General features: G+C 40.7%; 4 protein-coding genes across 6 annotated transcripts; 1 reads left to right on the top strand and 3 right to left on the bottom strand.

Moving 5' to 3' along the window:
- Positions 1-29,196: 29,196 nt before the first annotated feature.
- On the top strand, positions 29,197-32,462 carry LOC122023570 (BEL1-like homeodomain protein 1). Of its 3 annotated transcripts, none has more exons than XM_042581737.1 (6): positions 29,197-29,531; positions 29,676-29,773; positions 30,010-30,797; positions 30,935-31,305; positions 31,398-31,458; positions 31,554-32,462. In XM_042581737.1, exons 3-6 carry the CDS (start codon positions 30,129-30,131, stop codon positions 32,196-32,198), a joined length of 1,746 nt encoding a protein of 581 aa, XP_042437671.1. In that variant the 5' UTR covers positions 29,197-29,531; positions 29,676-29,773; positions 30,010-30,128; the 3' UTR covers positions 32,199-32,462. The 3 variants fall into 3 exon arrangements, with proteins under 3 accessions (XP_042437671.1, XP_042437669.1, XP_042437670.1); XM_042581735.1 differs by having other exon boundaries at positions 29,197-29,517; positions 29,594-29,773; XM_042581736.1 differs by having other exon boundaries at positions 29,197-29,517.
- Positions 32,463-34,464: 2,002 nt separating this feature from the next.
- On the bottom strand, positions 34,465-41,994 carry LOC122023364 (digalactosyldiacylglycerol synthase 1, chloroplastic-like). Its single transcript, XM_042581427.1, has 7 exons — positions 41,389-41,994; positions 38,579-38,611; positions 37,826-37,913; positions 36,375-36,856; positions 36,028-36,294; positions 35,529-35,878; positions 34,465-35,432 (listed from the first exon to the last, which is right to left on the bottom strand). Exons 1-7 carry the CDS (start codon positions 41,965-41,967, stop codon positions 34,901-34,903), a joined length of 2,331 nt encoding a protein of 776 aa, XP_042437361.1. The 5' UTR covers positions 41,968-41,994; the 3' UTR covers positions 34,465-34,900.
- Positions 41,995-44,078: 2,084 nt separating this feature from the next.
- On the bottom strand, positions 44,079-44,570 carry LOC122022877. Its single transcript, XM_042580989.1, has one exon. The coding sequence runs from the start codon at positions 44,568-44,570 to the stop codon at positions 44,079-44,081; it is 492 nt and encodes a 163-aa protein (XP_042436923.1).
- Positions 44,571-56,160: 11,590 nt separating this feature from the next.
- Positions 56,161-58,202, bottom strand: LOC122024949 (putative HVA22-like protein g). Its single transcript, XM_042583690.1, has 7 exons — positions 58,089-58,202; positions 57,946-58,011; positions 57,696-57,797; positions 56,965-57,021; positions 56,804-56,867; positions 56,516-56,713; positions 56,161-56,436 (listed from the first exon to the last, which is right to left on the bottom strand). The coding sequence occupies exons 2-7, from the start codon at positions 57,975-57,977 to the stop codon at positions 56,323-56,325; spliced, it is 567 nt and encodes a 188-aa protein (XP_042439624.1). The 5' UTR covers positions 57,978-58,011; positions 58,089-58,202; the 3' UTR covers positions 56,161-56,322.
- Positions 58,203-70,666: the final 12,464 nt, after the last annotated feature.

Below are 70,666 nucleotides of genomic sequence, written 5' to 3' on the forward strand. Positions count from 1 at the left end.
TCTGACAATAAGGAGAACAAAAAAAACTTCAAGTAGATTATTGGTTCATCCAGTTGTATGGTAATTGAACTGAGAGGAAATACCTTGCCGGCACTGAGAAGAAGAAGCCGATCACAATCGATGATGGTATTCAATTGATCAGCTACAATGAGCATCGTGCAAGATTTGAATTTATCCCTTATTGTTTTCTGGATAAGAGCATCAGTTCTAACATCCATTGCTGTTGTAGCTTCATCGAGGGCAAGAATCTTTGATATCCTTAACAATGCTCGTGAAAGACTGAGAAGTTGTCTTTATCCAACGCTGAAATTCTCCCCGGCTTCCGAGACCTAATGGGTATGACACGTGTATGTTAAATAAAAAAAATAAGCATATTCATTGTTGTAGTCGCTGACATGGTATCCAAAGAAAAGAAGTGCATCGAAAGACAATCCTAAGATGCTTCACCAATTAAAGGAATTCAAGAACTATCGCTTATATGTACAAGCTTGAACAACCACAGCACTTGTAACAAGGATTTAGTACATGTCAATGAAAAAGTTATGCTTTACAAAAGCATCCAACAATTACAAAAGATGACAATGCACATTGTAAGAATAAGATGAACTATACCTCTGCATCGAGCCCCAATGAATTCCTTCGAATCACATCTTCTGATGAGCTCTCTCTAACGCTTCCCAAAGATCAGCATCATTGTGCTCATTGAAGGGATCCAGATTAAATTGAACAGTTCCTGAAGAGTTTTACGAACCAGACAATTACATACACAATCAAAGAAGAGCTCAGTGGCATAGAGATGATAGAAAGACAACTACAAAAAAATCATCGGTTTTGCCAACCATTGTATAAGTTCTACATGTTGTTGTAAGACAGACTTCGAGGTTTTGATGAATTGAATATGATGGGTGCAAAATTGTTTCATCAATATTAAATAAAAATGACCATGATGTATGCCATATTTCTTTAACAAGAGTTAACAACGATAGCAGACATGTTTGTCTACTGTTAACATCATAATCAAGCTATTTCTGATGATAATATTTGAGATTGGCTACACAAATCTCATCCTACCAGCATAGTTTTCAACTGACTGGGGAATATAGGGATCCAAACAATCAAGTTTTGAGTTTAAAATTTGTTTTGAATAAAATCAATTAATAATGGATTAAAGTGAATGGTGAAATGCCAGTAGTTCAGAAGTGGTAAACTAAGACTAATGAGACAGAAAACGTTGAAACAGAATAAGAAACATAAGAATAGAACCAAGACAATGATAAAACAGAATGAAGCATGGAATTGCACGTCTCACTGTCATTCATTAAGTTAATCAACTACAGAATCATCTGATATTTGCAAAAGAAAACGGAAGAATTCTAAGGAACTATTGGTCAGAAAATTCAGGACATGGAGACTGCAACAATTTAAAGTGTTTATCACATTAGGGGAAAAATAAGTATAATATAATTGACTGCAACAAGTTTGATTCACTGAGTTCGCAAAAGGCAAAATTTTGGAGACAATATGAGGCATGCATGATAGCAAGGATACACTTTCCAGCATATGAAGGAAGAAGTCTCATTTCAGTGACTTTTGACAATTCCAAATCATCATTACTTTTTGAATCTGAGCTTTCAGACTCTTCATCTTCGTCGCCTATCTCGATCTGATGAAGAATCTAGCAAGCAATACATAAGCAATAAAGCGAAAAACAACAGGAACCATCAGCCAATTTGACTATCCTCAATGGTGTAACTCAAATTTGCCCCTCAAATAATTCAAATCCTTCAGGACATTATTACTATAAAGAACCATTCTCAACTAGTAATCACCAACTCAAATAAGCAACCTCAAGCACCAACATGTAGCTATCCAAGAAACAGCTTACCGGTAGCCCCTTAATTCATGCTATCCAGAACATTTTATACCTGTCTATCCCTTTATGAATTGAACAAATCCATTCGGGTTCTTTGTATGTCTAGTAAAGTATCTGAAACAGACAGGGAGGACAAATGAGAATTACAAAATGTTGTCATAAAGTGGAGAAGAATGTTGCTTACCAAACCAGCAGGACTACTAGAACACCAGCAGCTATAGTCAGCCCTACTATACCAATGAAGGTAGCAACAGTATTCAAGCGTACCTATAACAGAAAGCAAGAAAAAAAAGTAGGCTTGACAGCAAAATTTGCACGGGGCATAAAATAGAATTCACAATTCAGAAAAAAAGATGCAGTGGAGTTTCTCCACCAGTATCCTCTGAAATACTAGCCATCAACAAACCCCATTCAGTATTTATCCCAACTACAGTTACCTGAATGAAAACAAAAATTATTAAAATACTGAAAATAGACTGAACAGAGTTTCTTGTATAGCAGATAAAGATTCGCATACTCAAATTGAAGTTCAAATTACTTTCTTACAAGAAGTTAAATTTAAGCTCTAGAAAAGATTTCTACTCATAAAAAATATATAAAAAATTATTATGAAAAAAATAGTCCAGGCAATCACATACCAATATATTACCATATCCATCAGCAACCTTGCATCTAGACATTAGAAAGGGTGATTTAGGGCAACTTCATCCAAAAACTCGAACACAGATAAATTGCAATAATAATGATGCTCAATGGTAACATTATTAACAAACCAACTAATTAACTTAAACAAGAGGATAAGACTATGCCGATTTGGGAATCGAAACTAAACTTCGAACTATCTGGAAGATGAAGGAGAAGTAGAGAACGCACTAGGCCTTTCTTCAATAACTGCGCCGACTCCCTCACCTGTACTTTGCTACGGCATCTCCTCCGGAGGGGCGTCGTCTTTGAGGACGGCGTAGCAAAGGCGGCGACGCTTGCAGAAGGGCTTCGAGAGGGGAGCCAAAGCTAGTAGCGAAGCGACGGTGGCCCGATTATTAGGGGAGAGATGATGCTGAGGGAAGCAAGACAACTGCGTACCTGGAAGGAGAGGTCAAAGGATAAAAACCCTAACATCTAGTGATGGGGAAACGAAGATTTGGCTGCATACCTGGAAGGAGGCAGAGGCGGAGTCTCGTCAGCGATGGGATGAAGTGAGTGTTCTTCGTGTCTGGAGCTGAGATGCCTGCAAAGAAATAGAGACTCAATCGTGGAGAAGCAAGGGCGTCGTGTTAATCGGGAGAAAGGGGCGTCGATCTAGGAAAGGGGTGGACGGCACGATATAGGTTTAAGTTTGGAGGAAATATTGAAGTGTTGCTCGGCTAAATATTGGTGGGAAAATTAAATTATTTTATTTTATCATAGACATCGAGTTTTAAAAATCGCTGTTAAAATCGGTGTCTATTAACGAAAAAAAGGGCGCTCATAGACATCGCCTAAAAAACCGATGTCTATGAGCTAAAATTTGCGCTCATAGACACCGGTTTTTGAAAAAACCGGTGTAAAATACTCAAAGACATCGGTTTTTGCTTAAAACCGTTGTTGTTCCACTGATGTCTATGAGGGATTTTGTTGTAGTGATGCTAATATTCATACATCAGTACAGTGGAGGCATGGACTCATTCTGAGTTCCTTTGCTAAAATTACATCCTCACCTTTCTTGTCGACTCATTGTATGCTATGTGTAGCATGAAGAGAATGGCTAAGGAGTTGTGGGAGTCCTTAGACAAGAAGTACAAGACAGAGGATACAGGGGCCAAGAAATTCATTAATATGGGTTATTCCTAGACTACAAGATTGTTGACTTCAAGATGGTAATCAACCAAGTCTAGGAACTTCAGGTGATCTTGCATGACTTCCATTCGGAAGGTATGATTTTCAGTGAAGCCTTCCACGTGGCTGCTATTATTGAGAAGTTTCCTCCTAGCTGGAAGACTTTAATAACTACCTGAAGCACAAACAGAAGGAGATAAACGTGAAAGAACTCATTGTTAGACTTTGAATTGAAAAAGATAATAAGAGTTCAGAGAGAAAACTATTCTCTCAGGCTACTGTGAAAGCCAACATGGCTGAGCACGGTTAAAACTTGAAATGGAAAAACCCCAAGACTTCCAAGATGGGACCCAAAGGAGGTATAAGCAAGAAATTCTCTGGGAAGTACTTCATTGTAGCCGAATTAGTCACAAATTTTCAAAGTATAAAAAAAATCAAAGAAGAAGCAAGAGGCCAACTTGAACGAGGGACCAGAAATGGATAACCTCTGCACCGTGGTCTCTGAACTGAACCTGGTGGATTCAAATCGGTGGCAATGGTGGATCAATATAGCATCCACTAGACATATCTGTTGCAAAAACAAGCTGCTCACAACTTTGAAGAAATCAAAGATAGAGATGAATTGTTTATAGGGAACTTAGCAACCTCAGACATCATGAGCTAAGGAAAGGTGATGTTGAAGCTGATCTCTGGCAAGGAGTTGACTCTCAATAATGTGATGTATGTTCTGAAGACTCAGAAGAATCTAGTGTTCATATCACTTCTGAGCATGCATGACTTTCACATTATTTTTGAGTTGGATAGAGTTGTTTTGTCCAAGAATAGAATGTTTTTAGGAAAGGGGTATGTAACCGATGGGTTGTTTAAGCTCAATGTAATGATGATTACGCCTAAGGTTAATAAAATAACAAACTCTTCCATTTATATGTTTGAGTCTTCATATTTGTGGCATAGAAGATTAGGACATGTTAACTACGATGTGTTGCATAAATTAATTAACATGTAAAACATACCAACATTCCACCTTGACCCAAAACACAAATGTAAAATTTGTGTTGAAATGTAAATGACAAGGTTATTCTTTCAATATGTTGAAAGAAGCAGTGAACCACTTAGCTTAATTCATATCAATGTGTGTGACCTCAAAGGTACACTGACCCGTGGTGAGAATAAATACTTAATCACTTTTATAGATGATAATACAAAATACAGTTATATGTATTTTCTTAAAAGTAAGGATGAAGTTATAGAGAAATTTATTCTCTATAAGAATGAGGTTGAAAACCAACTTAATAAGAAGATTAAGGTGATTCAAAGTGACCAAGGTGGTGAATATGTTTCACTGTTCACTGAGTTGTGTGTTGAACATGAAATTAGATATGACACAATAGCTCTTTATACTATTTAGCAAAATGGAGTACTTGTTGAGCAAAAGAATCAAACTCTAAAGGAGATGATGAATACTCTTCTATTGAGCTCTAGTCTGCCAGAGTTTATGTGGGGAGAAGCTATATTAACACTTAATTACCTTTTAAATAAGGTGCTCTGAAAGAAAGACATGACCTAGTGAGATATGAGTCGTCTCACGATCATGCCAACTTGGCACGACCGGATATTGAGAACTTAGATACGAGGGAGCACGACAATGTCTCTTGGACATGACCGTATCTTGAAGTCCTATACCAAAGGAGGCATGATCGTGTAGATTCACACGACCACCTCCCTAGTAGCTTCTGTAGTGGCCTCTCCTAGGTCTCTAGAAAGACACGACCGTGTCTTGAGGCATGACCATGTCTTGTCTATTTTACAGCATGGGAGGCATGACCGTGTAGATCCACATGACCATGCCCTTTTGGGCTCTGGAAGGCACACAACTCAGGATTTTAGAGACACGGTTGTGCCAAGGGGCATGACCATGTCATGATTTCTTCTTGATATTGTTCCGAGGTGTGTTTTGTCTCCATTTCTTCTCAAATCGTAACCTGTCAATTAGAAAATTACAAAAGAGTAATTCTCTGACAAAGAGAGAAATAATGCTAAAATAATGATAAAATAGGGTGTAACAATATATAATATAATCAAAAAATATAAGTAGATGTGTGTTAAAACAAGGATAAAAATATATACAAACTACATACATCACACCCCTAGACTTAAACCTTTGTTTGCCCTCAAGCAAAACTCTACAATCTAGACTCGTGTGCTCATATAGTGCCTCGTAATCCCTAGTGAAACTATCTAACTCTATCAACTAGTTTGATTTATGAGCATGATCGTAGAATAACTCAAGTATGTGGTTTAAGTTTAAGTTCTCTTGCACAGTGTAATAAATAGCCTAAAGTTTTTCAAGCATCATTCCCTAAGTCTAGTCAAGTCGTTATATAATTGTGTTCCTTATTTTCCTAGCGATAGGCACTTACCTGCCACATGTTTGGTTCATCCCTTCCAATTATCCTAAGTCTTAAACCATGCCCGATATTAAGGGAAACTTAACATTTATTTTTCCAATAACCTAACTCGGTCTCAAAGAGGTAAATTGCTAGGTTCCACTTACGAAACTATTTTTTATATCCCTTATTCAATTCAACTCTTTTTTTTAGTGCTTCAAACATAGTACTTACAAATGCAAATGGATGCAAATGTAGAGATATTTCAATTTTTCAAGCAAGCTTACATGATTTGAACCTCATTCAGTAACCTAGATATAGTTTAGGATATCACCATGGTATAAAAGTACTTACAAGTTCTATGAATCATGACTATTTTCAGAGTTTTCAACTATCTAATCTTAGACAAAGTAAGGTGAGACCCTTAAGTTAGACCATTCTTTAAATCTTTCTCAATATAAAGCAATGATCATTTCATGCTACTAGAGATAGAGAAAAATAGCTCACTAAATATACTTGTATTAACAAAACATCATAACATAGTCTAGATCATGAACATGCTAGAGATTTTTACTATTAGATAAGTCAACAGTAAAGTGAGATTAATGTACTCAAAATGCCACCAAATGACAAGTAAATAATAAGTCTAAACTCACAAAATAAACTGAAGCAAAGCAAACCACATATAACTAAAACAAAGTAAACAACATGCAACTAAAATAAAGCAAACAACATGACCCAAAAAGAAACTAAAGAAAAGAGGATATGTGCATATGAACAAGCCCCCTAGACTTGAATATTTCATTGTCTTAATGAAATCAATATGGTAGTGGAGGAGGAAAATCACGGAGGCCTTGAAATGTAGTTCCCACTGGATAATAATCCCTTCTACCTTCATCAAACCCGTGATATTGATATATGATGTTCATTTCAATATGTGTTTATCTCATGAATGCTCTAAATTCTTGCCTTATCCCCCACTCAGACCTTAGATCATCCATAATTTCAATTATAGCCTTAAACAACTCTTTCTTGCTCTCAAAATAGTCACGCAAATATTGGAATTGTTCTTCTAACATTACTTTATGTTTTTCTAACAATTCATTATGTAAAGCATGATCATGATGGAGATCATTTAAGATAGGCCACAACTCATGAAAGTTAAATCTAGTGAGATCATGGTTACATGAAAGAATATCCCTAAAGGATGCTATGGAAAGAGGGATAAGATTATTATTGGCTGTAGATAATAACCAATTTTCCTTGATTCGAATAGTAGTCAAATCAGGGTTAGGAAAATGTAGAGGGAAATTATGTTTCAAAAGAAGATTGTAGCCATACCCATCTCGTCGTATCATGCGCAAAGCTAAGCATATATCAAGATCAATTCCAAGAGTGGTATCTACCATTTTTAATTCCTCTAAATCACAACCCAACACCACAACAACTCAGGTAATTAATCATCCCAAAATAATAGGATTAGTAAAAGGATATTTTCCTAACTTCACAAGGTGTTTCAAAAAATAAAATCCTGAGTTAATCGGAATACCCTCCAACATAGCCCATAAAAAGTATAATTTAATTTCTCACACCGATCCATCACAATGTCCAAATATCATATTCCTCATAGCTAAATGAATGTATCGAAGGATTGGGTTAATAATGTTAGTAGCTTTGGAGGAAGTATTGAACCAAGATTTATTGCTAATTGCAGAACATATAGCGTTAAAGTGAAAAGAAAGAAGTATGACTCTTGTTCCTTCATTTGGAAAATTTAAATATATATTAAAATCGCCAAGAATCCATGGGTAATCATCATTAAGTAATCGAAATGCGACCACCCCATCCCCATAAATATCTTTGAAATTAATGGAACTTAAAAATCTCTAAAACCAACCTAAGAGATGTTTGATAGTTCATGCACAAAAGACCTTTCCATCCAATTCTCTCAAGAAGACATATAATATCATCTTTGAAACCCAAAACATCCAAGGTGTTCACATTAAAGAATTTGGTAGGTATAATAGAACGTTTAATCAAGCAATTAAACCTATAATTTTTATCATCATTTTTAAAAATGATTCCAAAGTTGCTAGATATACTTTTGAAGCGCGCATTTGGTTCTCTTGAGAAGTCCAATTTTCCTTTATCTTTGTTTATTGATAATGAGCCTCCCACAATCTTGAAGGAAAAAACCAAGTCTAAGGAGAGGATAGAAGGATCTTTCAAGGGTTTGAGGAAAGAGGAAGAAAAAGAAGAAGAAAAAGAAGAAGAAGAAGTGTGGTGTGTGGTGATGTGGCACGACCGTGTGAGAGGAGACATGCCTGTGTCCTAATTTAATTAGAGAGTTAGATTATTGCCACATAGCTGTGTCTTAAGACACAACCAAATTATTGCTTTAGCCATTGTGTAGGGCATGACCATGCACTTAGATATGGCTGGTTCAGGACTAAGATCAGATTTATTAGTGGGGAATTTACACGGTCATGTCAAACGATATGACCGGTGCTTGATTACGCTCGGTATGGAGGATGGAGTTTGTGGAGCTCAACCAGAGGCACGACCGTGTGTTATGAACAGCCGGAATAAGGATACCTCACATGCCGTGTCAAATGGCACAACCAAGTTATGGTTGTTGGATTGTTATACACACGAGAGGAGGGGTGAATCATGTGATTTTTAAAAACTCAATTTTTATAGTTTTACAAAAATGAGTATGAAGCAGAAATAAAATAAAAATCGAAAAAGCAAGAACATAATAACTCGACGAGTTACTTTGTTTGGAGCCTTTAACGACTCCTACTCTAAGACTCATGATCCCTCAGACCGAATTGATGGGCAATCCACTATAATCCTCTTCTGAAACCGCCGAAAGAGGGAATCGAGTATAATAAAAAAAGATGAGGATAAGTGTAAGAAGCTATACTTTTCTTTATGCAGTAATTAAGTACAAAAATAAAATTTTGTTACCTAAAACTTTTGAAGATGATCAGATCGAGCTTGGTGTTGGATGGCTCCTCAGTAGTAGTCAGACATAGTCGGAGCAGTCGAAGCATTGAATGATTGCATAGAAGCTTGTAGAAGAGTTGTGAAAAAAGCTCTAGTCGAGGCACTCTTTTATTGAGCATTGGAGGTGCCTCCATCACCACTGGAAGTGCTTTCAACTCTCAAAATTTTATCCCGAGAAATTTGCTTCTTATCATCGTCGAGGTCTTCTACGTTATCTGACCAAAGGCGCCTTCAAAGCTCTCCGAGGCGCCTTCAGCGTCTAGCTTTAAGGCGCCTTCCTACGCATGGAAGGCGCCTCCATGCCCTTTTGTGCAAGGCCTTTGACCAAGCCTCCAAGGCACCTTCACAAGTACAGGAGGTGCCTCGAGTACTATTCACCCTAAACTTTTTGTTTATTTTTGCTCCTGTAAAATATGTTAGGTTAATAGAGAAATATCTAACTTGTAAAACAAAGTTATCATAATTTATAAAATAGTAGTATTAATTAGACCCTGTCTTTCCGAGACCATGATCTAGTCACGATCTCAATTAGATTTCTAAAATAGACCTAAATTGGACTTGCACCTAAAGTTCCTAATTGGGACTTGTCCTCACTGGAACTCTCTCTTCCAATGACTTACCTTACTTACCATGCAGAATCGCTTACAATTCACTAGGTTTTCTCGCCAGTTGTTAAGTCAGCAGCCCCACTAGATTTCGGCTAGCTGTTAGGTCCTGCGGACTCAGTCGGACTATTTGTCAGATATCGGGTCACTCCTTGACCTATCTAGACTTCTACACCAGCTATCATGTAACGACCCGGCCCTTTGGCCTCTTAGGCGATCCTTGTGGCGGTCCAACTGGCGGCCCTTATGTCGTCAGCCCATTTGGCGACCTCTCATGTCGTTGACCGACGACCCTTCTGGCCGTGTCGTTACTCACTAGGACTTTCCACCCCTGGCCAGTGGATTTTTGCCTCCCCCAGGATTCGAACTCTAGACCTCCAGGCTTAAGTACTAGAGTTTATGAATCCTGGTAGCCAAGTGAGCGATTGGTTACCAGGATTCATAAACTCTAGTACTTAAGTCTGGAGGTCTAGAGTTCGAATCTTGGGGGAGGTAAAAATCCACTGGCCAGGGGTGGAAAGTCCTAGTGAGTAACGACACGGCCAGAAGGTCGTCAGTCGATGACACAAAGTTCGCCAAATGGGCCGATGACATAAGGGGCCGCAAGTGGGCCGCCGCAAGGGCCGCCCAAGAGGCCAAAGGGTCGGGTCGTTACAATAAAAAGGCTCCTTTTTATTGTAACGACCCGACCCATTTGGTGGCCCATTTGGTGACCCTCGAGTCGTCGACCGTCGACCGTCGGTCGTGCCTTTGCTCACTAGGACTTTCCACCCCTGGCCAGTGGATTTTTGCCTCCCCCAGGATTCGAACTCCAGACCTCCAGGCTTAAGTACTAGAGTTTATGAATCCTGGTAGCCAAGTGAGCGGCGCTGGTAATTAGGACTAGCTAAAATAGGGATAACAGTTTAACCTGATCAACGGTACTGGTGAAGTTTTGGATGATAATAAGTTAGGAAAACTCTGTGTTGGGGTTGCAAGGTTGCAAACATAGTCCCACATTGAAAACACATGGGAAAGATCATGGGTTTATAAGAGAAAGATATCTCCATTGGCATGAGGCCTTTTGGGTAGAGCCCAAGAACAAAACTATGAGAGCTTAGGTCCAAAATGGATAATATCATACCATTATGGAGGTATCTAAATTCTTTTCGATCCAATAATTGGTATCAAAGCCCAGACTGTCAGAAGATTTAACCGCTGACTGTGTACAAGAGTTATGGTCTGATTAAGATATGGCTTCGACCTAGTGCATTTAGCTTAGTGGAACTAACTGAAGGTTTTGTATTAAGTTCAGTGGATAGGACTATTTGGAAATCCTCGACGGCATGGTTACTCTAATGATGTCCATATGACTCACCATAGCCCAAAAGTTTATCCAAAGAATATCTGTTTGTTGAACTCAAAGCTAAACCTGAATCTAATACAAAGTTAAACCAAATCCTGAAATTAAACTTAACTCATCTCACAAAATTATAAGATTTCTTGATTAAAAACATAGATCGGGCGAGCTGACTAAGGAATTTAAAACTAAAATTAAAATTTACAATTAAACATAAAACTAAAAATTTAAATTTAACTTAAAATTAAAATTAAAATTTATAATTAAACATAAAGCTTAAAATTTAAATTTAAATTTAACTTAAAATTAAAATTAAACTTAACTTTTCTGCCATAACTGAATCTCAAATCAAATTTAATTTAGTTGTAGGAAACCAAGTGGATATTCAACAGTGGTTGTTCCAAACATATGTCTGGGGATCATACCAAATTCACTCAATTAACATACAAAAGCTTAGGAATAGTTTCCTTTGGAAACAACGACAAACTCAAGATAATTGAGATAAGTAATATTGAACTCAAAACTAATTTTATTATTAAGAAAGTATTACTTGTTGAAAATCTCAAGTACAACCTTCTTAGCATTAGTCAATTGTGTGATTCTGGATATAAGGTTAAGTTCCTATCCTTTGAATGCTTAGTTCAGCGCATAGATGACCCTACCATAAAACTAAAAAGATTTAGGAAGGACAATATCTATGCAATTAACCTAACTTCTTCCTCACTTGAGTGTCACTTGACACAAAAAGAAAAACCTGGTTATGGCATAGAAGAATGTCACACACAAACTTTAAAAATCTAAGTAAATTAAATAGATTAGTTAGAGGCTTACCAAAGTTATCCAACTTAGACTCAACAATTTGTAATGTCTATCAATAAGGGAAACAAACAAAGTCAACTCACAAATCAACTAATCAACTTCAAACAAATTCTATACTAGAACTATTGTACTTGGAGTTATTTGACTCCCATGGAATCAAATCAATAAATGAGAGCCTTTACTGTGTAGTAATAATAGATTATTATTCTAGATTTACCTGGGTAAAATTATTGAAAAGTAAGGATGAAACATTTGAAGTCTTTAGTAATTTTTACAAATAAATTGAAAATAAAAAAGACAGAAAAATTAAAAGAATCAGAAGTGATAACGGAGGAGAATTTAGAAATCACAACTTTAATCAATTCCGCCTTCAAAATGGGTATCATCAAGAATTTTCATGCCCTAAAACACCCCAACAAAATGGAATAGTATAAAGAAAGAATAGAATGCTACTTGAAGCCTCTAGGATAACCTTATTGTATGGTCTTAGAAATTTGGTGGTACTAAGTCAAATGTAGGAATTTAGTATTCTAGAACACTTAACTTCAAACTCATAGGTTACTCTGACTTAGACTATGCTTGTTGTAAACTAGACCGTAAGAGTACACGTGGTGAGTGTCAATTACTTGAATCATCACTTGTCGGCTGGTTTAGTATAAAGAAACATTGTGTTGCCTTATCCACTACTGAGATAGAATATATAGCAATAGGAGAATGTGTTGCACAATTATTATGGATGATGCACACTCTAAAAGATTTTAATTTAAACTTTACAAATACAAAAGTACTAATTGACAATGTTAGTTCAATTAACTTAACAAAAAATCTTGTGCATCATTCAAGAACCAAACACATCAAAATTAGACACCACTTTATCAAGGATCATGTCACTAAAGGTGACATTGAACTCAAGTACATTGAGTCCAAGTCAAACTTAGCTGACATATTCACTAAACTCCTCCCTGAAAGTGAATTTAGCAACTTACGTCGACAATTAGGAATGTATGTAATAGACTAGGACCATTATTTTCAAAATTATTTTTAAAAATTTTTAAATTCTAGGGTAAAATTCTTTATACAGTTTTCTCAAAATTTATTTATTTTTAGAATTTTTCAAAATCAATTTTAGCCTTATCCTAGATCAAATCCATAGAAAGCATGTTCCTATATATCTAGGACTTGAGCATCTCACCAACACATTAGGGCTACTTTATTTGTGATTGTCAAACTTAGAAAATGGGTGAGATGCATAGGTAGATTGTCTGGACTTAAGATGCTTATATCAATGCATCAACATAAGTCTAGGCGTTAAATACCAAACTTAGAGTGATTGGGTTAAGCAATCCAGTTTAGTCAAACACTAACTGAAGAAAGGACTTAACCTGGCTAACCAAGTAAACACTGCTATCTTCTGATAATTAGTTAGTAACTAACAGTTAGACAGTTAAGGATAGTTTATAGTTGACTAGATTATTTTGAAATAATCTCAGGTATAGGGGAGAGATTAATAAGTCAATAAATTTTGGAAACATCCATTTTATTTTTTTTCAACAATCCATTTTTGAAAAAGATTATCACATGTTTTGAAAAATTATTTTGAAAACTATGTTGGTGCAATATTCCCTAGGTCAAGGTTGACCTGGTTGACTAAGCTTGAGAAAGCTCAAGCTTGAGTCTTGATATTTAGGTTTTGATGTTTGACAATACATTGACAATACATGGAGACTGATAATACTTGAAGATTACAGATGCAAACGTTCATTTGGGGAGATTGTGGGTGCAATTCTCCTCTGGTCAAGGTTGACCAGTTAGATGTGAAGAAGAGTCAAGTAGGTCAAGACTGACTGGATACTTGACTGAAATTCCTTGTGAGTAAAGCCAGGCAGATGGGAAATCCTAGTGAGTGAAGCTAGGTGAAAGTCTTGGTGAGTGAAGTCAGGCAGATGGAAAGTCCTAGTGAGTAAAGCTAGGCAGATGGGAAGTCCTAGTGAGTGAAGCTAGGCAGAAGAGAAATCTTGGTGAGTGAAGCCAGGCACGTGGAAATCCAGGTGGGTCAAGGTTGACCGGACACCTGATATTGAGAAGTCCAAGTAAGTCAAAGGGTTGACCAGATACTTGGTATAAGGAGAAAAGTCCAAGTAGGTCAAAGAAATTGACCGGACACTTGGTGAGGAAGTCCTAGTAGGTCAAGGATGACCGGATGCTAGGCATGATGTCCAAATAGGTCATGGTTGATCATATGTTGGGTTTTAGGGGCTTGGAACTTGATTAGGGCAAATCAAGTTGGCTCAATCGATCAACCGATCGATTGACTCATGCCCAATCGATCGGTTGATCGATTGGGTAAGGTGCCACGACAGATTCTTCTCCCAATCGATCGATGGATCGATTGGGGAAGAATCCCTAGTGCATAGAACGCCTCCCAATTGATCGTCGGATCGATTGGGAGCCTCCAATCGATCGGTCGATCGATTGGAGTGCTGGAAAATCGCGGGATATAGTGAATTGATCGGGTAATTGATTCAAGCAAGTTCCAGAGAGCACAGATGCTCTCTGGATTGATCAACTGATCGATCCAAAGCCTCCCCAATCGATTAGGAGCAATCCAATCGATTGGGATCCGACCGTTAGCGCTGGATAAAGCCGTTGCGAGCGTTCTTCTTCGCACGGCTTACACAGATCTTCATGTGATTCTTCACCGATCACACAGCGATTTCTCCACAGCTCACAGCCAATTCTTGGAGGCTCTTGGAAACAAGTGTTGGTGCACTTCCAAGGTTCAGGAGGCAACAACAAGCAAGAAGAAAGGCAAGCTAGGGTTTCTACCATGTAAATCTTGTAAGGTTTACTATTTTATCAGCTTGTAGTTTGTTCTTCTTGTGTATCTTTGTGTGTGAGTCCTGTACAGGCTTCTCCGCCTTCGGTAGTTACCGTAGAGGAGTGTTTTCATAGTGGAGAGTGTGTGTCGTGTGTGGATCCTTTGATTAGTCACCTCTTCTCGAGGTGGATACCAAGTAAATCCTTTGTGTTAGCATTGTATTTGTGTTTCTTGTATTTTCCACTGCATATCATCACCAAGAAACAAGCGACAACAAGACGACGAGCGCACGATGAGCTATTCACCCCCCCCCCCAGCTCTAGTATATTTTGACCTTAACAAGTGGTATCAGAGCGAGACCGCTCTTCACCGGAATCATCACCGAAAGGGCCAATAAGGCTAGAGGGTGAAGAAGTTGAAGAAAATTCAAAAGTCGAAGACTTCATCAAAAGGCTCAACATCAAGATGGAATTCCGAGATGGACTCAGATTCGACACGAGGGTGCCTCCAACATTAACTATTACGAGTTTCGATTCTTGGAAATCAAAAATTTCTTGATGATGGAGATAGAGCAATGGTTTGCTCTAATGGAAGGTTTCGAAGCTCCAAGAAATTCAAAAGACAAGATCCTAAAGAGGAGCAAGTGGAGCCAAGAGCAAATTCAAAGGAGCGAGGCAAATGACAAAGTGACCAAGTTATTGGTCAATTTATTGCCAAGCAATATTTTGCCTCAAATTGGAGAATTTGAGGATGCCAAGGAGCTTTGGAGCAAATTGGAGAAGATTCATGAGATCCCCTCTACTGTACCAAAGAGGGTGATTCAGTGGATCAAGAACAAGAGAAAGAGGGCTTCGAAGTTGAGAGATGCTCAACTTCCGAAGAGGAAGTCCAAGAAGACTCATCTTCAAAGGAATGCAATGAAAAGAGCAAGGAAGGAGCATATTCCTTGTTCCATGGACAAGATGAAGATAAAGAAGCCTCCACCTCTAGGATTGAGGGGGAGCGACTTTCGTTGACACCGGATCAAGAAGAAGGAGAAGCTTCCACATCCGGGTCAAGTGGAGAAGAAGATGATGTATCCTCCAAAAATCAAGAGACATCAAATGGAGGATCAAGTGTCATCCCTACACATGAAGGTATAATTATTTCGATAAATAATAAAAATCATATTATATATTTTGAGTGTAGGGAACATGGGTACTACAAAAGTAAGTGCCTTAAATTGGCTAAGAAGAAGGGTCAAGTGGCAACAAAGGGCAAGGAAAAGCCCAAGGACACCGCTCCCACAACAAAGAAGAGCAAGGAGCACATTGTATACTTTTCGTACAATAAAAAAGGGCATTACCGAAGTCAATGTCCAAAGGGAAAGAAAGCGGTCAAAGTCAAGGGAGGAAGCACAAGTCAAGGGGGAGCTTCCAAGGTAAAACCCAAGGTATCATTTATTGAGCCTACCCCTTTAAATAATGGTAAAAAGCATGCTAGTTCTAATTTATTTCATTTTAATGTTATTTACGATAAAAATAGAAAGCATGATAACATTAAGGAAAAACATGTAGCTCTTCATGCTAAAACTATTGCACCTAGGATTAGGAAGGTAGATAAAAATCTAGGCAAGAAAACTAAGGATCATAGTTATAAGCCTAGAAATAAAAATGCTAAAGGATTTAATGAAAGACCAAAATATAAGGATTTATGGCAAGAAAATCAAGTTTTGAGGTCAAGACTTGATAAAATGGAAAAGACCCTAAAAAGGATGGAAAATATCCTAAAAGGACAAAATGAGCATAAACTAGGTCTAGGAAAACAACAAGGGTCATCCAATGGTCATAGGGATTTGGGATACAAACCTAAAACCAAAAAGGATGTGTCTTCTTACCATAGAGTTCCATATAGCTATGGAACAAACTCTAGGGCTAGTGGTCAAGTCAAAAATACGAGAGAAGTTATCCCTAAGAGTATTTTTGCAACAAATGTGACTAAGACTTCAAAGAATTCTAAGAAAGTTACTAAGAAGGTCACAAGGGAAGAAATTCCTAGAGTTAACCTAGAAAAGGTGACCAAGGCTTCTAGGAAGCCTAACAAGGTCACTAGGAAGGTATCTAGGGAAGTTATCCCTAGTGAGTACCTAGAACATCCAAGGAGTATCAATAGATTTTGGATTCCTAGGAGCATTTTCTCTACCCCTTAGATGAGTTAGAGAGTGTCAACTCTAATTGGAAGGGTAGTTAACCCTACTTTGATGAAGTTGACACTCGGAGAGCATTTTCAAGGGTATTATTATCCTTTGAAAATGAAGTGGATTTTTGTTTATTTGTTGGAAGAGTAAAATGTGCCATAATTTGAAAATCTTGATTTTATTTTAAATTGGCACAAATTGGGAAAACATAAGAAATACCAAGTTGGGGTTTTGATATTTTCTTAGGAATTTAAAGGCAAATCTATGCCTTAATTTAAAATTATTACTCTTTAAAAGAGTAAAATGTGCCATAATTTGAAAATCTTGATTTTATTTTAAATTGGCACAAATTGGGAAAACATAAGAAATACCAAGTTGGGGTTTTGGTATTTTCTTAGGAATTTAAAAGCAAATCTAAGCCTTAATTTAAAGTTATTACTCTTTGGAAGAGTAAAATGTGCCAAAGATTTGAGGATTATACGAAATTTTAATTGGCACAATTTAATCATGGGTTAAAGAAATGTCAATTTAGATTTTGGCATTTTCATGAATAGATAAGGGGCAATCTAGGTTAATTTTAGGTTTAGCTAAGGATTTAAGGACACTTAGATAGATAATCTAGGTACTTTATTTAAGCTAAACTACCATGCCTTGATTGCTCATCACATGTCATGACATCATTCTAGCATTCATGTTTTATTATGAAAAATATAAAAATATCATGTCATGTCATACATACATCATGTAGTTATAGGAAATCTTCTTTTGAAAATTATTTATTTTGATGTATGTCATAGCACATCATGCATTATTTTTAATTCCTTGCAATTAAGGACAAATGGAATTTACCAACAACTAACATCCTTGGTGGATGTTCAAAACTCTTAAAATGCCTAGATAGAAATGCATGATCCCTAGTTTAGGGCACAAATAAATTTTACATCTCACAAAGACTTATAAGGTGACTTGTATGTGTTTTAGTACACATTAGATACAAGTGAGATGTTAGGATGATGAGCAAAACTCAAGATGTTGATTTAGTGCATTCTTTTGAGTTTTAGGTTCATCAAAACACATAGTTATATGTTTTCCAATCATTGGGAAAGCTAATGTACAAGTCATGTGCATTGAGCCCAAAGAATATGGTTGGATATTGGTTTTGAAAATTATTTTAAAATGCTTTTGGAAAACCTTGGTAAAGACTATCTTTTGATAGTAATCATCATTGAAAAATTAGACATAAACTTGAATAAAACACTAAAGTTTTTGCAAGTTTTCAAGTTTATGTAAATCTTTGAAATAGGAAGTATTTTCCTAGAAAACTATTATTCCTTGATAGTATATACCCTAAATAATGTCTACACAAATTTTCATGATTTTTAGAATTTTGTAGAATTTTAAGGGAGTTTCTGAAGTTCACTGAAATCAAATTTCAGAAAATCAGGAATTCAATCAATCACCCGATCGATTGAAGTGCCTCAATCAATCGGGCGATCGATTGAGAAGGTGTTTTACGTGAACTGAAACGTAGTGGATCGATCCACCTATCGATCCACACCCTATGAATCGATCCATTGATCGATTGACACAGTGGTTTTGGCTGGGAAAGCTTGTTTTCAGCTGTTTAAAACCTTTTTCATCCTTGTAACCATTCCTAACCCCTCAAAATATATTTGTTTACATTTAGGGGAAGTTTTCATGATGAAAACAAGATTGGATTGGCTAAGGAAGACAAAGTAGAAGTTTAGGTTGAGGTTTGGTTTCATTGTTGAAATTTTTGAACCTCAAAACTTCTAAATTTTGGGTTTCCTAAAGATTTAGGGATTCCAAGTCATTGTTGGTGCAATGACAGAAGTTACGTGCATGTCTTTAGGGGGAGTTACTCTTTAAGGACATGGATTTTTATTTTTTGACACCATTGAAGGTGGTTAAACCTTCGTTTAGAAAGACAATTGCTCAAGGTTGAGCATTGAAAAATAATATAGAATGGATATCTTCATTGAGGGGTTATGGATGCTCTATGATGAACATCATAACATGGAGTACTACTCTAGGGTGAGAAGTTAATATAGTGAAGGGTATGGGACCTTCATTGTTGGATTGAATAACGCTCAAGGGTGAGCGTTGAAGATAATGAAGGATATGGGGCTTTCATTATAAGTGTTGTCAACAACGGTGAGTAACTCTTCAGGGGAAGAGTTCTTTTTGATGTGTGCTAATAGGGGGAGAATGTAGGGTTTAAGTTAGGCCTTCATTACCTAAAGAGGAAGTTTGCCCTCTAGGAAAGGGGGAGAGTGAAGGAAACCTTCATTCATGCCTTGGCATGAGGAAAGTTGAGGCTATGGGATTAGCCTAACTTAAAGGTATTGTCAAATATCAAAAAGGGGGAGATTGTTGGTGCAATATTCCCTAGGTCAAGGTTGACCTGGTTGACTAAGCTTGAGAAAGCTCAAGCTTGAGTCTTGATATTTAGGTTTTGATGTTTGACAATACATTGACAATACATGGAGACTGATAATACTTGAAGATTACATATGCAAACGTTCATTTGGGGAGATTGTGGGTGCAATTCTCCTCTGGTCAAGGTTGACCAGTTAGATGTGAAGAAGAGTCAAGTAGGTCAAGACTGACTGGATACTTGACTGAAATTCCTTGTGAGTAAAGCCAGGCAGATGGGAAATCCTAGTGAGTGAAGCTAGGTGAAAGTCTTGGTGAGTGAAGTCAGGCAGATGGAAAGTCCTAGTGAGTAAAGCTAGGCAGATGGGAAGTCCTAGTGAGTGAAGCTAGGCAGAAGAGAAATCTTGGTGAGTGAAGCCAGGCACGTGGAAATCCAGGTGGGTCAAGGTTGACCGGACACCTGATATTGAGAAGTCCAAGTAAGTCAAAGGGTTGACCAGATACTTGGTATAAGGAGAAAAGTCCAAGTGGGTCAAAGAAATTGACCAGACACTTGGTGAGGAAGTCCTAGTAGGTCAAGGATGACCGGATGCTAGGCATGATGTCCCAATAGGTCATGGTTGATCAGATGTTGGGTTTTAGGGGCTTGGAACTTGATTAGGGCAAATCAAGTTGGCTCAATCGATCAACCGATCGATCGATTGGGTAAGGTGTCACGACAGATTCTTCTCCCAATCGGTCGATGGATCAATTGGGGAAGAATCGCTAGCGCACAGAATGCCTCCCAATCAATCGTTCAATCGATTGGGAGCCTCCAATCAATCAGTCGATCGATTGGAGTGTTGGAAAATCGCGGGACATAATGAATCGATCGGGTAATCGATTCAAGCGAGTTCTAGAGAGCACAGAGGCACTCTGGATCGATCGACCGATCGATCCAAAGCCTCCCCAATCGATTGGGAGCAATCCAATCTATTGGGATCCGACCGTTAGCGCTGGATAAAGTTGTTGCGAGCATTCTTCTTCGCACGGCTTACACAGATCTTCACATGATTCTTCACCGATCACACAGCGATTTCTCCACAGCTCATAGTCAATTCTTAAAGGCTCTTGGAAACAAGTGTTGGTGCACTTCCAAGGTTCAAGAGGCAACAACAAGCAAGAAGAAAGGCAAGCTAGGGTTTCTACCGTGTAAATCTTGTAAGGTTTACTGTTTTATCAGCTTGTAGTTTGTTCTTTTTGTGTATCTTTGTGGGTGAGTCCTATACAGGCTTCTCCACCTTCGGTAGTTACCGTAGAGGAGTGTTTCCATAGTGGAGAGTGCTTGTCATGTGTGGATCCTTGGATTAGTCACCTCTTCTTGAGGTGGATACCAAGTAAATCCTTTGTGTTAGCGTGGTATTTGTGTTTCTTGTATTTTCTGCTGCATATCATCACCAAGAAACAAGTGACGACAAGACGACGAGCGCACGACGAGCTATTCACCCTCCCCCCCCCCCTCCTCTAGCATATTTCAACCCTAACAAACTATTTCAATCTTTCCAAACTACTTTAAAACAATTTTAAATGTTGCAGCACTTAGTATTTTAACTTTTACTTTGGAGAACTTTAACTTTAAATCCTTTAAGTTTTTTTTAGAGAACTTAGCATTTTCAAATTTTTTTAGAAAACTTTAAGGTTTCTAAAGTTAGTAGATTTTAAAGTATTTTCAACTTTATTAGCCTTGTCAAAATGCTAATATACAGTGTTTTCAAATTTGTTTTGAAAAATATCTTCAAAAAAAATTTTAAAAATTTTTGAAGTCTACGTTACAAGATGTCTTGAAAACACTTTGAAAAAGTTTTTGAAAAGGTCTTTTCAAAACTATTTTTTTCTTTTCTTTGAGATTTTTAATAAGTTATTTTCTTTATCATTCTGAAATGCTAAGTGGTTTCAAAACTATCTTTGAACATACTTCAACATATGTTGTAAAACATTTTTTATTTTAAAAAGGGTTTATGGTTATAACATTTTTCCTTCCTCAAGTAATCCTGAGAATTATTTTATTGTAAAATTTTTTTTATGTTTTCTTTCCTTAGCATATTTTTTATATATATTTATTCATGTTTTTTAATGAATGCCAAAGGGAGAGGGTTAAGGGGGTTAAGTTGATTAAGTTAGCAAACTCAGAACCAAATTGAAATCCAAATAACTTAAACCATATTATTTGTCTATTTTTGCATTTTTTTTCCTAACTTAATCCAAGTTGTCATTGCATCAAAAAGGGGGAGATTATTAGTACAGTTTTGCACTAAAGGTCTAACTCAGGTTTTGATGAATGACAAGTTAAGTTAGGCTTAGTTGTGATCTAACCACTTGATTAAGTGTGCAGGAAATCCAGCTAGGTCAACGGGCTGACCGGATAGCTGGTACGAAATCCAGCTAGGTCAACAGGCTGACTAGATTGTTGGTACGAAGTCCAGATAGGTCGACGGACTAACTAGATATCTGGCAAGAAGTCCAATTGGGTCAATGGGCCGATCGGATAGCTGGCATGAAGTCCAGACAGGTCGACGGGCTGACCGGATATCTGGCAAACTAGTAAGTTAAGGTAAGTCACTAGAGGAGAGTGACCAAGTGAAGACGCATCCCGGTTGAAGAGACAGCAGGCGTCGGTCAATTTAGGTTCATTTGGAATCCCTAAACTAAGACCTTGACTAGTTCTTGATCCTGGGAGGATAGGAACTAATTAATACTGCTCATTATTATTGTATTAACATTTGTCTTGCTGGTTATTATTTTGTTTATTGGACTAATGTTAATTTATAGGACAAAGGAGCACATTTTACCTTCAAATGAACAATGTCCGAAGGCGCATTCAAGCTTGATGGAAGGCACCCTCATACTATTCATAGAAGGTGCCTTCCATGGCTATAGAAGGCACCTTCTACTGGATAAATTTTGGTCGAAGTCATGGATAAGTGTCGGGTTGTTCGGGATAGAACTTGCCTCATTGGAGACGTCTTTCATGGCTATGGAAGGCACCTTCCATGTCTTTTATAAGGCTATCTCGAGAAGGCATTGAAACACAACACCGATACAAGCTACTGAACATCCGATTGAACTTCTGATTGCTCCAGGCTTCTGCTATGACTCTGATGTGAACCCGCTATGCCCAACAACTGTTCCAAGAACTTCCAATCACGGTCGACAGTCTGACACCAACACATGAGTGGCCCTACTTCTATTTCTAAAGTGTCAGTAACTTTTTACTTGTGTACTTGATTACTACAAAAGGACAAGTGCAGTGTGTTGCACTTGTTCTAACTTTCTTTGTTCTCGATTTCCACTTCCGAAGGTATCGAAAGAGGTCGTTAGTGGATTACTCGTCGATAGATCTGCGGGACCTGGGTCTTGGAGTAGGAGTTACCGAAGGCTCCAAACCAAATAAATTGCTCGTGTCTTCTGGTGTGGTATTCATTTTGATTTTCCGCTGCGTACTCTACTCTGTTTTTAAAATCGAAAAGAAAAATTTTAAAAACCACGTGATTCCCCCCCCCCCCCCCCCTCTCTCTCACGTGTGATCAATCCAACAGATTAGACATTTGGTGAGGAAGTCCCAACATTTCATGGTTGATTGGATATTGGGCAAGAGAACCCTAATCCTAGACTTGGATCAAACAAGTTAGGGTTGGGCAATCAATTAGGTAATTGTTTGGCCCTAACCTAATCGATTAGGGCAATTGATTAGGACAATTGGTATAATCGATTAGGATGGCTTTTCTCATGAAAACAGAGGGTGGCAGAATTGATTAGGTAATCAATTCTGGCCATCCTAATTGATTAAGGTAATCAATTAAGAGTTTTTTTTTGTCATGAGAGAGGGAATCAATTGAGACAATCGATTAAGACTTCTTGATCGATTAAGCTAATTGATTAAGGCCTTTTGTGAGAGAACAGAGAGTTTGGGAATCGATTAAGCAATCAATTAAGGCTTTCTGAATTGATTGAGATGACTCACCAATTAATTAGGATTTAGAAAAAGAGTCGTTCTGTAGGTATTTGAATGGTCGGCTGACGTGACAATCAATTATTGAAAAGCCTAATGGACTAGAAGTATCGAGTGAACCATAGAAAAGGGTTTCGTGAAAGTTTGAAGGCAACACTCTCACACATCTTGGTCAGTGGTCACCAGTTCTTGGGTGTTTGAAAGAACAAGTGTTGTTGCATTTTCCACCACCAAGAGGCTATTCCAAGAAAGAAGAAAGCAAGCTAAGCAAAGGTTCATATTGTAAAGTCATTTTCGATTTCTTTGTAACCTAGTTTACATTTCTTGCTTACATCTCTTGTATTTGAGCATGTATGAGGTTTCTCCACCTTCGGATTATTTTCGAGAATGAGTGTTTTTCATAATAGAGTATGTGCACTATGTGAATCCTTGAATTAGTCGCCTCAAAAAGGTGAATACCATGTAAATCCTACTGTTAGCGATTGCTTTGAGTTTTCCACTACAATAAATCATCAACTAAGTGATTGGAGTTAACCACCCCCCCCCTCCCTTAGCTCCTGGAGTGTCTTAATATTGTCTAGACTTAGCATCCAGTTTTGATCTATCTTCATTAAAAATGTGCATGTAGGCTGGATATCCAAATACTTTCAGACTAGAGTAATCAATCGGATTTCTTATCCACACCTCCAATGCAACTTTGTCATCTAGTGCTGCCCTCGGTGGTCGATTGATCAAGAGACATGTCATATTTATTGCCTCTGCCCATAAGTTCTTCGCAAGCCCTGCATTCTACCTAAGACTTGAAGCTCTCTCGATTATTGTCCTATTCATTCTGTTTGCTACATCATTATGCTGTGGTGTACTGCGAACCATGAAGTGTCTCTTAATTCCATGTTGCTCATAAAATTCTTGAAACTTTAAATGGATCAATCGATTGTCTCATGCTAATCGATTGGTTCAATCAATTAGAGTGAATTTCTATGAGCATAAAGACTTGCAAAATCGATCAGGTGATCGATTAAGATGGAGTAATTGATTAGCCTCTATGGTAATTGATTACAATGTGCTATAATCGATTGACGCCCAACACCAATTGATTAGTACTAGCAAGAATCGATTGATTACTAAAATCAATCGATTGACTATGATGATTTTGGCTTAAGTGGTATGATTTCAATCCATTAAGCCATGTTTAGTCAACTTAACCATCCCTAGCCCTATAAAATACCTTAATAAGTATTTAAGGAAAATTTTCTTGATGAAAATAATAAATGAATGGTTAAAAGAGACTAATTTAGAGCTAAGCAAGAGGTTTGATTTTAAAGTTAATTTTTCAACCTTAAAACTTTAATTTTAGATTTTCTAAAGGTTTAGGAACTCCAAATCATTGTTGGTACAATGATAGTTAGAACATGCTTTAAGGGGAGGTCTTCCTAAAAGGCATGAAATTTTTTTAAGGATGAAGAGACAATGGAAGGTTGGGAACCTTCATTGTGTTGGATGCTCTAAGTTGAGCATTAGAGACAATGGAAGATTGGAAATCCTCATTGTGATATTCTCAAGGTTGAGCATAGATTACAATGAAAGCTATAGGACTTTCATTGGGTCCCTTTGAACAAATTGACTCTCAGGGAGAGTTTTTGATGTGTGTCAAAGAGGGGAAAATATAGAGTTTAAGTTAGAAACCCTCATTCATGCTTGGGAATGGGATGAAGTTGAGCCAATGGGTTAGCCTAACTTAAATATATTGTCAAGCATTAAAAAGGAGGTGATTATTTGTATAATCATCTTCGAGTAAAATTTGAGCAGTTTGACTAAGCTTGAGTGGATTCAAGCTTGAGTTTCAATGTTTGGACAATATGTGAGAAGAGGTAAAGTAGATCAAGGTTGATCGGATACTTGATAATATGTGAGAGAGAAATCAAGCGGATCATGGAGGACCAGATTACTTGATTTGGAAGTCCTAATGGGAGGTTAGGCAAAGGAAAGTCCAAGTAAATCAAGGAAGATGACACATTGACAAAGGAAAGCCTTAACTAAGATTAGGCAGGGTGGCAGTCTATTGAGTGACTAGTTCTAACTGTGATTAGATAAATAAAAGATTAAGTGGGTCAAGAGAGATCACACATTGGCAATGGAAAATCCTAACTACGGTTACGCACGAGAAAAACCCTAACTGAGGTTAGGCAGGGTGGAAGTCTACTGAGTGACTAGTTCTAACTAGAAGTTAGACAAGAGGAAAATCCAAATGGGTCAAGGAGAACCACACTTAATGATCGAAAGTTCAATGAAAAGCTAGCATGAGATGGAAAGTCCAAGTGGGTCAAGGGTTGACCAAACACTTGGTGAAGAAGTCCTGGCAAGTCAAGGTTGATCGAATGCTAGGCAATGGGAAGTTCCAACAAGTCATGGTTGACCAGATGTTAGGCAAGGGAATCTTAGACTTGGATCAAGCGAGTTAGGATTGGGCAATTGATTAGAGCAATCGATTGGCCCTAACCTAATCGATTAGGGTAATCAATTAGGTTGAGCCTAATCGATTGGTCCAATCGACTAGGGATGTTTCACAATCGAATAGAAGATGTTTGAATCGATTAAGGCTAACTTGAATTAATTAGGAAGATTCCTAATCGATTGGCAGTTACGCGAAGATGAAATTATAAAAGGCTATGAATCGATTAAGGCAATCGATTAAGGATTGACTAATCGATTAGAGCCTTTGTCGTGAGAGAACAGAGAGTCTGAGAATTGATTGGACAATCAATTAGGTCATTCTCTCTCACAAAAAGAAAGCTTCTGAATTGATTAGGGTAATTGATTAGAAGTTGCTAAATCGATTGATATGACTTACCAATCGATTAGAGTTCAAAAAAAGAGTTGTTCTATAGGTTGTTGGACGGTCGGATGATGTGACAATCTATTAGGGAAAAGCCTAATTGATTGGACGCTTCAAGTGAACCCTAGAAAAGTGTTTTCGCAGTGGTTTGAAGAAACACTCACACATTTCTTTATCGCCAATTCTTGGATGATCCAGAGTGAAGTGTTGCTGCATTTCCGAGTCTACAAGAGGCTAAATCAAGTAAGAACAGAGCAAGCAAAGTAAGGTTCATAGTTGCAATCGTTTTCGATTTCTTGTGTAACCTAGTTTGTATTTCTAGTTGTATTTTCTTGTTATGAGCTTGTATGAGGCTTCTCTGCCTCCAAATTATTTCTGAGAATGAGTGTGTTCATAGTATAGCAGTGTGCACTATGTGGATCGTTGAATTAGTCACCTCAAAAGATGTGGAGACCAAGTAAATCGGAGGTCTTAGCGTTATGGAGTATTTGCTTCAAGTATACATTACAAATCATCATAGAAGAAGAAAAATAAGCTATTCACCCCCTCCCCTCCCCTCTAGCTCTTAAGTGTCCTAACAACGGCTAGGCTGTGTTCGATGGCACGACCATACAGGTGCTTACAGTGGCTGACACGACTAGGTTGTACCTCTTGGCACGGTCGTGTTTGTGCCCACAGCGGCCTTGCTCATGCCCACAATGACTGACACGGCTAGGCCATGCCTCCTAACATGACAATGCCTGCGCCCACAACGGTTGACATGGCTAGGCCATGCTCGTGTCCACAACGGCTGACGTAGCTAGGTCGTGCTTTCAAGCACGGTCATGCCCCGTGTCGACCAAATACAAGTCATCTTCAACACCTATAATCGATTATTATTCATATTTTAGCCTTATCAAAGCGTAATTCTCATCTTGTCTGATATCCGATTGATCTCAATCTATCAGGACTTCCTTTGCTTAACATCCGATCAACCTTGACCTACTAAGATTTTTCGTTGTATATCATCCAGTCAATCTGACCTATCGGAACTTTATCGTTACCTAACATCCGATGAACTTTGACATATTAGGATTTCATTATTGCTTGACATCTGATCAACTTTGATCTATCAAGACTTCCTTATTACCTAGCATTCGGTCAACCTTAACATGTCAGGACTTCACATCTCATATCAATTTCTTGTTGGATTTTCGACCGTTAAATGTCTGGTCAACCATGATCCACTTAGATTTTGCATATCTTGTAAAGTATCCTGTTAACCTTGACTCACTTGAATTTTCACTCAACCAACTTAACATATCGCTCGATTGTCAGATATCGAGTCAACTTTGATCTACTTGACATCTCACTCGACAAACTAATATATTATTTTGATCTACTTGATGTCTCACTCGACAAACTAACATATTGATCAAACATCTAAATCCAAAGTCAAATCAACTCAAACTTAATCAACCTTAATCAGGGGTCAAATGCACTAATAATTTAGTCAACTTTATTAATATAAAATGACAAAATATGAGGGTTAATAAAAATGTATAATTTTTAAAAATAGTTTTCGTACATTTACTATGATTTAATTATAATACATGGACAATTCAAATAAAAAAATACTAATGTAAATAGCACATTTCTTAAGTTTTATTCTCAACGTGTTGTTGACCGAGATGTGAGATAAAGTGGCATTATTTGTCAATCATTACATATTATTTTGGCTTTACAAATAAACATGTCATTATAATTATATTATTACTATTATGTAAAAATAAAATAAAATCAGTGATCTCGATGGTCCCTATGATTATTTTAGATGATTAGGAGGAAGTAAATTAAAAAATTAAAGATAACTATCAAATAAGAGGATAATTACTTAATTTTTATTGGTATTCAACACTGTCTGAATTTTATAAATCTATCGTGTGATAATTAACTCGACTATGCCCTAATTATTACGAATACAATATCGTGATGGTAATCATTTGCCAGAAATTTATTATTTCAAACTTGTTGAAAATAAAAGTCATTAGTAGAACAAATTTCTCGATTCACGGGTACGAGGATGCTTCCATGGGAGGTGGAAAAAAAAATCTACTATTCAACAATCCAAAATATTACAAATTAGGTGCATAGCTTCGACAATAGCTCTAGAAGAAAGTCAAACAATAAGATTAATGACCTTGAATTAGTCGAAAGCAACTTGAATTATCAAACATATATATATATATCAAAATATAAAGGACCCTGAAAAGTTTCATTGTTATTTCAATTTTTGCCAAAAATGACATTTGGAATTACCGAATTTAAAAAAAAAACTTTCATGTAGCTTCTCATCGCTACATTTATTACATTTTAAGATGATTAAGTTTCAGAGCTCAGAAGAATTTCGAAGATGATGAAGCCTTAATTTCCTGAGGTCGGGCATGTATTCTGAGTAGTGAAAAAAGAAAAGAGGAAAAAAGAAAGCAACTTTTGGAAAAACTGCATCTTTTATTGTCCAAAGTATCCGTTTTTTGTCAAGTTGAGACGCACGATCATCTGGATCGAGATAGGCAAATCTATCTGTATCTGCCTGTATGATATCTCGTTTAGATTCCTTATTATTTCTGACATGCATATTTTATTATATTTTTCCATGCTCAGAGATCGGGCATGCCATCTTCGTCCTCAGTCCCTTTCCTGAAATAAAAGTGACCTTCCAAAACTTGCAACTGCAGTAAAGAATTTAAAGAAGCGCAGTACTCCCACATTACACATGCCTTTAAATATTATTATTATTATTATTATTCTACAGCCACGAAGAAATTAAACACGCCGATGGAGGTTGCAAAAATCCCACGCAATCGCACTTCATGGCCTCTTTAAGCTTCATTAGGCTGATAAAACGCCATTAAAGAAAAAGAAGATTCTGGCTTTGCTGGTGTAATGGTGGTCGTTGGTTGGTTTGCTTGGCTTTCAATTGCTTTATCTTCCAACCCCGGCTTCCAACCACACAATTGCAAGAATTAGGTGGAGAAAAAAAATCTTCAGTGCAGACAAAAGAGCTGATGAACACACAAAACGCAAAGAAAATTCAATAGTAATATATATTTTTATTTATTTTTATCTCATCTCATCTCATCTCTGTGGACTTTTGTCACTGATCATTGGTCTTTCTCTGGCGCTGCTGCTGCTGCTGCTGCTACTGCAGCAAATGATGAGGAAAAACAGACGGGGTCAATTCGACTGCAAGTTTACATTGATGGCCCTGTTTTGATCCAGTCGTAGGTACCAGTGCTGCCACTGCGCATCGTGGTAAAGGAGCACGATAGCTTAGGCTGTGCCCACATCGCCATGGCAGAAAGTTATTGCCATTTTGGAGAAAATTGAAAAAGGTGAACAGGGAAGTGAAAGGGAAGGAGGGGGGAAATTGAGGTGAGTGATGGTGGATAATGCTACGAGCTACTTACTGATCAGTGAGTGAAAGCTGGTCTCTCTCTTTTTTTGCCTTTTGGTTTCTTCTTTTTTTAATTGATTTATTTTCCTTTTCAGCTGGCAGAAGGGCTTTCTTTCACTATATATACGTTTTTCCTGTTTTAATAATGTTTTTGCTCATGTCTCTGCTGCCTCCCAGCTTACTGCTTCTGAAGAGGAGGTGCTTAGCTTGATGTAGGAGCTCCTAAGAAAAAGGGGGAGAAAGAAGAAGATCTTTTCAACCGTCACTTCTCTCAGGTTTTATATTGCTTAATTAGACTAAAATATATATATACCTGTGTGTTGAATATAATCAGCAAAGTTCTTGTTAATTAAATTAAATGGAAATTATTTGGGTTGTGGAGATCGGGCAGTGGAAAGATTAGGAATTGATGTTGGATCGTATATACCTGAGCATGTTAATTTGATCCGTGAAGTTACGTTGCTGAAATTGTTTAAATTCATCGATCGATTTATCTCTGCTTTTGTTTCAGGATAATCTCGCAGTGAAGCGATTTGAATCTGATCTTGTTTGTTGCGTCGACATGGGCTGAGCAAAAGATCGACAAGGAATAATATTGATCTCTTGCAAAGGAGGTTGATTTTTGTATCTATGGCGACGTACTTCCACGGAGGGCCGGAGATGCAGCCGGACGGCGGCCTGCAGACGCTCTACCTCATGAACCCGAGCTACGGCGGCGGGTATGCCGACGCAGCTCCTCCGCCGAACATGGTCCTCCTGAACTCTAGCATCAACAATTCGGTGAACTCCATAAACTTCCAGCAGCAGCAGCAGCAGCAGCAGAAGCACTTCGTCGGCGTCCCGCTTGAGCACGATTCCAACCGCGCGGCGGCGGCGCAGATCCCCAACTACAACCTCTGGGCGGCGGCACCCACCACGTCGAGCAGGAACCCGATCGCTTCCGCCCAGAAAGGGCTGTCGCTCAGCCTGTCCCCGCACGAGATGGTGGCTCCGGCGAGGGCCGACGAGGGGAAGGTCGCGTCGGCGGCGGCCAACGGCGTCTCGGGCCTGTTGCTGGGGTCCAGGTACTTGAAGGCGGCTCAGCAGTTGCTCGACGAGGTGGTAAACGTCGGTAAGGGGATCAAGGATGAGTCTCCAAAGGCACAGCCAGCTACTGGCACCGACAGAAGTAACGTGGAGCCGAAAGGAGCCGCCACCGGTGACGAGAACGCGAGTACAAATCGAGGTCCAGACCTCTCTACAGCGGAGCGGCAGGAGGTCCAGATGAAGAAGGCCAAGCTCGTTAACATGCTCGAGGAGGTAAACGATGTGGATTTCGATCTTGCAACGTAGAATTAATCAACAACAAACATAGAAGCATGAAGGATTTATCTATTCGAACAAGATTAATTGAATAGAATCGAATTGAATTTCTTTCTTGTTGGGGGAACTTGAAGGTGGAACAGAGGTACAGACAATACCACCACCAGATGCAAGTCGTGGTCTCCTCCTTCGACGCCGTCGCCGGCTACGGATGGGCAAGGACATACACCGCGCTGGCTCTGCGTACGATATCGAAGCAATTCCGGTGCCTCCGCGAAGCCATCTCCGGACAAATCCGGGCAGCCAGCAAGAGCCTGGGGGAGGAAGACGCCGGGAAGGCGTCGGCCGGGTCGAGACTCCGGTTCATCGATCACCATCTGAGACAGCAACGCGCGCTTCAGCAGCTGGGGATGGTGCAGCACAACGCCTGGAGGCCGCAGAGAGGCCTCCCCGAACGCTCTGTTTCCATCCTCCGCGCTTGGCTCTTCGAGCACTTCCTCCACCCGTGAGGCCTCCTCCCATCAACAGCTAGCTCCATCTTTTCCGGCGATGGATTTTGCTGCATCTTCTCATTCCCGTGTCTGTTTATGGATGCAGATATCCCAAGGATTCGGACAAGCTGATGCTCGCTAAACAAACAGGGCTCACGAGGAGTCAGGTAGCTAGCTAGTAGTAACGAACAGCTAGCTGTTCATCGACAAATTCTTAATCGATAGAGAGACCTTGACGATGAAAGATTTGGCCGCGGTGCAGGTCTCGAATTGGTTCATCAATGCGCGAGTGCGGCTGTGGAAGCCGATGGTGGAGGAAATGTACTTGGAGGAGGTCAAGGAGCACGAACAGAACAACAACTCCGACGACAAGAGCGACGCCCGCGGCAGCTCTACCACATCCAAATCCAACGCGGCGCAACGAGATCACAGCCCGACCGCCACCGCCGACGCCAAGCAACCTCTCGCGCCAGTCCAACCCTCCTCCTTCGCGCGCCAAGCCTCCTACTACGACAAGGACGATTTCGTGCAGCCCTCCGCGATGAAGAAGGCGAGGGGCGCCGACGAACTCACTCCCAACGAAGAGTTCCTGATGAAGCTCATGGACGGGGGGCAGAGGGCGGCGGAGCAGCAGGGGTACCCCTCCCTGATCGCAGACCACATGAGCTACGGCGGGTACCCGATCGGGCAACTCGACGAGCAATTCGCCCCGAGGTTCTCCGGTAACATGAACGGAGTCTCTCTCACGCTCGGCCTCCAATACAACGAGAACCTCTCCCTCTCCGGAGTGCAACCGCAATTCCTCTCCGGCGAAGGGACTGATTTCAACGCAGCGGTGGCACATCCTTCTGCCGCCGCATTTAGGACGGACAGGGGTCTCCTGCTCAATTACTACCAGACTTCATAGGCTCTAAATCTGTTCTCATATTGGATTTCAATCAACAACCATATGGCGATCATCCAGTAGCAGTCAGTCAGTGAGTCAGTCAGTCAGTGTCTTAGTGTATAGAACACGGCCTTATATACTTCTCTATATATATATCTATATATATATATACAAATATATGATTGGGGGTGGGTATAGTGGACTTAGGGATCAATTAGTGTGTAGTTTAATCTTCATATATGGATGCTTTTTATACAATAGTGTGCATGTATTGTTTGTGCTTCATCATCACTTGCCTCAGAAAAGCTGATCTAGAACAGGCTTCAGTTGTCAGACCATGCAACGTGAGTCTTTTCCCTGCCGTGGAGGGGCACCCATGCTTTCATTGGGGTTGCGTATTCTGGTTGTAGGCATGTACTTGGAGGAAAGGGAAAAGCCAAGAGTTGTGGATGGATGTGTAAGTGAGCTCGAGCTCAGTGTAGGAGGAGGAGTGTTCCTGAGGTCAAAGTTTAAGGTTGCACAGAAGAAAAGGACGGTGGGTCTGTGAGAACAGTGACGATTCTATTCAATGGCAGTACTCCAGGTTTTGGAGGACTATGAATGATGTGATAGTCTTAAGATAAGGTGCCATCAATAAATGAACTGTAACAAGGATACAAACAAAAGAGAGGGGAAGAGAACTTTAACTTGCTTTGGCATGTGGTCGATCACATCAAAGAGTTGCTTCAAATAAGGTTTAGCAAATTGGGGCACACATAAGTTGAACTTACGCGGTTGACACGCCTCTTATTTGATCTTAATCTATAGCTTAGATTATCTTAGGGGATTATCACTATGAAATTTTTAATTGTGGACTTGTCATTGACCTACAATGTTATTATTTATCAATTGATCTGGAACAATTTTGAATAATGGTGTCAATCTACTACATCGTGATGACCCTCAAGAATTCCAAGATTGCTACCTCCTGACGATGACCCTATAACAACTAAGGGAAGGAAAAAGTCCAAAATTACTTAACAAACATTTCCTAACCCCAACCTCCTCCCTCCTTAATCGAGGTTGTTAAAGTATTTGCAACTTATCAACCTCTGGAGAAAAGGCTAGGTTGTTCATTTGCATCAAGGAAAATTACCCTTGAGATGAGTAGACAAAGTTATAGGATGTTAAAAAAGCATTTAGAGTTTTTTTTTAATTGGACAATCTAGAGGATTCCGAGCCTAGATTTTGCATGTCCATTATTTCACATAGTTGACTAAGGCATGAAAAAACAAAAATAGCAAATTAATTTTTTTTCTTAAAGATAAAACTCATCTAGTAAGTTTTGTTTTTTTATATATTATTTGTTAGATGATTACCTTCATTTGAGATGTGTTTTATAATTTACTTAATCAATTTATAATTAACTGTCAAGTGGTTAGAAAGTAAAAAGAATTTTTCTTCTCAAATATGTACTAGTCAATGATTGATTTCTACCACAATGCATGTCATCCTCTAGTCAACCAGGTATTCGATGGAACCATCTAGTAAATTTTATTAAATAGTTAACTATTAATTATATTTTCGAGTGAAAGGTCTTAATTAGTTGTTTAAATGGTGTTATTATATGTGAGAAAATAAATTTTACTTAACTATAAAAATTAAAATTTTCTTATCATAGGTGTTAATTCGCTTAGTTGAGAAAAGATCTTAAAGTTTAATATTGATAATGGATATGATTTTGTGACAAGATCAATTCTAAATCACAACTTAAAATTAGTCTTGATTTTTTTTCTCATTCCTCCCTCATCAAATTGTTTACCTTTTCACATCGTGCACATGTTGTACCTGTTCTAAACCACCTTCTCTGTAGATAATTATAAATCTTTAGTGGTGAAAATAAAACATTGCTCAAGCATATGGATTAGATTGTGAAAAAAATGCCATTTTATAATGAGTATATGGTCAGCCAAAAATCGATATGATTCCATCTCTAGGATTATCCCACGATATAAATCAACTATGCATATTATAACGAGTATATAGTCCTAAATACATTCACCGAGCATGATTTCCATCGTAGTGAGCATGATTTTCACATGGTTGTCACAGACGATAACTCAAGGAATTCAAACCACTTAGAGCTTTGTGGAATCCTCCACTGAAAATAATAATCTCAATCAACTACCTTACTTTTGGGTATAGAAATTACATGCGGTTCCGATGAGTTTCTTCTCTCACAAGCCAATTTTGCTTTTGTGCCTTTACTCGAGACAAAATTTTAAATAATAAAATTGCATATACACGCTTAGAACTAATGAGACTCTTTTTTGTAATCCTCACAATTGTTTAAAGCCAATACATGATTGCACCATGTTCCATACACTGTATAGGCTTCTTAATAGATGTAGATGTCTTATATACATCATATAGTCAGTAATGCACTAATATGAAGCAACATAAATACACTAAAGGAGAGTTAGAATCCAAAAACCAGAAACTTGATCTGCATTTCCGACATCAATCTGACTAATAACACCGAGGCTTTGAGAGTCAGAAGTCTCGCATACACAGTAATTGTCCAACTCCTGGTCTTTAGTGACAGCAGTCCGTTGCTGTTTAGGTAGCTTTATGCCAATATCAGTTAGAATGAATGATCAAAATAAATAAAACCCCAGGAAGACCATCGGCCTACCTCTAAAGTATCACAGCAGGTAATTATGGAACCTGTTGTATAGTTCATCTTACCAGCCATATACAGGGTTTTGCACCTGCGGTGGCAGCAGGTTTAAATCCAAAGAATGCTGCTTACTGTAATCACGTGTCCCAGGTATAGATCCAGTAGACAATCTCAGGATCTCATTACCTGTGAGACAATAATGAGCAAAGGCTAAACCTCCATCCACAGTATCAGACAGAGTTGGCATGGAAATTGATTTCTTAATCTTCCTTTTATTATTTGCTTGTGTCCTTTCAGTCTCTTGGTTGCTTAAGACTTTATCAAGTTCAGAATACTCCATAAACCTCTGTGTTGCAGCTTCCCATGATAAGTTATATCTCTGTTCACAAGTCAGGGGTAGGGGTTCATTGTCCATGGCCTCTTTCAATCTTGCTACAAAATCCTCGGAAGTCTTGTAAGTCAGACAGTTAGGAAATGCCCTAAAGAATTCATTTGAAGGGTGATCTGCACATATCACAAACTTGCCCATTGCAAGAGCCTCGGCGGTTGCTGTACAGAGGACATCACTAACACTAGGATTTATGAAAACTTTGTACCTGCGGATACATTAGAAAGACAAAGGATATTAGCACATCACTAGTTGTTAGAGAGGAAATAGAAGTAGCAATTAGCGTTCCTTAGCCACCAATTACCCATGAAGTGCATCATCAGCATGATCCCTTCCATTGAAGAAATTAAGGCTCAAGTCCAACTTCCTTGCTGTCGATTGGACTGCCAGCGAATCCTCACCATTCCCATAGACATCCAACTTGAATCCTTCCAAGTCATTCTTGTGCTTTGCCAACAGATCTATTAACTCCTTATAACCTTTTGCCCAAACCATTTTCCCCAGAAAATATGCTCCTTTGGAAAATGCTTGATTCCCTTGCTCCCTTTCAGCAGCTATTTTTTCTCCAACCATAAGAAATTTAGGATTAACACCATGAACATTGCAAATGGTAGACCTGGGTAGATCCTGAGTAGCTGCAGAAAGCCGCAAAACCTGCAACATTAAATCGTCAAAACGGACTTCTAAACTAGACATTATAGGAAATAGTTAGACGACAAACAGCATTCTGAAGACCATTTGATTGCTGTTAATTATTAAATTGAATAAACATGACAAAAAAATATCGAGTTGCAAATTCATGCCTTATGGCAATATGCTCGAGTTACCCAGTTGTTGATATGTTTGACGAAGAAGGCTTGGATAGCTCCATTCTTCTCTCTTTTAATGTATTCTAGGTAATTTGTGTGAACCACACCAACAACATAATTAAACTTATCTGTCCATCGTTTTCCATGATGATACCAATTTAGGTGTTCTGGCTCTTCCAAAATAGCAATATCAACCTCTTTTGAAGGAATAAACTGAGTGGTGTCCCCAGCAGGTATAATACTTCGTCTTTCTTTTGAGAACTAAAACCAATTTAATTATGTTAAAAACAATAGTATTGCAAAACTTAGACAACAGAACCCAAGATGTTCAACATAGTTACCTTTCCTGGATAGAAGGAGATCTTAAAATCAGCCTTGAAGCCAACCCGATTCTCCAGCCAGTTCCTTATATATGCTTCCTGCTCTTCAGGAGAACTAAAACTCAAACTGTCGGGATAAACTAGCACCTGATCTGACTTGCAAAGCCAGGGAACCACCAAAGTAACATCTTGTTTTGCAGATTTAGCCATATATGCAGCTCGGAGTAATGGATTTACAGCAGTGCCAGTCATCCATGGGAGACTGGCTGTTGTTACGATTGCAACATGGTGCTTCTTATCTGCTTTTTCATGCTTTACAGGGTCAGTCCAAAAACCTCCATCATAATGATGTCCTGTACTTTCAAGGACACTGGCAATTCTCAAATCAAGATCGTGAGTGCACTCATTTCCATTCAAGGATAACTCCTTTACAGAATGAGAACGTGGAATAAGATTGTCTTTGTGCCTGTGGCACAATGATTCAATAATTTTATCACATGTATCTGCAGACAAAAAACCATAACATAAGATGATACGCCCAAAAGTATGGCAAACCTCTTTGAAACTCAGCATAACTTATCAAATTATCAAGTTTCAAGTATCAAACACTTCAACCTTTAGTAAACGGCAATAAATCAAAATGCTAAGAACAAAAGAATCAAGTCCAAAAAACAAACAAGAAATCATGAAATCCTTTTTGAAAAATACAATTTCTTACTCAATATCATTGAGATCTCATGTATCTAGAAGAAAGAAGACGCAAAATAACCATCATGAATTGTCCATATTTCTACAACTTGGATTCTTCATTAACCCCCTTTGACATTCATGACACTGCCGTTTAAGTGGACACTCATAAACTCTATTGATCACATGTAAAAAAATTAAAAAGAAAAATAAACGTGTTGAACACAGATTGACACAGGTTATGCACTCATGCCCAAGTCCACCAGACTAGCAAGATTTGAGTGTTCAGAATCAGTTTCAGTAATAACTTATAGAAAAAGAAATGTAAGTAATACCCATTCATAAGAAATAATTTCCATGCCATTTACTATATTAGGCGTATGATAGCCAAGAGCCTAGGGTGTGATTGGTCCAAACAAACCACAGTGCTTCTGTATTGAAAACAGGTTTTGCAATAATAAATAAAAATAAAAATAAATAAATGATAACTATAGTCATTCATAAGAAATTGGATGAATGAGCCAAGAGTTCAGGATGTGACTGAACAAGGCCACTGATAAAGATATTAGATGCACGTCTTGGGACAATTGGCCTTTGCTCAAATATCTGACAATGCCAACACAATCAGTGTAATACATTTTAACTCAAAAGACAATTAAACACAGGACAGGCCAAGCCTAAAAAACATAGTAGCCATGAAATGAGTAACCAAAGGTTAAAAATAAAAATAAAAATTCTATGGGCAACCAAAAATCAGGAGGCCACTCCAACAACAAATTACATACCTCGCTGTATTCCAAGGTGATCAAGCAGTGGGACAGATTGCTTAACAAGATGTGCCAACAGTTCAGGTAGATGCAATGGTGGAATTTCCTGTATTCAAAAGAAATAAATATCACAGATGACACAAAAATTAACACATCATGGGAGGGCACTTTTTCCGGTGTAGATATTAAAAATTATTTAAATTTAAGATTTTATCACAGACATGCAGTTAGGCCATGGATTAACTGAGCTGTGCTGCTTTAAGTGTGGCTTGGAAATTTCCTTTTTTGGTAAAAACTGTGTTTATTATCAATGTCTTTATTCCTATCTGATATTTTTATGATATATCTTAATGTTTCTTTAGATTGAATCATACTGCTAATATAAACTAGGAGTTTTGAATTATTTGAAATTATATGGCTCTAAAATTCTATTTAGAGAAATAGTTTTTAAGATCCTTGAAAATATGCCACTCAAGAATCTCATAAAGTCTACAGATGTTTCCAGATTTTACATGAGGTGTATATATACAATTTAATTGATTTTTTTTCCTCTTTGAGATACAAGTGGAGAGGTTTATTTGCTTAAATATGATCTGTTTTTCCTTCTTTAATCCCTAATCTCCACTCTCTATCCAATAATTGGAAAGGCAGCAAGATCAGATCACAGCTTTGGTGACATGAAAATTTCCTCGAATTCACATGAAATCTTTGTGATGAGTAATAAAAAAAAGTCCTAAAAAGAAAAAACTCAGAAAACACTCTACAACTAACCTTCGGTTCTTGAGGCTCCCGTACAAATGATCCCTGCAACAAAAATACAAGCCAAGTAAGTATTGTTCTTGAAAATGCCAGCCTAGGTAAGAATATCCATCTAAACTGAAACAATCAAGAAATGAAAAAAGTTGTTCATTGAGGCTAAGTCAATTTAATTTGCACTTAAAAGGAAATATGTGAAGTAATTTAATGTTCTTTAATTCTGAAAGGACTACCACTCGCAATAAATGGAAGGATATAACACCAATGAGCAAATTTCATTTGAGTAGAGCATATGTACAGGGGAGCATTCCAATGGAAGACCATAAAGCCAAGTCATTATTATTTTAAGTCAAACCATGTAGAGCTACCTTTCATATGTAAGACAAATTAAAGCCTAATGAATAACAATGATAATTTGGTGGTATGATTGCTTGTGCGGTTGTGCCCAAAACTAAGATACCATAATTGAGCATTCAAAATTTTATTCCTCCAACACAAGAAAATTAAATGAAGCCGTCAAGCTACAAATAGAAAGATTTTATTCATGGTTGTCAAACCAGTATCAAAATATAAAAAAAAACTAAATATCAGTAATATTGGATCAATAGGATCAGTCACATTGGAAATGTTGAGAAAATAAGAGACAGTTTCATATATGAGATAACAAATTGTGATCAATTATCTATTATGTACATGTTTTACCAAATCCCTAGTGTAAAATGTAAATGTACATGTATTAAATCATTAAAAATAATAAACCACATCTAAAAATCTTGATGCAATAAATAATATAAATGTATTTTTAATAAATAAAATCAAAATGTCTAAAAAAATGTTAAAACCATATGTATTACTCTAAAATTATCATTTTATTCTTAAAATTATTTAATAAAATTATATTATCATTTAATTTTTCATATATTTAGTTGAGAGCTAAATCTCAACATAAAACTCATCCAGATCAAATTTAGAGCGTTCCTCTCAATCAACAATATTTTTTTTCTCAATTGACTCCTAATTGAGATAGATGAGACACTTGATGATCTTCTAACAATCTAGAGGGATGGCAAGGTTGAAAATTTTATGGCGGTCCGCACATCATCGGCCAAACTTGACAACCAAGGTTTTATAGGGTGAAATTCAGTTGAATATGAATGTCCAAATATAAAATAAATTTGCATTAGTATAGAAAGAGGACAGCCAAAGTTTATTAAAATAATTGCTTTACTCAAGAAATTTGCACTTCATCTCGAAATGCCCAAAGAAAAGATGAATGTTCAAAAGAATTGGCAAGCATTGCCAATTTTTTGGGTTAAAAAATTTGATTCGTGCATTAATAGGTACAAGATGCATTGCACATTAGGCATGACATTAACAGAATTATATAATCATGCACATTGCTGCCTGTAGCAAGATTCCACCTGCAATCATGGCATAGTCTAGAGCCATAAAAATATGATAGCTTATTAGTATCACCAATTGTAAAATTAGTTTTATACATATTAGGGTGTTCAATTAAGAAAAATAACTAATTTGATTCCCATTTCTTCTGCCCCTCTTTTTTTGCATTTTCAAATCAATATAAGATGATGCAGTGTAGATACACTTACCATGTCAACGGATCAATGGATCATTGACATGTATCTATTAGAGGCTTAGTACTACATGAATGGGGCTCAAACAGTTTGAGGCAAGATCAACAAGTGAGGTATCAACATGTGTCCAATCAATTGGATCAACATAGAAGAGTCATTCTAAGGACAGACTGTCCATGCTTGGGATTATCCAAACATATAGTGTAACTAGTATTTGTCATCTACTCACTCTAAGGTCTATTAAAGAAAGGCAAAGGCAAGGGCACTTTTGAACTGGCTAACAATCCAAAAATAGTGATCATCCAACTCTTAGACGAGAGCCAGGCATAAGGAAGTGCTACCTTGAATCTTTTCACTCTACTAAATCTCCAATTCAACACAAATTTTCCACACAATCTCCACTTTAGCCTAGACTTTCTTCATAAACTTCACCTCAGCCCCATACATCACAACTGCCCCTTGCTTCTAAAACCAACCAACATTTACTCAATTGCATGTGCATAAGCCCGTCATACTAGAACCAAATGCAAACCATCTCAAATGAGGTGCTAACAACTCAGCCCAATTGCATCTCTAGCTGAACAATGCCCACTTTGGGCAAGCATTACCCACCTCAATGGAAGCTAGTAAAGCGAACCCAACCCCATCCTAACCCTAATTCAACTGAAATCTTTGTCACTTTAGTCTCCTCTAGCCCACCACTTAAAACCAAAGTCTGAATTGGGTTGAGAGAACTAATGGATTTCTCTAACTGTTGTAATTTCCCTACATCATGGGGAAAAGTGGGTTTCATAAAATTGCACTCAAGAATGTGAAATAAAATAGGGTAACTGCTTATTTAGTTGGTCTAGACAGGAAATAGTGGGTTTCATGTTGCACTCAAGAGGATGAAATAGAACAAAATAAGTGCTTGCTTAGTTGGTCTAGATACAACACTCGTGGATACATGATTCAGTACTTCTTAAGAGCCATTTTAACGAGTTCAGCAAATGATAAATCAGTAAATTAGCATTTTAAAAAAAAAAAAAATTGGATGAGCAGAAGACAATTTGCAAAAACGATAACAAAAGAAACACAAAAAGAAAGGTCCAAGAAATCTAATTATTCACATTACAAGATCAGTGGCATCTTCCTCGGTACTAAATTTCTATGCTATTAGCATATTCAACAAAATATAAGACATCAAGAAATAGAGAAGAATGCGGTATTAGAGAGATAAATAGCAGTCACCAGGCTCAATTTCATTTTCTCAACCAACTCGTTGCTCGTCGACTGGCTCTTCCGCTCAAACTCCTTGATCCCCTTCTTGAGGATCCGAATAGGCTCCCACTCCTTCCCTTTCTCCTCCTCCTCCGCCCCATTCCATAGGACCCTCCTCCGGCCCCGGGCTCCGTCTTTGCTGGGATCGAGAACCACCCCAACCTCATCTATCTCGGAGACAACGGCGCTCCTTATGGCGGACAGATCGATCCCGATGGTGGCCTTAGGGGCCCACTTCTCGAGCACCTTCCGGCTGAAGTCGGGCGCGGAGTAGGTCTTCCGGAGTTCGGACAACTTGGGTTGGATGCGCTTGACGATCTCGAACTCCGACGGAGAGGAGAAGGCATGGACTGATGAGGGAAAGCCAAAGAGGTTCTCGAACTCGCGATCGGCGAGGGTCTTGAGGGAGTTGGCGCGGGAGCGCATGAGACGGAGGTCGGCACCGGCCGAATCGCGCACCTCGCGCCATCCCCGGTAGAAGAAGGACAGAGCCTTCTCCGCCGATCCGGCGCTCGGCGGCGCACTCTCCGCTCCCGGGTCGATCATCATTGGCACGAAGATTCCAGGTTTTCCGTGAAAAGCGATTTTATTGGAAGATGCACGGAACGTTAAGGGGTAAAGTGGGGTCTGCAGAGTAAGACACTTGGCGTAGTATGGTTGGTGAGAGAGTTCTATTCCGGATTGTATCCGAGGGAATTTTTCATCTTGAATCAGTTTAAAACTCTATTTACATTTCCATCCCTAAAAAATAAATTATTTGGAACGAGGCGGACGCTGACCGAGTCTGTTGGCCCGTGCAATTCGTTGAGATCTAATTAAAATCTAAAAAATATATATAAAAATTTGCTTTAAATGCGAATCATTCAATGGTTATTTGGAGCTAGGAAGCTAAATGGGGCACGCCTTTGTTAAAATCTATTTCAAATCCTTATACATTTTTTTTCAAAGATAAAAACAATAATTGAAAACTTATTTTAAAACTATATTTAAAGGAGGTCGACCTTAATTCTCGAAATTTTATTTAGTATCATATTAATTAATTTGGACGTAGCTAAAAATTATATCATGCCTAACATATGCCATGGGTTGTGTAGGTGTTTGCCTAAATAAGCTTGCTGGTGGTGTCATGTAAAAGCAAGACAGTTAGAAATTAAAATTTAACCGGTATATATATATATATATATATATAAAGGATATTTTACTCAGACTCTTTTTAAATATCTATCCGTGACTGAGGTGTCTCAAAAAGATTTGAGGCTCCTCAATTGTTATAAGCGATTTTTTTCTTTTTTGCTACTGTGGCACCTCGAAGGTGTCTCAATTGTTATTAGTGTTTTTTTTTTGTTTTTTTTTTTTAGTTTGCGATTGAGCCAGTTAGATTTTATCTCTAGAATTTAGGAATTAAATTATAATATTCAAGTTAAAAAAAATTAAATAAATAAAATTTTAAAAGCTCATAGCGCATAATATATAGTATTTAGGTTACGAGATTTGTTTTTTATTTTCTTTAAGCTTTGGGTTTAGAATTTAGGATAAATAGAAAATTTAATTTACCAAGCAAAGTTTAAAATCAACTAAACTATTGAAATAACTATTTAAGTTTGATTTAGTTCCATTAAAATTAAACAATACTCCTATCAAATCAGGAAAAAAATATATTAATAATAATAAAATAAAATAAAATTTATTTAAATATAAATAATAATATAGCATGTCACATAATTTAATAGTAATCCATATAGTCGAATAGTCAATCTCATTTAATGGAATAAAATTGAATTATTTTTTTTGTTTGATTATTTAAATTTTTTTATATTTAAATTTTATTTAGTTAATTAGTAAATTTAATATTATAAATTTATTTATTCGAGTTTGTTTGTTTATTTATAAATTTGATTAAAAAAATTATTGATAAATATAATTCATAAATTTTATTGATAAATATTAAATAATGTTTGAGAAGAACAATGAAATTCACGATCTTTCTTCAGTCAACTAACTTCTTGAATATACCTCTCCGCCAACTATGCGCGATGTCTAAAGCCAAGTTTGTCCTCCGCATCTTTCCAATCTCAATTGCTTCTTCTTGCCTTCACCTGAATGCGAGGAAGATAGCAGAGTCCATGGTTGGTGCCTACAGCTACATTTTTAGTAGGAAGGTCCACCCAATTGAATTAATTTACAGCTCGGCAGCACAGCGGTTCTGCACATGAACCCTAACTGAACAAAAAAACTTGAGTGCCTTACGAGACTACTGTCAGAGAATGCAGCCACCTGCCTGTTAATAATTTCCAGACAAGAGGGAAAGAGGAAAGCAGAGAGAAACAGAGCAATTTGTTAAAACACTTTTGTAGACTCCAAAGCTGCATAAAGAAATAGGAGTGGTGTTTGCTTTTCAGAAGTATCAGAGCTTTTGTTTTCTTCAATTTGGTGCTTTTTCATGGATGGATGTCTGCTAAAGCAATGGAAAGGGATGCATCTCCTTTGGATCACTTGGCATTGAACGTTGTCTTCATCTGCATCGTCTACAGCTGAGCTGAGCAGAAGAGCCGTAGGGAACGGAAACTTGAATTGGCTTCTACCAGCACAAATTCGTAAGAAAAGAAGTGATCGCACGCAGAGCAGCAACTACAGGAGCCGGAGAAGGTCCCTTGTCGCTGTCAGACCTCGTCGGCAGCCGCCGCCTCCGCGGCCCGAGGCGGAGATGGCAACGGGGTGTAGAATTCCGGCGACGGACAAGGCGTAGCGAATGGCGTGTCTTCTTTTTCTTCCTCCTCGGCGTCCTCGTCGTGCCCTTCCTCCGCCTCCTCGGCGATGTTGTAGAGGGAGCGTGAGGGTCCCAAGTGCATCTCTTGCCACCGGACGAACTCCTGCTCCTCCTCTTCCTCCTCGGCCGCCGGATTCGGGGAAGACAGCGGAGGCTTCGGAGGGGCGTGATCTGCGGCGGCAGGCTCGACGCGGGAGCGATGCTTGAAGCAGGGAGCGACGAGGAGGAGGAACGCCCTGCGGGTCCGGCCGGGGGAAGAGCGGCCGAGCTCGGGATCGGTGGAGGGAGCCCGGAGACGGCAGTGGAGTAGGTAGAGGAGCTCAGAGAGCAAGGCAAGAAGAGCGAGAGAGAGGAGGGAGACGAGAGCGAAGTAGAGCGCACTCATGGCGTGAGAGGAGAGTTGAGAGAGAGAGAGGCGGAGTCGAGACAGACGACGGCACGCGAGTTGGATTGTGTTAAAAACAGAGAAGGCTTTAAATGAGGCCGCGTGGATTGCACGTGAGGTGACCACTTTTTGTATAGAGTGCTAATTGTTGGCGAAAAAAAAAATATGGGAGAAAAAAAATGATGGAAGAGGTGGAGAATAAAAATAAAATGTTTCACTTATTTTATTCATGAAAAAGGTATATATTTATAGATTTATTAGGTGAGTAATAATAATATAAAAAAAAAATTAATTCTATCTCCACGAGACTTTTATCCTTATCATGACACCTCATCAAATTCTATCCTAACACAAACTCTCATTAATAATTACCACTTCATCATTCTATCTTCATAAACTTTTATTAATAACTTTATCTCTAAAAATAAAGTTTAATTCTCAACACCCCCTCTTAAACTTGATTTTGTGACTCCAAACAAATATCGCATTTTGATGAACTCTTCAAATTTGAGTGGTTTTATAAAGATGTCAGCAACTTGATATTTAGTATTCACATAGACTAGCTCCACATCTTTATTTTTCATATGTTCGCGAATAGAATGAAAGTGAACATCAATATTGTTCCTGTCTGGAAGCTGAGAAAACGAACCTGCCGGTATGACGTGTCTGGAAGGTTGACCGCATCCCCATGACCCGGTGGATGATCTGTCCGTTACGTTGACCGAGTCGTCTGGAGTCCTCCTCCGGTCAACTGTACCTGTATCCATCGACCGGGTTCCCCCGGTCTCCTGGCCCAGGGGGGCGCCCTCGGATGGATGAGTGAGCTGGTCGTGAAACTGACCGAGTCGTCGTGACCCGGAAGGGTGGATGCCTCTGAACCGACCGAAGAGGAGCTGCGCCAATTTGTTCCTGTCTGGAAGCTGAGAAAACGAACCTGTCGGTATGACGTGTCTGGAAGGTTGACCGCATCCCCATGACCCGGTGGATGATCTGTCCGTTACGTTGACCGAGTCGTCTGGAGTCCTCCTCCGGTCAACTGTACCTGTATCCATCGACCGGGTTCCCCCGGTCTCTGGTACCTCGGTGCTCGAGGCGAATCCCACAAATGTATGAGTATCCAGATAATAATAGAATATTGAAATAAATGCAAAGAAGGTACGAGAACGTACCCTGGCCCAGGGGGGCGCCCTCGGATGGATGAGTGAGCTGGTCGTGAAACTGACCGAGTCGTCGTGACCCGGAAGGGTGGATGCCTCTGAACCGACCGAAGAGGAGCTGGGTCCGGAGGTGACAACGCGGAGCCGAATGTGGCATGAATCTGAAAGGTGACACACAATCGGAATACAACGGCGACACGACCGGCGTACGACATCGGCTCGCAGGCCGGAATGTGACAACGGCGCGTAGACCGGAACACTAGGCAAAGTCGGCACCAGGACTGCCGGTAAGTGCCGGAGGAGGGCTGCTCCGCGCGGAGGCTGCCGGCGAGGGAGCTGCTGTGCGCGCGGAGGCTGCCGGCGAGGGAGCTGCTGTGCGCGCGGAGGCTGCCGGCGAGGGAGCTGCTGGGGAATGATGGCGACGGCACAGCGCCTACGTCGCGAGGAGGAGGAGAGCAACGGAAGAAGTTGCCGGCGAAGGCCGGTGATGACCCCGGCAAACCGTGCAAGATGGAGAGGAAAGCTCCCCCTCCGTTTCTCTCTCTCTGGCGGCGGAAAAACCCCCCCTTTTCTCTTTTCTGTATTGTGCCCTTAAAGAGCAAGAAACCCTTCCCCCTCAAATGACAAAACTGCCCTCTCCTCATATCTCTTTACCGGATCACAAGCCTCCTCTTCAAGTCTAGTCGAAGGAGGCGTGAGTCCGACTGACTGGACAGTCTATCGCCCAGGGCTGAACCGCTCATGATATCAAAATCAAATCGCTGAACCCAAAGTATACTGTCTCCAGCGACCGGTCGCTATAATAATGGTGTCGCATGAGATAGTACTCGTGCCGAGTGGATCAAATCTGTAACCGGACCAATGCCTAGTACGCAGCCACGAAGATACCGACCGGATGATCGAAGTGATGCCGATCGGGTGGATAGACGCTGAGCGGAAGATGCTGAGCGAACGACAACACGCTGAGTGCTCGATATGTAAACTGACAGCCGACCGAGCGACACGTGGGACGCTGAGTAGACCGGCACGAGGCCGGGCATGCGAACTAGATCAAGCGGTGTGGCCGAACGGATGATCGGAAAGATGTCGATCGAGTGAGTAGACGGCGAGCGGACAACGCCGAACGGGCGACAGAGAAAATGACGATCAGTCGATCATGAAATGCTGACCTGACGTGCTGAATGAGCAGCATCGAGAATGGTCAACGAGCGAACATAAAATGCTGGTCCGGCAGTCGAGTAGCGAGGAGTTGGCAATGCTGAACGAGTGATCGGAATGATGCCGATCGGATGGATAGATGCCGGACGAATGCTGTCGTACGAACGATCGTAGTGCTGCCGATCGGATGTATAGATGCCGGATGGATGATGCCCTGTGTGGTGACGCCGATCGGTCAGATAGATGTCGGGCGGACGATGCCGCGCGTACGACTGCGATGACGTCGATCAGTCAGATAGATGCCGGGCGGACGATGCCGCGCGTGCGACTGCGATGACGTCGATCAGTCAGATAGATGCCGGGCGGACGATGCCGCGCGTGCGACTGCGATGACGTCGATCAGTCAGATAGATGCCGGGCGGACGATGCCGCGCGTGCGACTGCGATGACGTCGATCAGTCAGATAGATGCCGGGCGGACGATTGCTCGACCCCGAACGGGGGAGATAGATGATCATGAATCTGGTCCGTGACCAGTGAAGGCCGCTCAACCCCGAACGGGGGATATAGACATATGATGTGCTGGTCCGCTGAATTGGTCCGAAACCGGTGATGATCGCCATCGAGCCCCTGGCTCGTATATAATCCTCCCGGCCGAACGGCTCGGGGGTCTTCGCCATCGAGCCCCTGGCTCGTATATAATCCTCCCGGCCGAACGGCTCGGGGGCCTTCGTCTTCGAGCTTGTGGCTCGGATATAAACCTCCCGGCCGAACGGCTCGGGGGCCTTCGTCTTCGAGCCTGTGGCTCGGATATAAACCTCCCGGCCGAACGGCTCGGGGGCCTTCAGTGATAACTCGACCCCGAACAGGGGAGAGAATATATGATATGCTGGTCCGTGCAGAGGTCTTCAGCCCGGGGGATTCACACCGGTCCGACTGTTGCCCGACTCTTGGTCGGTCGCCCGGGAGGTTTATAGTCGCCGGTCCGACTGCGGCCCGAATCTTGGTCGGTCGCCCGGGAGGTTTATAGTCGTCGGTCCGACTCTTGATTTTTAACGACGGTGCTCGTCGGCGCGTCCGCTCGGATTATTTATAGACGCCGGCCCGTCTCTCGATTTTTAACGACGGTGCTCGTTGGCGCGGATATTTATAGCCGGTCGGCGCGGCTCTCGATTTTTAACGACGGTGCTCGTCGGCGCGGATATTTATAGCCGGTCGGCGCGGCTCTCGATTTTTAACGACGGTGCTCGTCGGCGCGGATATTTATAGCCGGTCGGCGCGGCTCTCGATTTTTAACGACGGTGCTCGTCGGCGCGTCCGCTCGGATTATTTATAGACGCCGGCTCGTCTCTAGATATTTATCGACGGTGCTCGTCGGCTTTCCGCTCGGATTATTTATAGACGCCGGCCCGTCTCTCGATTTTTAACGACGGTGCTCGTCGGCGCGGATATTTATAGCCGGTCGGCGCGGCTCTCGATTTTTAACGACGGTGCTCGTCGGCGCGTCCCAGTGAGACTACACACCTGGCCGAACGGCTCAGGCCTTCGTCCAGGCAATAACCTGTCGGCGCGGCTCTCAATTTTTAACGACGGTGCTCGTCGGCGCGGATATTTATAGCCGGTCGGCGCGGCTCTCGATTTTTAACGACGGTGCTCGTCGGCGCGGATATTTATAGCCGGTCGGCGCGGCTCTCGATTTTTAACGACGGTGCTCGTCGGCGCGTCCGCTCGGATTATTTATAGACGCCGGCTCGTCTCTAGATATTTATCGACGGTGCTCGTCGGCTTTCCGCTCGGATTATTTATAGACGCCGGCCCGTCTCTCGATTTTTAACGACGGTGCTCGTCGGTCTTCAAATGATACCATATACCCGGCCGAACAGCTCGGGCCTTCACATCGAGCGCTGGGCTCGGATACCATATACCCGGCCGAACGGCTCGGGCCTTCACATCAAGCGCTGGGCTCGGATACCATATACCGGACCGAACGGCTCGGGCCTTCACATCGAGCGCTGGGCTCGGATACCATATACCCGGCGGAACGGCTCGGACCTTCACATCGAGCGCTGGGCTCGGATACCATATACCCGGCCGAACGGCTCGGGCCTTCACATCGAGCGCTGGGCTCGGATACCATATACCCGACCGAACGGCTCGGGCCTTCACATCGAGCGCTGGGCTCGGATACCATATACCCGGCCGAACGGCTCGGGCCTTCACATCGAGCGCTGGGCTCGGATACCATATACCCGGCCGAACGGCTCGGGCCTTCACATCGAGCGCTGGGCTCGGATACCATATACCCGGCGGAACGGCTCATCGAGCGCCGGGCTCGGATACCATATACCCGGCTCGGGCCTTCTATTTCAAGCATCGCTTGTATCCCATCTGACGCCGCCAAACGGCTGGGGTCTTCACATCGAGCCGGGCTCGATACCATATACCCGGAACGCTCGGGCCTTCACATCGAGCCCGGGCTCGGATACCATATACCCGGCCAGCGGGCCTTCACATCGAGCGCAGGCTCGGATACCATATACCCGCGGGCCTTCACATCGAGCGCTGGGCTCGGATACCATATACCCGGCGGAACGGCTCGGGCCTTCACATCGAGCGCTGGGCTCGGATACCATATACCCGGCGGAACGGCTCGGGCCTTCACATTGAGCGCTGGGCTCGGATACCATATACCCGGCGGAACGGCTCGGGCCTTCTATTTCAAGCATCGCTTGTATCCCATACGCAGCCCGGCCAAACGGCTCGGGGTCTTCACATCGAGCGCTGGGCTCGGATACCATATACCCGGCCGAACGGCTCGGGCCTTCACATCGAGCGCTGGGCTCGGATACCATATACCCGGTGGAACGGCTCGGGCCTTCACATCGAGCGCTGGGCTCGGATACCATATACCCGGCCGAACGGCTCGGGCCTTCACATCGAGCGCTGGGCTCGGATACCATATACCCGGCCGAACGGCTCGGGCCTTCTATTTCAAGCATCGCTCGTATCCCATACGCAGCCCGGCCAAACGGCTCGGGGTCTTCGGGTTCGAGCCCGTGGCTCGGATATAAACCTCCCGGCCGAACGGCTCGGGGGCCTTCGTCTTCGAGCCTCTGGCTCGGATATAAACCTCCCGGCCGAACGGCTCGGGGGCCTTCGGCACTAGTACAGATCATATAACTGACAGAACAAATAACAGAAAAACTGACCATGGTCATGAGGATGGCCCAATTATCCGGCGTCGTTCATCTTCACGTTCCAGATCAGGCGCGTTCCCTCAGACGGCGCCAATTTGTTCCTGTCTGGAAGCTGAGAAAACGAACCTGCCGGTATGACGTGTCTGGAAGGTTGACCGCATCCCCATGACCCGGTGGATGATCTGTCCGTTACGTTGACCGAGTCGTCTGGAGTCCTCCTCCGGTCAACTGTACCTGTATCCATCGACCGGGTTCCCCCGGTCTCCTGGCCCAGGGGGGCGCCCTCGGATGGATGAGTGAGCTGGTCGTGAAACTGACCGAGTCGTCGTGACCCGGAAGGGTGGATGCCTCTGAACCGACCGAAGAGGAGCTGCACCAATTTGTTCCTGTCTGGAAGCTGAGAAAACGAACCTGCCGGTATGACGTGTCTGGAAGGTTGACCGCATCCCCATGACCCGGTGGATGATCTGTCCGTTACGTTGACCGAGTCGTCTGGAGTCCTCCTCCGGTCAACTGTACCTGTATCCATCGACCGGGTTCCCCCGGTCTCTGGTACCTCGGTCCTCGAGGCGAATCCCACAAATGTATGAGTATCCAGATAATAATAGAATATTGAAATAAATGCAAAGAAGGTACGAGAACGTACCCTGGCCCAGGGGGGCGCCCTCGGATGGATGAGTGAGCTAGTCGTGAAACTGACCGAGTCGTCGTGACCCGGAAGGGTGGATGCCTCTGAACCGACCGAAGAGGAGCTGGGTCCGGAGGTGACAACGCGGAGCCGAATGTGGCATGAATCTGAAAGGTGACACACAATCGGAATACAACGGCGACACGACCGGCGTACGACATCGGCTCGCAGGCCGGAATGTGACAACGGCGCGTAGACCGGAACACTAGGCAAAGTCGGCACCAGGACTGCCGGTAAGTGCCGGAGGAGGGCTGCTCCGCGCGGAGGCTGCCGGCGAGGGAGCTGCTGTGCGCGCGGAGGCTGCCGGCGAGGGAGCTGCTGTGCGCGCGGAGGCTGCCGGCGAGGGAGCTGCTGTGCGCGCGGAGGCTGCCGGCGAGGGAGCTGCTGGGGAATGATGGCGACGGCACAGCGCCTACGTCGCGAGGAGGAGGAGAGCAACGGAAGAAGTTGCCGGCGAAGGCCGGCGAAGGCCGGTGATGACCCCGGCAAACCGTGCAAGATGGAGAGGAAAGCTCCCCCTCCGTTTCTCTCTCTCTGGCGGCGGAAAAAACCCCCCCTCTTCTCTTTTCTGTATCGTGCCCTTAAAGAGCAAGAAACCCTTCCCCCTCAAATGACAAAACTGCCCTCTCCTCATATCTCTTTACCGGATCAAATATGTTTACTTCTTTGATGATATACAGGATTCTTCCCCAATGCAATTATCGATTTGTTATTAATGCAAATTTGAGTTGCTTCATTGTGTTTAAATTTTATCTCCTTTAGCAAGCTTCTTAGCCATATAGCATAACTAACACATGAGGATGCCACAATGTACTCTGCTTCACAAGTGGAAAGAGTAACAATAGGTTATTTTTTTGACATCCAAGAAAATGTCGTATCTCTAACGAATAATGCAAAGCCGGAAGTACTTCTCCGCTCATCATAGTCTCCACCCCAATCACTATCTGAATATCCAACAAGTTGAAAATTGTTAAAGTGAAAATAAAATAGCCCGTGATTCAGAGTACCTCTTACAAGACCGACTCCATATAATATATTCGGTCGAGTGCAAGTTAGGTACCGCAAGCTTCCCACCAAGCTTCTGAAACATGTGAGATCAACCGTCTTTCCTTCATCACTCTTGGATAACTTTGTTATGTAGGCCACCGGTGTGTTAATTAGATTACAATCATCCATTCTAAATCTCTTGAGGACCTCCTTTTCATATTGTTCTTGAGTCATAAATATGTTATCAACTCCTTGTTTCACCTCCAAGCCAAGAAAGTAGGACATAAGTCTCATATCAGTCATATCAAATGCCTTTGTCATAGCTTCCTTAAAAAGTTTTATCATTTGAGGTGAACTTCCTGTCAAGATTAGATTATCTACATATAATGATACCAATAAGATGTTATCATTATCTGCTCTTACATAAAGAGAATGCTCATAAGGGCATTACATAAAACCATTTTCTTTGATGTATCCATCAATTCTTGAATTTTATGCTCTCAGTGTTTGCTTCAAGTCATAGAGAGCTTTCTTCAATTTCAACACCTTTCTTTCATGCCCCCACTTGATATAGTCAGCCGGTTGTTTAACATAAACTTCTTCTTCTAAGTAGCCATTAAGAAATGTCGATTTGATATCAAGCTAAAATATTTGCCACTTTAGTTGAGCAGCTAAAGAGATTATCAACCTTATAGTCTCCATTCGGACAACGGGAGCAAACACTTCTTCGTAGTCAATGTCGCCCTTATGTTTGTAGCCTTTTACCACAAGTCGTGCTTTGTACTTTTCTATTTCTCCTTGAGCATTTTTCTTCACTTTATAAACTCACTTCACACCAATGTGTTTATGGCCATCGGGCAAAGTAGTAAGATGCCAAGTTTCATTCTTCTCAATTGCCTTCATCTCTTCATCCATGGCTTTCTTCCATTTGTTATTTTTAATAGCTTCTTCAAAAGATACAATCTCTTCATTAGCATAAAGACAAATGAGATTAAGTGGAGTTGCCACCTCATATAATTCTTAAAGACTCTTTGTCTTTTATGGTGGAGGATTTTCTTCCTCCGAGGATGATGAAGAAGTAGGCGACGGTGGTGGAGTTGGTTCTTTCTCCTTCACTTGTTCTTTTTCTTAAAATTCAACATCTCTACTTATGATAATTATTCTGTTCACTGGATTATAGAGTCTATAAGCCTTCGATCTTTCATCATAGCCAATGAAAATGCAAGGTAAGCTTTTGTCATCAAGCTTCATTTTTCTTTGATCCGGAATGTGTGCATAGGCAATATACCTGAAAATCTTCAAATGAGATACACATGGTTTGTATCCAGTCCATGCTTCTTGAGGTGTAATTCCTTCTAGATTCCTTGTAGGAGATCTATTTAGCAAATATACCGCACAATTTACGGCTTCAGCTCAAAATTCTTTAGGCACTTCTTTTGTTTTTAACATACTTCAAACTATGTCAAGAATAGTTCGGTTCTTCCTTTCAGCAACTCCATTTTGTTGAGGGAAGTAAGGCGCGGTTAAAGGCCTCCAAATGCTATGATTTTTACAGAATTTTTTAAATTCTTTTGAGGTGAATTCACCACCATGATTTGATCGCATTGCCTTGATAGAATAGCCAGATTGATTTTCTACCAATCCTTTGAATTCCTTGAACTTCTCAAAAACATCGTCTTTATTCATCAAAAGATAGACTCAAGTTTTCCTGTTGAAATCATCAATAAATGTTAGAAAATATCGACGACCTCCAAAGGAGGTCGAAGTGATTGACCCACATATGTCTATATGAATGAGTTCAAAAGGCTTCTTAGCTCGGTTGTACGATTCATTTGGAAAACTTGCTCTAGGGTGTTTGCCAAGAACACACCCTTTACAAATATCATCTTGGGTATTAATATGAAGAAGATCATTCATCATTCCTTTGCTTGAGAGAAGCTTTAGAGCTCTGAAGTTCACATGCTCGTACCTCATGTGCCATAGCCATGTACTATTCTTTATGCATACACTTAAACATTTTACAATAACATGCTTAATATCAAGAGAAAATATCCTATTTTTAGACATAGGAATATGAGCAATAAGTTTGTTTTGCTGTCTCAAACGAAGACTACCATCTTTTAGTTGCATATTAAAACATTTCTCAAGCAATTGTAAGACTAATAATATTAGTTTTCATGTCAGGCACATAATAAACATTAGTGATGTATGTATGAGCTCCATCTTTAAGTTTGATGAGAATCTTACCAACGTCTCTTACTTAGACTTTGGACGCATCTCCAAACGAGACTTGTCCATTCACCGTTTCATCCAACTCGGCAAATATATCTTTATGCCCGCACATATGATTGCTTGCCCCGGAGTCTAAGTACCACAAATTCTTGTTTGTGTGGAATCTCCATCCTTTCTTGCTAGCAAAACTACATCATTGGCATTGCCCTCATTTGATGCGTAATTAGCATTCCCTTGCACATTGTTAGAGCAGCATTCCGATGCATAATGTCCAATTTTTTTGTAAGTATAACATCTTACATTTCTTTTGTCATACCTTTGGTCTCTACCTTGATTGTTGTCTTTACTTCTTCCTCGGCCTCAAGCAAAGCCCCTGCCATGGCCTCTACCTCGGCCACGTCCACGGAAGTCACCACGGCTATCGTCGTTTTCTTGCGAACCTTCGATCTTTAACTCTTCTTGCTGGTCAATAATCATGAGCTTGGTTTGTAGAGCCTGCTCTGTAGGCTCTCTACGTCTTCTTTGCATTCTTGCTTTATGAGCTTGTAGAGAGCTTAATAGTTCTTGCACCTTCATTTATTTCACAACTTTTGATTCTTCTATGGCCGCAACTACATAGTCATACCTTGGCTCCAACGATTGTAGAATTTTCTCTACGACGCGACTATTTTCAACGTCATCGTCATTTCTTCTCAATTGATTGACAATAATCAATACCCTTGTAAAGTAGTCTGATACACTTTCGGACTCTTTGATCTTCAACGATTCAAATTCCCCTCTTAGGATTTAAAGGCGAATACTTTTTGATCTTTCATCACCTTTGTATGCTACTTTAGGATCTCCCATGCCTTTTTGAAAGGTGTAGCTTCGGCTACTTTCTCAAAAGTAACTTCATCAAGAGCTTTCTTATCTTCTCTTTTGTTCCGTCAAATTGTCGTCCTCTGTGCCTCCGTTTGGTCGACTCCTTCTTGAGGCGCTTTATAGCCTCTTTCAACAATATCTCACAAGTCTTCGCTCTTCAGTAAAACACTCATTTGTATACTCCAATTACCATACTTCAAATCAGTAAGACGAGAGATAGGAAGCATCGACATGACTTTGATACCACTTTGTTGGGAAAAAAAATTATGGGAGAAAAAAAATTATGGAAGAGAAGGAGAATAAAAATAAAATGCTTCACTTACTTCGTTAATGAAAAAGGTACATATTTATAGGTATATTTATAGGTTTATTGGATAACCACTAATAATATAGATTTTTTTTTAATTCTATCTCCACGAGACTCTTATCTTTATCATGACACCTCATTAAATTCTATTATATCACGACTCTCATCAATAATTGTCATCGCATCATTCTATCTTCATAAATTTTTATCAACAACTTTTATCTCTCAAAATAAAATTTAATTCTCAACACTAATTACTCTAAAATCCTGAGAATTGTTGAAATTATTGTTTAGTCCTTATGTGATAAATGGATCGGGCAGTTTGTTAAACTCGCATTAGGCTAATTATAGCATTGCCAAAAAAAATAAGCCTTCTCTCCTTCAAATTAGGATTTTAGAGCGGCTAAAATTTTTTAGTATTTTTATTTATTTATTTTTTTTTATCTCAAATCTTGTTCATTTTGTGTTTTTATAAATCTTCCCGCTTATTTTTTATTCTGCTCATTCATTAAATTCGCAAAGGGATGTCGACCGCCGCCGCCGACGTTAAGAGCCCCTCGCTGGCACCGCCGGCGAGCCTCTTAATCCGGCGACGCGGGAAGCCCGTCCCGGCGGCGCTGGACCTCGCGCCCCTCGCCGTCGCCCCGCCGCACACGGCCAAGGTGGAAGGCGAGTACACCAGCCTCCGCGACGTCATGGGGGGGCCAGCGCCGGCGTCGGGTCTCCCATCTCCGGCCACCACACCCGGAGCAGAGGTCCGCATGAAAAACCGCCTGGTGCAGCAGGCGGCGCAGGCGTACTTGCAACCGACGCCCACGGCGGCCGCCATTCACCGCCGCCGTGGGCTCCTCCTCAACTCCGACGTCTCCTGCAGCGAGCACCTCTCCCACTGCCTCCGCTTCTTCGGCGGATTCTGGCGGTCCGTTTGGCAGTCCCTATTCCCGTTAGAACCCCACAGCGTCGTTCTAATCCACATCAAATACTGACTCTCTAACAAATTCACAAATCAAAAGCGCGCGCGCGCGCACACACGCCGCAGTTCGATTTGCACAACGTCAATTCATTCTTCCAGGTCCCCTATTTCATCAAATCTTTATCTATATCTTATTCTCTCTTTTTTCCTCACCAAATCAAATCGATGGTAATTCCGTACGTAATTAAATACATCATTTGCGTTGTCGAGATGGGTTCTGCTTCGCGTCTGTGCCAAGCAGGGCTTCTGCCAATTCCTCCAGTTCATCATGTTTCTTCTTCTTCTTTGATGAAGTACCTTTAACCTTCTGCACCATCAATAAATTCCATTATTTTCTGCTTCTATTCTGTCATTATATCTCGTGTTGAAATTGGGAAGCCAATTACCTCACTGGACGATCTGCTGGAGATGACGTAGCGGAGGACATCTTGGAAGAGGGTGTAGCCTCTCTCTGTGAAGTTCCTGAGGTAGAAGACGAGGAGTTGGCCAAGCTTAGGCCTCAGGTTTCTGAACCTCTCCTCGATGTTGGGCTCATACTGCATCACCACCGGGCGCAGGAAGGCCTCGTAAACCAGATCAGTTCCCTGCAAATTAAAGGCGATCGAGCAACATAATTAGATTCAGAGATTGGGGCGTGCATGGTTGATGGATGGCATATATGTATCTGTCTGTACCTTGGTTTGGGGGTACCACAAGTAGACCAAGAAGGCCAGCTTGGCCTCGCCGTACATGGGTATCCTGGAATTTTGAGGACAAAGCTTGAGGCATGCACAAGACAGAAAGGAAAAGAAGGAAGGAATTAGAAGATGAAGAAACAGAAGTGAATGATTATTACAATGAGATGAAGCACTCGAAGAGCATTTCGATGGCTGTCAGCGTCGCCACGATGATCCTGCAGATGCAGATTTTGAGACTTGTAATCAGAGATTTTTTTTATTGTTTAGGCGAAATGGTCCTTATAATTTTGGCGTTATGATTTTACTCCAGTTTCACTAATATTGTTATTTTTCAGTGTAAAGACACCCTGAGGCTCAATCCTAACTTAAACTCCCATTCAGCTCAATCCTAACCTAATTCCTCCTTGGCTTAAACCAAACCGACCCCGAAAGAACCAAGTTGAGCCCAATACAACCTATTTTAGAGCAGGCTAAGCTAAGTCGAGCCACAAGTGGCCCGTGATTGCCATTTTACTAAGAACTCTAATGAAATTTCGGTTTAGTAGCCAAATAGCCTTTAAAGTGCTACACTGCTTTCCCTCTAAAGAACTGATTCCCTGCACAGCAAAGCAAACCAAATTGAACAATCCTGTAATTGTTATCAGCCTGATGGCGACAAACTTGGGTTACTAAAAAGATAACAAAAGCCACGTAGATGTCGAGTTAAAGTTCATGGCTTGCAGGTCTGGATCACCAATACAACTCTCCACAAACATTCCCCTTTAAACTATCGGATTAAAGCCTGTCTAAGCTAATCAAAATGGTGGATAAACAATGAATCAATCATCAGTACTAGAAACTGATTGGATTGCACTTGTTCTTCCTGATCAGCAATGGTGCAAGAATGTACCAGTATTGGCACCAGAACCGGAGCTGAACCGTGTAGTTGCCATGTTTCTGCTCCAACGTCTTGAAGCATTCGAAAGCTGGATAAGCGTAGCCAAAGAACACCCTGCCATAGAATTTCCTCCAATTCAGAGCAATTGTTGAGGTAAAAAGAACAGTGAACGAGATAAAGCAGATCATTTTCGAAAAAGAAAAGAAGAGAGAGAGAGAGAGAGAGAGAGAGAGAGAGAGAGAGAGGAGAGGAGAGAACTCACAGAAGAACTTTGGAAATATACCCGGCAAACATCTTCAGATCAATCCTTCAAAGCTAAGCCTTCCTCCTGAAATGAACACAAGGATTCATGAAGGAGCTTACGAAAATGGAGACAGATCATTAAATTTTCAGACGTGGACTTGCCCGAGGAAGGAGATGGACTCCAAAGATCAATTAGACAGAAACAAATTGATTTGAAGGAAGAAAACTTGACTATAATTTGCTGCAATTGAGAAGTGGAAGTTGGGCAGAGAAGGGAAGAAAGCAGCGGTTGCTTCAGAAACAAGGACGAATTTATGGATTAATTTCACGGACGAAAATACTCTCGTTAGCCCTCCTCGATCATGAGAGGGGCGAGGGGCATTTCGGTCTTCTCGGAAGCCGCAGCCAGTAGGGGACAAGTTTAGTTGAGAAATTAATATTTTTAAGAGAGGTAAATCATTTTTTCTTTTTCTAGAATGTGCAATGCTTTGACCTGTTGACCTAATTTATGTTCAACTTTTTTCTTCTCTTCGTATTTTTGTTTCTAATAGATGTAAAAAATTGAAAATAAACATTGGAAGGAGACCGGCGTTTGAGATTTGGAGACCCATATGATCTTTGAATTGATGGTTAACTTGTTCAAAGATCTTGTTCAAAGAAGAGCAAATGTCATTTGACAATAAATTAAAAGGGATATTCTTTATTATTAAAGGGTTTTTTATTAATAAAAGGGTGTCTTATTTGTTGTTTTTTTTTTCAAATCTATTCCTATAAATCACATAGCCTCAATAATAGTTGTAAAATTTTAAAATACCAAAAATTATATATATATATATATAAACGTAATGTCATATGATTTTTATTTTTTTTTGAAATCCTACTATATGAGTTATAGATTTTATAAATATATACATTTAAAATGACCACAAATTGTAAAATACCTAGTTCTAAATTTTTTAAAAAAATATTGAAACATGTAAAATTCTAAAAATATATAAAAAATAACTAAAAATGTAAAACTTATAGATATTAAAACCGATCATAAAACATATTTTTTTTTTTTAAAAAAAAAGAGATTATACGTACACACATTTAAGGAAAATAGATTTCTCATAAACTTATAAAATTTGTATCATTTGATTTTAATTATTTTTAAATTCGTCACTATTATTTTTTTTGAAAAATACTTTTTATTATATTTTTTAAATCTATAACTTATACAAATAGAGATGTCTGATCGATCTTGGTGATAATGTACCTAGATTTTGTAAGTACTCCAGGTAAGATTTGACGTAATCAATCTGGTTCAGTTAGGTCCTATTATATTTGATCCTTGTATCTAAGTATATAGAAACTTAGAAGTACAAAAAGTCAAGTGAAAGATGCAGCTAGCGAGAAGGATGACATAAGAAAGAATCGACGGGATTGGTGCGTCTGAGAGACAAGGTTCTGTGGAAGAATATGCTGCGGATGAAAAAAAAGCGCACAATATTTTCAAGGGATGAGAAGCCGGAGTGAAAGACTGCTCGAGTAGAAGGCCGAAAGATGGGTTCAGGTGAGTCCAATTTCGAACGGTTGAAATCACCCAAGCAACCAGACCAGTCAAGACAAGGCTGACGATCCAAGCATCTGGACCACCAGGGTGCCCGAAGGGCACCTCAATACTGCGGATCAGCTTTTAGGTCCATATTAGCACTGGTCTGGGCACCCGGACATGGTCCAGACGCCCGAAGATGAAAAAGTTTATCTCGTTGCCGTTGCATGGAGATAGAGGTTACCTCGCTAGGGGCGCCCAGAGAGGGTCCGGGTGCTCAAATCGTGCCACATCAGCAAACCACTAGTTTCAACCAGTGGGCTATAAATAAAACCCTGGTCACAGTGATTTTGTACAACACACTCTGTAATCTTTCTCTGTACTTGAATTTCTATACTCTCAACACTATAAGTGTTAGTGTGTGCACTAATGTGTCAAAACGCTCCTTATGTATTTTATGGATAATCATTTTATAAAGGAAAGTATTTATCATTAATTATTTACTTTTCTATACGTATACGATTAATGATAAAGTCTCATAGATTAATAGGTATATAAATATGAAAATAGTCTTTGATCGGATAGATATCTAGAGGGGACATGGATATCTAAATTAACACTGAGTATGACTAAGTTGAGATAAACCAAGGGATGGATATTCAAGTTATACTTGGGGGGTGCCTTGAGTTTAGAGGTACATTGGACACCACCCGCTTAAGAGGAAACCACATATTACACATCATTGGTCATTCCTCTTATGAATGAGTGTAATTGATCTTTTGACTTCACATCATTTATTCTATGCGTGAAGTTATGTGCTTTAACGCTGTTAAAAGCAGTCTTTAATCAAATTGTGATTAATATGGTAGTTGGGTATATGACAAAGCGTAGAGAGAATAATGTTGAGTCAATAGAGGATTCATCGCTCTCTTAGATTAGGAGTTAATATCCTGGCCACTTGAATTGTGATTAATTCTAGCACCACCTACCTAGCTCTGCCGTAGTCGTTGACATCACCTATGTCTCAACCTTAGTCGTTGACATCCACTCTGGCTCAATATCAAATCCTAACATCGCCTATGTCTCGGGCAGTCGTCGACATCCACTCTGGCTCAATCTCAGATCTTGGCATTATCTATGTCTCAGCCCCAGTCACCGACATCGCTCCCAGTTCAATCTTAGATCTCAGCGCCACATATGTCTCGGCCCCAGTTGCCAACACCCCTTCCGGCATAGTCTCAGATCTTGACGTCTCGTATCGATCTCAATCGCTGACTTCATCTACTCCCAAGGTCATTTACCATGTCTCATTCAGTCAAAGTCGTGTTGATCTATCAGTTAAAATCAAGATCAATCAAATATGACTCAAAGGTAATTGGACTCTATTCGAATGAGGCTCAGATCTAATTGAATCAGCTTAATACGCTCATTCCAGTGATTTAAGTTTCTTTAAGTGCAAGTCAACTTCAATAACTCCTATCTAAGCTTCTAATCCTAACTTCCGTCTCAGTCATTATTCTGCCCCTGTCTTAGCTCTCAACCCTAACACATTCCCGGGCACAACTTTTGATAGTTGATATCCTCTATGTCTCAGTTCCCGATTCTGAGACTCATCTTGGTTTTAGTCATCGACATTGCTCCTATCTTAGCTCTCAATCTCGACATACTCCTTGGCTCAGCTTCAAATAGCTGACATCCTCCATATCTTGGCTCTTGATCTTGACATCCGTCTCGGTCTCAGTCACCAACATCGCTCCTATCTTAATTTAGACTCAGATATCTTCTGATTCTTAGTGCCCAACCTTGATACATCCAGTCTCGGCTTCAGATTCAGACATCCTCCATGTCTCAACTCCCGACCTCGATACACCATATGTCTTAGTCTCAAATCTTGACACCACCTACCTAGCTTGGCCTCAGTCGTTAATATCACCTATGTCTCGGTCTCAGTCGTCAACATCCACTCTGGCTCAGTATCAATCCCGAAATCACCTATGTCTTGGCCTCGGTTGTCAACATCCAATTGGATTCAGTCTTAGATCCCAACACTATCTATGTCTGAGCCTCAGTCGCCAACATTCACTCCAACTCAATATTAGATCCCGGCACCATCTATGCCTTAGCCCTAGTTGCTAACACCACTTTCAGTTCAGGCTCAAATCCCAGCACCATCTATGTCTTTGCCTCATCTGCAAACACCGCTTCTAGTTTAATTTCAAATCCCAGCGCCACTTATATCTCGACCTTAATTGCTAACATCCCTTCCAACTTAATATCCGATCTTGGGGTCTCATCTTAGCCTTCGTCGTCGACTTTTGTCTACTTTTAAGGCCACTCAACACCAACTTCAATTCCCATTTCCTCATTCTCGGAACAGGCCCACATTCTATATGGCCTATTGAAGGCACGAGAGTGGCATGTGAGTAAGGAGGTTGTGCAACCGTCTCATTATTGAAATCATTTCTCTGCGAATACTCCAAAACATATATCATTGGATGAATGGAGAAGCAATTATAGGATTATTAGATCTGGTCTCCTAGATACCTCTTCCAAACACGTGACACTTAGTGAATGATGAGACAACTAATGACTGTCAGATCTAGTCCTCTCAGAAACTCATACTGTTGGGGTTGTAAGGTTGCAAACATAGTCTCACATTGAAAACACATGGAAAAGATCATGAGTTTATAAGAGAAAGATATTTCCATTGGTATGAGACCTTTTGGGGAGAGCCCAAGAGCAAAACTATGAGTGCTTAGGTCCAAAGTGGACAATATCATACCATTGTGAAGATATCTAAATTCTTTTCAATCCAACAATTGGTATCAGAACTCTGACTGCCAGAAGATTTAACTGTCGACTGTGCACAAGAGTTATGGTATGATTGAGCCATGTGGGTACAATATTAACCTCGAACAAAGAAAGTGGGGGCTCCTATGTTCGGATCAAGAGAACCAGACACCAGGCAGGAAGTCCTAGTTGCGGCTAGGCAAGGAAGTCCTAGTAGGTCGGGTGGACCAAGGGGCAGGAAGATCTGGTGGGTCGAGGATCGGACGTGGGAAGTCTGTGATCCTTTGTTTGAGGGGGGGGATTGTTGGGGTTGCAAGGTTGCAAACATAGTCCCACATTGAAAACACATGGGAAAGATCATGGATTTATAAGAGAAAAGATATCTCCATTGGCATGAGGTCTTTTGGGGAGAGCTCAAGAGCAAAACTATGAAGGCTTAGGCCCAAAGTGGACAATATCATACTATTGTAGAGATATCTAAATTCTTTTTGATCCAACACATACAAGGATGATAGAGGAGAATGCTCTACAGTAGTTGATGTAACGCCCCAGCCCGGGTGGGCCCCACCCGGACCGAACCGGAAATGCCACCAGAATTGCCCATCGGGTTGACAACTAGCTCTAAAGACCATCGGAGGTCCTTTCAGCGTGCTTTGTCCTCACTCGGGCGCACCCTGGAAAACTTCCCAGGAGGTCACCCATCCTCAGATTTCTCCAAGTCAAGCACGCTTAATTTTGGAGTTCTTAAGTTTGGGCTTCTGAAAAGAAAGGTGCACCTTGGTGATATGAATAGTATCATCTAACCTTTTAAGTCATATTTAACCAGAATCTCAGAACCGGGATATTACAATCACCCCACTTAAAGACACAACATTCTCGTTGTATAAGCACGAATCACACCACAGACAAATCCTAGAATCTCCCTCGCTAGGTGGTGCCCTGGGTGCTCCTGCCACAAGCGCACTCACGGTCGCAAGGTCTCTCTGATACCATCTGTAACGCCCCAGCTCAGGCAGGCTCCACCCGGACCGAACCGAGAACGCCATCAGAATTACCCATCGGGTTGGCAACTAGCTCCACAGACCACCGGGGGTCCTTTCAGCGTGCTTTGTCCCCACTCGCACGCACCCTAGAAAACTTCCCAGAAGATCACCCATCCTCAGATTTCTCCAAGCTAAGCACACTTAACTTTGGACTTCTTAAGTTTGGACTTCCGAAAAGGAAGGTGCACCTTAGTGATATGGATAGTACCATCTAACCTTTTAAGTCATACTTAACCAGAATCTCAGGACCGAGATATTACATCTGACATGAAGATACTCTCCTAACAACTATATATACACTCATGAAGGTAATGAAAAGGGGATCCCTATTCCAATTTCTAAACTCTCTTCCAGGTTTTCTTCTTCTTCTCCATCTTCTTCCCACATACTACCTTAAGCAAATCCTAACTTGAGTATCGAAGTGATCTACGGGGACTCCCAAGCGCTAGTCTAATTTGATCCAATCCTGGGAGGAGGATTCGGCTCCTAAGCAACCATAATCCTCTTGTCCTGTCATAGCGACCTCTATTGGGGGTCAGAAATCAATGCCTAAGGTCGAGACTTCAGAGAAGTGAAAGTCAATGCCCAAGACTGAGAAATTAAAATAGGGACCTGCGACTAGACCAATGATTGAGACTGGGGCATCGAATAAGTCGACAATCGAGGCTGAGATTTCAAAAATATATCAATCAAAATGAAGGATTGAAAGATATTCGGAGGCAGGTGAGAGGCTTGTGATGTCTAAGGACGAGGTTGAATTGGGAAGCAAAATCGCTTGAGTCTGAGTGGTTTTGCTGATTGTTTAGAAAATCAGAAATTGAGACTTGTGTTGCACGTAGTTTTCTAAAACAAATTTGTCCTCTCCGGACGAACGCTTTCACAGATAGAACTACCTTGAGTGCACAACAGAGAGAAAGAATGGGGGAACAAAGGTGGAGTAGTTTCTTTTGCTATTGATTTCATTGTGGCTTATCTTTCCAATGGAATTGTAGTTGTCAGTAGTTCTTCTAGTGTTAACCATTATAGTATTTTGTCTTAGAGTTCCACAAATGACTCCAATTTGTTCCGGTCAAACTATTGTAGATGGTCAATCCACTAGTCAATGAATGATCCGATGTGCACACTCTCTGAAGGTCGCCAATGAATGAGGATGAGACTATCATGAAATGCACCTCAATAGAGGGTTAGATTGATACTGGGGAGATCCCGGCAGGCAAATTCGGCACTCAAGTTAGAGTTTACTGATCTATGAAACTAGAGCAGCAGGGTAGATGATACCATAGAGCGTGTGTGTGAGAGGAGAAAATAGGAGGCCCTTGCATTTACCTTCTCTAGAGTTTATATAGCCGTTAGAAGAGCATTTCCAAGTCAACGTTGATGAGGGGTAGATGATACCGTATAGGGTGTGTGTGTGAGTTGAAAAAGAGGAGTCCCTTACGTTTACCTTCTCTGGAGTTTATATAGCCATCAGAAGAGCATTTCCAAGTGAGAGATGATGAGGGAACCATATCCGATAGCCATTAGTTGTATCCCCATCTGCTAAACACCACATGTTTAAATGAGAGCATTTAGGAAATCAGATGTAACAACCTCTCAACCACTTCTCTATTCATTTTGTGTCACGTGTTCCAGAATATTCACCATCATTGTGAGCATCTTCTTGGCAAAGCGGCTTTATTAATGAGGGTTATTGACTAGACATTTGGTGATTGAAAATTCAATAGAAAGTTGGCAAGGGAAAAGTCTAAATGGATCACGGAGGACCAGACACTTGGCACAAGATAGTAAGTCCAAGTGGATCATGAAGAATCGAATATTTGGCACGAGATGTAAAGTTCAAGTGGGTCAAAGGTTAACCAGACACTTAGTGAAGAAGCTCGGGCAGGTTGACTGAATGTTGGATAACGAGAAGTCTCAATGAGTCACGGATGACTTTAGAGTTGGGCAAAAGAACCTTGAACTCGAGATCAAAGTTAAGATTGTTGACGCAATCATGCCCAAGAAATATAGTTTTGGTGTTTGATAACATTTAAGATTGGGCTAATGAAAAGATATCTTATTTGTGGGATAAGTGTGCAGGGGAAATTTCTTGTATGTTGGAGATTGGAAGCAAGAAAATGAAAGTCAGTAAAATGGGGAGACTGCAGGCACGATGTCCAAGCAATTCGATATGAAGGACTTGGGAGAATACGGACATATTCTTGGGATCAAAGTAATAAGGGATCGCAAGAAAAGAATGTTGTGCTTATCCCAAGCTTCATATATAGATACTATCCTAGCTCATTTTATTATGCAAAACTCCAAGAAAGGTTTTCTACCTTTTCGGCAAGGAGTATCTTTATCTAAAAAGATGTCTCCAAAGACATCAAAAGAGATAGAGGAAATGAAGACAGTTCCTTATGCTTCAGCTGTAGGAAGCCTAATGTATACAATGTATGCACGAGACCGGATATCTGTTTTACCATTGGCATGGTTAGCAGATATCAAAGTAATCCAGGACAGGGACATTGGACTGCCGTAAAACATATATTAAAGTACCTGAGAAGGACTAGAGATTATATGTTGGTTTACCAAGCAGATGATTTGCTCCCTATGGATTACACAGATTCTGACTTCCAATTAGATAGGGACAATAGTAAGTCTACCTCAGGTTATGTGTTTACTTTAGGAGGTGGAGCCATAGCATGGAGGAATATTAAGCAGAAATGTGTTTCAGACTCCACCATGGAAGCTGAGTATGAGGCAGTCTCTAAGGCAGCCAAAGAAGTTGTATGACTCAGGAACTTCTTGTTAGGATCCTTCGTACGGCTAGAGAGGGGGGGTGTGAATAGCCGACCCCAAATTCTCGCGTTTCTTCCTACAATTTGTCAGCGCAGCGGAAAAACAAACAAGGAAACGAAAACAAGAAGATCAAACCTCAACGCGTCGATGTAACGAGGTTCGGAGATGATACTCCTACTCCTCGGCGTGTCCGTAAGGTGGACGAAGCCTCTCAATCCGTCGATGGATGAGTCCCCGGAAAACCGGCTAATACAATATACTCCTTGTGGGTGGAGAAACCTCGCCACAATATTCTTGCAACAGCAAGAAAGGAATACAACAAGAGATACAAGAAGACAAGAACAATGAATGTAAAAACACAGGTTTTCTTGCCTCCTTGATGAAGCAGCAGCCTCACACCACCAACAGCTGACGAGATATCCAGCCGAGAAGCTCACGCGAAGCTTCGAAGAAGAGCTCAACAAAGCTCAAGCACCAGAGCTCTGTAGCATAAGAGAAGAGGAAGAAGAAGAAGCAGCATCCCTCACCCCTTTATACCGCGAAGAAGACGGTGAAGAAACTGGCGTTGCGTCAGCTAGAACTCGATCGGTCTGCGACCGATCAGCCTAAGCGCGTGAAGCTTCATTTGTCACCGATCGGTCCCCGCACCGATCGGTGTCGCGATCAAGCCCCGATCGGTCCCGGACCGGTCGGGCCTGCGATCGGTCCCCCGATCGATCGATCTGAAGACGTACATGCGTACTACGTCGATGCGTGGACCGATCAGGCCTGGATCGGTCCACGGACCGATCCCAACTCGCTTCCTTCCGCGACATCGTCTCCCGATCGGTCGCCACGACCGATCGAGGAAGCTCCCGATCGGTCCACGGCGATCGAGATCTACTCGATAAGCACATCGATCGGTTCGTCGATCACGGACCGATCGGATAACAATGACTTGGTTTTGCCCAAACCAAGTCCCAAGCCTTCAAACCAACATTCGGTCAACCTCGACATGTTGGTATAAGACCGTTAGATTCGCTAGAAGACTCCTCCACCCAGTGTCCGGTCAATCCTTTGACCTACTTGGACTTTCCAACACCAGAAGTCCGATCATCCCTCATCCAGGATTTTCCTTCCCAGCTTCACTCACGGGACTTTCACCGCCTCACTCAGGATTTCCACACGCCTAACATCCAGTTAGGACTTTCTCACCGGCCTGGCTTCACTCACGGGACTTTCCCACCGCCTGGCTTCACTCACTGGACTTTCCACACTGCCTAACATCCACTAGGACTTTCCCGGCTTCACTTACCGGGACTTTCCAACCGCCTAACATCCCAGTTAGGACTTTTCCGATGCCAAGTCTCCATACTTGGACTTTTCCATGCCAAGTCTTCATACTTGGACTTTTCGTGTGCCAAGCTCCTGCTTGGACTTTTCCTTGCCAAGTCTCTATACTTGGACTTTTCCAGGCCAAGCTCCTGCTTGGACTTTTCGTGCCAAGTCTCCATACTTGGACTTTTCGAATCAGGTCAACCAGGCCAACCTTGACCTACGGTTGCACCAATAATCTCCCAAACATCTATTCTTGTCCCACATCAAGAATAGACTCTCTCACCAGTGTCAAACATCAACATGCAACACAACTAGGTCAACCTTGACCTAAGGTTGCAACAATCTTCCTGGTCAAACATCAAAATACAACTCGAGTCACGTCAACTCGAGTCGGTCAACCAGGTCAACCTTGACCTAAGGTTGCACCAACAATCTCCCACGATGTTTGACAAAACCATAATCAAGTTAGGTTAAACCGATAACCTTAACTCGGGTTTTCCAATGTTCTTCCTTGAACATTCTTTCCAAACTCCAATATTCTCCTTGAACGTTTCTCCCCAAACTTAGGTTAACCCGATAACCTAACTTGGGTTCCCCAATAATTCTCCCCCTTTTTGACACACATCAAAAAGAATTCCAATGTTCTTCCTTGAACATTCCTTGACATTCTTCCCCTAGCTTAGGTTAACCCGATAACCTAACTTGGGTTTCCCAATAATTCTCCAATGACTACTCTCCCCTTTTTGACACACATCAAAAAGAAAAAGGAGGGTATCAAGGTCAAGAGTTTCTTCCTAATGAAAGTCCCATACCTTTCATTTGAAACTCTTAATTTCCCCCTTGATACTAAACTCAACAATCAACTTAGTGATAATCCCATATCACTAATCCTTAAAAGTCTTTTGGAGTAAAAACTCCCCCTAAAGGTCAACTCCCCCTTGACCATTGCACCAACAATGTCTTGGCGAGTTTCAAACCTTTAGAAACCCGAAACTCAACTCCCAAAAACTGAAATTTCAGACATCCAGTCGAATTTCAGCACATTGGCACACTATCAGACCTCACTGGATCGGTTACTAGACCGATCCACAGCACTCTGGATCGGTCCAGTGACCGATCCAGCCCTCCCTGGATCGGTTCGGTGACCGATCCAGACTCTGATCACAGGGATTTCTGATTTTTCTTCTCCCGAAATTCAGAAACCCCTAATAAATTCCATAAAATTCCAAAAATTGTGAAATTTTGAGGATACATTCCTCTTAACATATACTATCAAGGAAAAATAGTTTTATATGAAAATAACTTCCATTTTTCAATCTTGATACAAAGTTCAAAAACTTTGAAATATTTCAAGTTTAACTCAACTTTGTATCACAATGTTCAATGATGAATGCTATCACTAAGATGACTTCATCAAGGTTTTACAAATCAATTTCAAAATGATTTTAAACCTTTTAATTTAGGACCATAATCTTAGGGCTAAATGTACATGACTTGTACACAAGATTTTCCTATGATCCTCCATTTCTTGAATTAGGCTCATCTAGGTACAAGAACTATGCACCTTGATCCTAACTCATGATCCTAATATCTCACACACATCTAAAGTGTATCAAACACATCCATGTCAATTTTGATGTGAGATATGGGTTTAGGTATCTTAGACTAAGGTCTCATGCATTTTCTAAACACAAATTTGATCTCAATATCAAAATGTGTTTTTCATCCTTAAATCAATTCAATTGATTATTAATGCAAGAGATGATGACATGACATAAAATGATATCAAAAATGAAAAACATGTGTCAATGTCATGATGTCATGGCATAAAGTATGAAAACTTAAATAGAGCATGACATATAAACTAGCCTAAGCACTATCATGACATTTCAAATGATGATAAAACTAAACATGATGTCATGACATGTCATATGGCAAACAACCATGGTAAGTTAACACAAATAAAATACCTAGATTACCTATCTAAGTATCCTTAATCACTTAGTTAACTTAAATTCTAATCCTAGATTGCCCAAAGTGCTCCAAGAAAATGTCAAAATCCAAATTGGCATTTCTTGATCTCTTGTTTGATTTATACCATTTTAAAAATTTTACAAGAGTAGCACTTCTAAATTAAGGCCCGGATTGCCTTGATTACCTAAGAGAATATCAAAAATCCCAATTTGATATTTCTCTAGGTTTTTCCACATTGTGTCAATTTAAAGTAAGATTAATATATTCTCACTTTGGCACACTTTACTCTTCCAAGGAGTGAATGATAAAGATTATTCCATTTCATTTCAAAGGTTCCCAAAAACCTTGAAAATGCTCCTTGAGTGTCAATTTCCTCAAAGTTGGGTTAACTACCCTTCTTATTGGAGTTGACACTCTCTAACCCATCTATGGGGTAGAAAATGCTCCTAGGAACCCAATACCTACTTGAGCTCATTGGGTTCACTAAATATTCACTAGGGATGACTTCCTAGCAACCCTCCTAATGACCCTCTTAGGCTTTAAAGCCTTGGTCATTTGGGTCTCATCAAGGTCAACTATAGGGGTGACTCCCTTGTGACCTTGGTAATGGTCTTTCTAGCCTTAGGTTTTGTTCCATAATCGAATGGAACATTATGATAGGTGGGCTTGACCATTTGGGACTTAGGTTTGTGACCCAAACCCTTTTTGTCCTTGGACATTGGTTTTTGACCCTTAAACCCTAGAGATGACTTCTCCAAGTTTTTAAGAGCCTTTTCCAAAGTATCAAGTCTTGACCTCAAGACTTGATTCTCCTTCTCTAATACCTCAATTTTTGATTTGTCATTCTTCTTTGAGGCATTCCTAGGCATGTGTCTAGTTGATTTGGGGTTTCTACCTAGGTTTTCCTTAACCTTAGAAGTGTTAATCCTAGGGTTAGCATTCCTAGTAGTATCCCTATCTAGGTTGACATGTTTAGCACCTAAGCACATGTATTGATTTCTAGTGTTAACATGCTTATCATTATTGACTAATGCAATAAAATTACTAGCATGTATCCTACTAGACTTGCACGAATGAGCCTTAAAAGATACCTTAGGGTTTGCCTTAGCTCCCCCTATCGATGTGCCCGGTCTCTTGCCCTTGTGAGGTTGCCTCCCCCTCGGACAATGGCTCCTATAGTGTCCCCGTTGCTTGCATTGAAAGCACACCACGTGCTTCTTGCCTTTGCGTGTTGGGACTCCGGCTACCTTGACCTTTGGCGCCGGTGGAGTCTTCCTAACTCTCTTTGGACATTTGCTCTT

Source organism: Zingiber officinale, chromosome 9B, assembly GCF_018446385.1.
Source record: "Zingiber officinale cultivar Zhangliang chromosome 9B, Zo_v1.1, whole genome shotgun sequence".
Lineage (NCBI taxonomy): Eukaryota > Viridiplantae > Streptophyta > Magnoliopsida > Zingiberales > Zingiberaceae > Zingiber > Zingiber officinale.

Excerpts from the sequence above, each read along its gene's own strand:
- LOC122023570 (XM_042581737.1), top strand. The coding sequence starts at position 30,129 with ATGGCGACGTACTTCCACGGAGGGCCGGAGATGCAGCCGGACGGCGGC. Across the intron at positions 30,798-30,934 it reads TCGTTAACATGCTCGAGGAG|GTGGAACAGAGGTACAGACA; the intron begins GTAAACGATGTG and ends GGGAACTTGAAG. Across the intron at positions 31,306-31,397 it reads TTCGAGCACTTCCTCCACCC|ATATCCCAAGGATTCGGACA; the intron begins GTGAGGCCTCCT and ends TTATGGATGCAG.
- LOC122023364 (XM_042581427.1), bottom strand. The coding sequence starts at position 41,967 with ATGATGATCGACCCGGGAGCGGAGAGTGCGCCGCCGAGCGCCGGATCG. Across the intron at positions 36,857-37,825 it reads TCACCTTGGAATACAGCGAG|ATACATGTGATAAAATTATT; the intron begins GTATGTAATTTG and ends TTTTGTCTGCAG. Across the intron at positions 35,433-35,528 it reads GCTGATGATGCACTTCATGG|GTACAAAGTTTTCATAAATC; the intron begins GTAATTGGTGGC and ends ATGTATCCGCAG.
- LOC122022877 (XM_042580989.1), bottom strand. The coding sequence starts at position 44,570 with ATGAGTGCGCTCTACTTCGCTCTCGTCTCCCTCCTCTCTCTCGCTCTT.
- LOC122024949 (XM_042583690.1), bottom strand. The coding sequence starts at position 57,977 with ATGTTTGCCGGGTATATTTCCAAAGTTCTTCT. Across the intron at positions 57,798-57,945 it reads TATATTTCCAAAGTTCTTCT|GGTGTTCTTTGGCTACGCTT; the intron begins GTGAGTTCTCTC and ends ATTCTATGGCAG. Across the intron at positions 56,868-56,964 it reads TTCGAGTGCTTCATCTCATT|GATACCCATGTACGGCGAGG; the intron begins GTAATAATCATT and ends TCAAAATTCCAG.